This window comes from Brienomyrus brachyistius, chromosome 5 (assembly GCF_023856365.1).
Source record: "Brienomyrus brachyistius isolate T26 chromosome 5, BBRACH_0.4, whole genome shotgun sequence".
Lineage (NCBI taxonomy): Eukaryota > Metazoa > Chordata > Actinopteri > Osteoglossiformes > Mormyridae > Brienomyrus > Brienomyrus brachyistius.
The window spans coordinates 25733009-25805097 of record NC_064537.1 but is presented as its reverse complement, the minus strand read 5'-3'; the positions used below and the strand labels follow the sequence as shown (position 1 = coordinate 25805097).

Below are 72089 nucleotides of genomic sequence, written 5' to 3'. Positions count from 1 at the left end.
TTAAAACAGAGAAGAAATGTATAATAAATGATATCTTAGAATGAAAGAGATAAATACCTGAAGTGTCTTTCCTCGATAGGAAGAGGTAGATGAAATCAGTGTAGACCAACTGTTGTTGTGCCGTGTCCATGGATGAGACTTGGTCGCTCAGAGCCTTTACACTGAAATGGAGACGTTAATTCCAGTAAGTGTGACCATTCCATTCAAAGGTTAAGATAATTTCCACTACCATGGAAAGCACCCTTGACACAGAGGGTCAGGTTTGTACGTACACAGCCTGGTAGGTCTCACAGCTGAAGTTCTTTGTGCTGAGACAGGACAGAAACTCTTCAGACACTGATGGCAAGAACGGGTGAAGTCTCCTCTGGAACCACTGGTCGATAAAGCTGACGTTTTGCAGTTGCGTATTGCTCAAGTTATTAATTCTGACTTCTTCGATTGCATCCAGGACTACTGAGCCGATAGAGCTATTGATCTGGTTGGACTGAAGGAGAGGAAGGGTAGCGTCTCAGTGAGACCTTGGCAGTGACAACTGGCAAAGCTTTTAAAATGGACTACTCTTGCTTACAGGTTATCAAGGAATATCTAGTAGCTTGTAAAGTGGAGATATAACCGATAGAGAATGCATTAGATCGGCTCGGAATTCGGTGTACCATATCTGAGTATGAATCCAATGCTTCATCAAGGACCGCAGAGAATTTGGTGAAAATCAGCTTCCAGGTTAATAACGGGTAACTTAGGCTAGTGGCCAGTTTGCACTGCAAGAGACTGATCAGATTTTCCGTTGTGAATTCCGCTTCCTTCAGGAAAAAGAAAGAAAGACAACAGAATTAGCCTTGTACTAGAGGCAATTTAACTGCTGTTTCAAATGTTTGTGACATGAGCACAGAACATTCTCCAGGTGCTGCTAATACATTTAGGAATATAGTGGAAAGTGACATACTGGGGAACAGACAAAATCAGCAATGCTGAAGTTGCAGAGCATCCCAGCTGCGCTCTGATGTGCCACCAACTGGTCGGATGGAGATCTATGGAAGAGAGTCAGGGAAAGTACGATTTTAAATAAAGTCCACATTCAGTGGTGCGATACCAAAATAAACAAATAAATAAATAAATGTCAAGACGTATTCACTCTTGCTCTCATTTGAATTGTAAAGCTTCCAACACAAGAAAGAATTCTCACAATTACAGAGCCCCTTAAACATTTGTAGAAAATTCTCAAATTAAAAGCAGAAAAACCTACCCCTGAAGAGTGGAACAAACGTCTCTCTCTAGAAAACATAGAGAAGACAGAGTTAGTTTTAACATAATAGAGACAATCAAAATCAATTTTGCTTGCTACAGTAATTATTAAAAAAAAAAAGCTCTCCAAAATGAACTCACCATTGATCGGTGTATCTTCGCACTGGAAAAATATGAGAAAAAGCAAAGAACATGTTACAATGTACAAAGTCATTCAATTGCTTTGTTTACCTCTGTCATCTGTGTATGTAAATGGAAGAAGCTCAATATCAAACTATGAGACTGAATATGCAAAATTCCATAATTAACTTACGTGACCAGCGACAGGCAGCGGTGTGCACACTTTTTTGGGTAAGGGGAGGAGGGGAGGATGAAAAAGGCGTCAGTGAGAAAGTCAGTGAGAAATGTTTGATAAACTGATATTTATGAATAAAGGACAATTTAAAATTACAGCTCATTGCTATGGATCCAACATCCACAGGGTTAAAAGAATTCCTTGAACACCTACTGTATGGAGCTCTTTGCATTAGCAAGACCTTGCAGGATTCAATGCCATGGGTGAGGTCTTGTGGAAGAGATTCAATGCTTTGGTCAAGCCCAGTGAATCTGAGTGAGCATTAACAGAATAAAAGGGTACCATGAGTCTTTGTTTGTAACATGTCAGGTGAAAGCCTTGGTCTGTAAAACACAGGACGTCAAGGTAAGCCTTAACATTCTTACATGGCACGGTACGACTGGCAGGTAATGTTCCTGGGGATGACATCCAAACTGCTAGGTTGAAGGCTAGGCATCAGCACCACCAAATAGCGTTGGAACCAAATTGCAAAGTCGTTTGGTGCAAAGGTATCAAGTCTGGGTGCCAGTGCTGTCAAGGTCAGGTTTAGCATGATATTCCTTACAGCAGAGTTTTCGATGACGGTTAAGTTTCTCTGAAAAGAAGAGAATAATTTGATTTTGAACAGTGTCCGCCTAATTCCATAAAGCCACGAATGTCATGGAAAAAAAAGACATATCAGAGCCAAAGTCTGAGAAAACGAAATCTGCTACAAACTAATTTACCTTCTCTGCGGCCTGAGCAAAATCTTCAAAGAACTCATCTAGCTCCCTGTCATCTGGAGACGTCAACAAGCTGCTGAAAACAGCAGTCACGATGGTTTCGTTCTCTAGAGCGTTATTAAGAGGATCGAATAACAGTTCCACTTTTTGTCCCGGAGAAAGGGAGTCCAGAATTTGCAGCTATATATGGACAACAAAGAAAGAATGAAAGAAAGAAAGGTTTTATTTCAGGGTATCGCTGAAAGCAAGAGTGCAACAGATTCTACGTTTTAAGACACTGGAACCCGGCAAAAGCCCTTTCAAAAAGATGTCATTGTACCCCAGCAACACCAAAGTCCTTCAGGTCTGAGTAGTTTGCATATTTGGAGAAATTTCCCAAGTTGAGGGACAGCCACTCCACTTGGTTTTGGGTGTTTCCTTGACAGGCTGAAAGGCAGAGAGAAGAAAGGTTTTTCACGCCAAGTAATGACTCCCATCAAGCACAACCAACTCCGTATAACTGTTAACATTTCAATACTGGAAATGCTACCCATGCTGATAAAACGCATCGGTCATTATCCAAAAACACAACCATTTACATGACTGCAGGTTTTTCTAAACCTACCAGGATCGTGGTTTTGGAAAATGGCTTCCTTGAGGTACGCGACCAAAACCTTGGTGATTTCCTCGATTTCTTCAGATGTCATTTCTGAGAAGACCTCGTCCATTGCAAAAACACTATAAAAGAAGACAAAGTGGAGATGAGTGCTTTGCAGTTCTCCGGTCCATCTGCCAGACTCAGTAGTTTGGCTACATTCACATTATCCCAAAGAGACAAAATGCATCAAAATTTTCACAATGAAACCGGAAAATGACTCACATGACTTGGTAATCAGTGCAATTGACATAAGAGAGTGTAATGGAAAGCATCTCTGCATTGAAACTGGGAAGGAGGACAGTCAGCTTGACAGTGAACCAATCGACCCAGTCCTGCCTATTAAATTGTGGGAGATAATCGCGGATGACTGTGAAAGTCCGATTCATCATGACATCCCGTACTGCAGGTGTGATATCTGGAAGCTGGACAAACACAAAAGAAGAAATTACAATTTCCACTCCAGCATCATCAAGGTATTGCATTTTTTCATTTTTAAAACACTTCAGTGGATTTTGCATTTACAGCTGGAGGTGCTCACCGTTGGACTTTGGGCCAGTTCCGTCAGAAATTCATCGACGTTCTGGAAGGGGTTACCGATCTCCAAGTGGTCAAACACAGCATCTATCTGGCTTGTGTTGTTCAGTGTACCAGAGCTCAGTAGCATCTCAGCAGTTTGGGCTGGTGATAGTGTTGCCAGTGATTGGAGCTGGAAAAGGGCCAGAAAGAAGTCAGATTTGTAATTACACTGACGGCAAAACTCTGTACTATCATACTTAATATAAATTGCAGTGAGTTCAGGGTGAATGTTTTGGAACCATGAGTAAAGTGACTAGAGGGAAAAAATAGGTACTGTACCCAAGTGATGTTAAAGACCTTCAGCTCAGAGTAGTTCACATATCCGGAGAAATTTCCTAAGTTGATGTACAGCCACTCAGCATGGTTTTGAGCGTTCAGTTGGCAGGCTGACAGACATAGCAAAGGAACAATTTGCTTTCAGGTCAATAATTCTCAAGCTGAATAATGAACCCATTGTAATTACAAACTTTTCAAGACCAATGATAGTAATGGTGTTTAGAGAAAGCAGAGTATTAAATTGGCAAATGCATCCAGTTGAGCAAGTAAAAAAGTTTAATCTATCCTACCTGAATCATGCTTTTGGAAAATGGCTTCCTTGAGGTATGCAACCAAAACCGTGGTTATTTCCTTGATTTGATCAGATGTCATTTCTGGGAAGACCTTGTCCATTCCAAAAACACTAGAAAGGAAGACAAAGTGGCGATGAGTGCTTCGCTGTTCTCTGGTCCATCTGCCAGACTCAGTAGTTTGGCTACATTCACATTATCCCAAAGAGACAAAATGCATGAAAATTTTCACAATGAAACCGGAAAATGACTCACATGACTTGGTAATCAGTGCAATTGACATAAGAGAGTGTAATGGAAAGCATCTCTGCATTGAAACTGGGAAGGAGGACTGTCAGCTTGACAGTGAACCAATCGACCCAGTCCTGCTTATTAAATTCAGGGAGATAATCGCGGATGACTGTGAAAGTCCGATTCATCATGACATCCCGTACTGCAGGTGTGATATCTGCAAGCTGGACATAGAAAAAGCAAGAGATTAAATGATTCGATCAGCATTCATGTATTGAGTATTGTTCTGTTTTGCAATCTCCAGTTGATCCACTTGAAGGCACTCACCTCGGAGCCTTTGGCCAGTTCCGTCAGGAATTCATCAATGCTCTGGAAAGGGGTTATTTCCTCCAGGTGGTCAAACACAAGAGCTATCTGTTCTGCGTTTTTCAGTACACCGCAGCTCAGTACCATGTCCGCTGTTTGGGTTGGTGTCAGTGCTGCCAGTGATTCAAGCTGGAAAATAGTACAAGAAAGGGAGGGTGGTGGAGATGCATAATCACATTCAAAGCAGCGCAATGTGGTGAAACTGAAAGAGTGTAGGGTCTTCAGTGTGAATTTTCTAAAAATAAAGGGAGAATAGTGACTGAAAAAGAAAGGTATCGCACCCCTGTAATATTGAAGTCCATCAGCACAGAGTAATTGAGGTACGTGGAGAAATATCCCAAATTGATGGACAGCCACTCAGCATCATCGTGGATATTCTGTCGACAGGCTGAAAGGTATGAGTAAGAAGCAATTTGCATCCAGATTCGGAGTACGCTTAACATACTGTGAACCCAATAAAACTGACAACTTAGCATTTAAAATGGCAAAAGCAGCAAATGTCACGCCAAAGCATATAAACATGGAAAATTCTGGCTGTTCCAACCCTACCAGCAACATCGTTTTGGCCAGTGGAATCCTTGAGGTATGTGACCAAAACATTGGTGATTTCCTGGATTTGTTCAGATGTCATTTCTGAGAAGACCTGGTCCATTCCATAAACACTATAAAGGAAAAAGTTGCAGAGATGAGTGCTTTGCAGTTCTCCGATCCTTTTGCTAGACACTATTGTTTAGCCACATCCACATTGCCCCACTGAGAATCTAGTACTTTTCACGACTTATAACTTTCATAAATTAAACTGTCGATTAACTCACATGACTTGGTAATCAGTGCAGTTGACGTAAGAGAGTGTAATGGACAGCATCTCTGCGGTGAAACTGGGAAGGAGGACTGTCAGCTTGACAGTGAACCAATCGACCCAGTCCTGTGCATTAAATTCATGGAAATGACTCCTGATGACTGAGAAAGTCAGATTCATCATGACGTCCCGTACTGCAGGTGTGATATCTGGAAGCTGGAGAAGAACAAAAGAGGAATTTCACAATTGCCTTTGCTCTATATTGTTTTGAATACTTCAAAGGCTGTTTGATTTTCAATTGAAGGCAATCACCTCAGGATTTTTAGCCAGTTCGGTCAGAAACTCATCAACATTTTGGAAGGAGTTATTTTTCTCCAGGTTGTCAAAGACAGCATGCATCTGGTCTATGCTGTACCCTACACCAGAGCTCTGTATCATATCCGCTGTTTGGCTTGGTGTCAGTGCCACCAATGAATCAAACTAAAGAATAGAAAAAATGAAAGAAAAGAGGAAATCATTCATTAATGTGCAAGGAAGTTTAACCAAAGCCAGATTTACTCAAGATTATTATTAGGGAGAACGTGTGTTTCACTGCAACTTACGCAGGAGAAATTGCTGTTGAGGCTGACAAGATCTACCAGAGGTGCAAAGACAGAAAATGTCCCAAAGTTCTTTTGAAGCCAATCTAAGCTGCTGTTAGTGTTGGAGACACATCCAGTATCTGAAAGAGAAAGAACACCTGAGCCATCTGTCTTTTTAGCATTCTTCTGAAAGACAAACACCAGTGTGTGGCCATTCACAAACTCTGGATGGTGCCAATACCAGCATCTTTAAAACAGAGAAGAAATGTATAATAAATGATATCTTAGAATGAAAGAGATAAATACCTGAAGTGTCTTTCCTCGATAGGAAGAGGTAGATGAAATCAGTGTAGACCAACTGTTGTTGTGCCGTGTCCATGGATGAGACTTGGTCGCTCAGAGCCTTTACACTGAAATGGAGACGTTAATTCCAGTAAGTGTGACCATTCCATTCAAAGGTTAAGATAATTTCCACTACCATGGAAAGCACCCTTGACACAGAGGGTCAGGTTTGTACGTACACAGCCTGGTAGGTCTCACAGCTGAAGTTCTTTGTGCTGAGACAGGACAGAAACTCTTCAGACACTGATGGCAAGAACGGGTGAAGTCTCCTCTGGAACCACTGGTCGATAAAGCTGACGTTTTGCAGTTGCGTATTGCTCAAGTTATTAATTCTGACTTCTTCGATTGCATCCAGGACTACTGAGCCGATAGAGCTATTGATCTGGTTGGACTGAAGGAGAGGAAGGGTAGCGTCTCAGTGAGACCTTGGCAGTGACAACTGGCAAAGCTTTTAAAATGGACTACTCTTGCTTACAGGTTATCAAGGAATATCTAGTAGCTTGTAAAGTGGAGATATAACCGATAGAGAATGCATTAGATCGGCTCGGAATTCGGTGTACCATATCTGAGTATGAATCCAATGCTTCATCAAGGACCGCAGAGAATTTGGTGAAAATCAGCTTCCAGGTTAATAACGGGTAACTTAGGCTAGTGGCCAGTTTGCACTGCAAGAGACTGATCAGATTTTCCGTTGTGAATTCCGCTTCCTTCAGGAAAAAGAAAGAAAGACAACAGAATTAACCTTGTACTAGAGGCAATTTAACTGCTGTTTCAAATGTTTGTGACATGAGCACAGAACATTCTCCAGGTGCTGCTAATACATTTAGGAATATAGTGGAAAGTGACATACTGGGGAACAGACAAAATCAGCAATGCTGAAGTTGCAGAGCATCCCAGCTGCGCTCTGATGTGCCACCAACTGGTCGGATGGAGATCTATGGAAGAGAGTCAGGGAAAGTACGATTTTAAATAAAGTCCACATTCAGTGGTGCGATACCAAAATAAACAAATAAATAAATAAATGTCAAGACGTATTCACTCTTGCTCTCATTTGAATTGTAAAGCTTCCAACACAAGAAAGAATTCTCACAATTACAGAGCCCCTTAAACATTTGTAGAAAATTCTCAAATTAAAAGCATAAAAACCTACCCCTGAAGAGTGGAACAAACGTCTCTCTCTAGAAAACATAGAGAAGACAGAGTTAGTTTTAACATAATAGAGACAATCAAAATCAATTTTGCTTGCTACAGTAATTATTAAAAAAAAAAAGCTCTCCAAAATGAACTCACCATTGATCGGTGTATCTTCGCACTGGAAAAATATGAGAAAAAGCAAAGAACATGTTACAATGTACAAAGTCATTCAATTGCTTTGTTTACCTCTGTCATCTGTGTATGTAAATGGAAGAAGCTCAATATCAAACTATGAGACTGAATATGCAAAATTCCATAATTAACTTACGTGACCAGCGACAGGCAGCGGTGTGCACACTTTTTTGGGTAAGGGGAGGAGGGGAGGATGAAAAAGGCGTCAGTGAGAAAGTCTTTTTTAAATGTTTGATAAACTGATATTTATGAATAAAGGACAATTTAAAATTACAGCTCATTGCTATGGATCCAACATCCACAGGGTTAAAAGAATTCCTTGAACACCTACTGTATGGAGCTCTTTGCATTAGCAAGACCTTGCAGGATTCAATGCCATGGGTGAGGTCTTGTGGAAGAGATTCAATGCTTTGGTCAAGCCCAGTGAATCTGAGTGAGCATTAACAGAATAAAAGGGTACCATGAGTCTTTGTTTGTAACATGTCAGGTGAAAGCCTTGGTCTGTAAAACACAGGACGTCAAGGTAAGCCTTAACATTCTTACATGGCACGGTACGACTGGCAGGTAATGTTCCTGGGGATGACATCCAAACTGCTAGGTTGAAGGCTAGGCATCAGCACCACCAAATAGCGTTGGAACCAAATTGCAAAGTCGTTTGGTGCAAAGGTATCAAGTCTGGGTGCCAGTGCTGTCAAGGTCAGGTTTAGCATGATATTCCTTACAGCAGAGTTTTCGATGACGGTTAAGTTTCTCTGAAAAGAAGAGAATAATTTGATTTTGAACAGTGTCCGCCTAATTCCATAAAGCCACGAATGTCATGGAAAAAAAAGACATATCAGAGCCAAAGTCTGAGAAAACGAAATCTGCTACAAACTAATTTACCTTCTCTGCGGCCTGAGCAAAATCTTCAAAGAACTCATCTAGCTCCCTGTCATCTGGAGACGTCAACAAGCTGCTGAAAACAGCAGTCACGATGGTTTCGTTCTCTAGAGCGTTATTAAGAGGATCGAATAACAGTTCCACTTTTTGTCCCGGAGAAAGGGAGTCCAGAATTTGCAGCTATATATGGACAACAAAGAAAGAATGAAAGAAAGAAAGGTTTTATTTCAGGGTATCGCTGAAAGCAAGAGTGCAACAGATTCTACGTTTTAAGACACTGGAACCCGGCAAAAGCCCTTTCAAAAAGATGTCATTGTACCCCAGCAACACCAAAGTCCTTCAGGTCTGAGTAGTTTGCATATTTGGAGAAATTTCCCAAGTTGAGGGACAGCCACTCCACTTGGTTTTGGGTGTTTCCTTGACAGGCTGAAAGGCAGAGAGAAGAAAGGTTTTTCACGCCAAGTAATGACTCCCATCAAGCACAACCAACTCCGTATAACTGTTAACATTTCAATACTGGAAATGCTACCCATGCTGATAAAACGCATCGGTCATTATCCAAAAACACAACCATTTACATGACTGCAGGTTTTTCTAAACCTACCAGGATCGTGGTTTTGGAAAATGGCTTCCTTGAGGTACGCGACCAAAACCTTGGTGATTTCCTCGATTTCTTCAGATGTCATTTCTGAGAAGACCTCGTCCATTGCAAAAACACTATAAAAGAAGACAAAGTGGAGATGAGTGCTTTGCAGTTCTCCGGTCCATCTGCCAGACTTAGTAGTTTGGCTACATTCACATTATCCCAAAGAGACAAAATGCATCAAAATTTTCACAATGAAACCGGAAAATGACTCACATGACTTGGTAATCAGTGCAATTGACATAAGAGAGTGTAATCGAAAGCATCTCTGCAATGAAACTGGGAAGGAGGACAGTCAGCTTGACAGTGAACCAATCGACCCAGTCCTGCCTATTAAATTGTGGGAGATAATCGCGGATGACTGTGAAAGTCCGATTCATCATGACATCCCGTACTGCAGGTGTGATATCTGGAAGCTGGACAAACACAAAAGAAGAAATTACAATTTCCACTCCAGCATCATCAAGGTATTGCATTTTTTCATTTTTAAAACACTTCAGTGGATTTTGCATTTACAGCTGGAGGTGCTCACCGTTGGACTTTGGGCCAGTTCCGTCAGAAATTCATCGACGTTCTGGAAGGGGTTACCGATCTCCAAGTGGTCAAACACAGCATCTATCTGGCTTGTGTTGTTCAGTGTACCAGAGCTCAGTAGCATCTCAGCAGTTTGGGCTGGTGATAGTGTTGCCAGTGATTGGAGCTGGAAAAGGGCCAGAAAGAAGTCAGATTTGTAATTACACTGACGGCAAAACTCTGTACTATCATACTTAATATAAATTGCAGTGAGTTCAGGGTGAATGTTTTGGAACCATGAGTAAAGTGACTAGAGGGAAAAAATAGGTACTGTACCCAAGTGATGTTAAAGACCTTCAGCTCAGAGTAGTTCACATATCCGGAGAAATTTCCTAAGTTGATGTACAGCCACTCAGCATGGTTTTGAGCGTTCAGTTGGCAGGCTGACAGACATAGCAAAGGAACAATTTGCTTTCAGGTCAATAATTCTCAAGCTGAATAATGAACCCATTGTAATTACAAACTTTTCAAGACCAATGATAGTAATGGTGTTTAGAGAAAGCAGAGTATTAAATTGGCAAATGCATCCAGTTGAGCAAGTAAAAAAGTTTAAACTATCCTACCTGAATCATGCTTTTGGAAAATGGCTTCCTTGAGGTATGCAACCAAAACCGTGGTTATTTCCTTGATTTGATCAGATGTCATTTCTGGGAAGACCTTGTCCATTCCAAAAACACTAGAAAGGAAGACAAAGTGGCGATGAGTGCTTCGCTGTTCTCTGGTCCATCTGCCAGACTCAGTAGTTTGGCTACATTCACATTATCCCAAAGAGACAAAATGCATGAAAATTTTCACAATGAAACCGGAAAATGACTCACATGACTTGGTAATCAGTGCAATTGACATAAGAGAGTGTAATGGAAAGCATCTCTGCATTGAAACTGGGAAGGAGGACTGTCAGCTTGACAGTGAACCAATCGACCCAGTCCTGCTTATTAAATTCAGGGAGATAATCGCGGATGACTGTGAAAGTCCGATTCATCATGACATCCCGTACTGCAGGTGTGATATCTGCAAGCTGGACATAGAAAAAGCAAGAGATTAAATGATTCGATCAGCATTCATGTATTGAGTATTGTTCTGTTTTGCAATCTCCAGTTGATCCACTTGAAGGCACTCACCTCGGAGCCTTTGGCCAGTTCCGTCAGGAATTCATCAATGCTCTGGAAAGGGGTTATTTCCTCCAGGTGGTCAAACACAAGAGCTATCTGTTCTGCGTTTTTCAGTACACCGCAGCTCAGTACCATGTCCGCTGTTTGGGTTGGTGTCAGTGCTGCCAGTGATTCAAGCTGGAAAATAGTACAAGAAAGGGAGGGTGGTGGAGATGCATAATCACATTCAAAGCAGCGCAATGTGGTGAAACTGAAAGAGTGTAGGGTCTTCAGTGTGAATTTTCTAAAAATAAAGGGAGAATAGTGACTGAAAAACAAAGGTATCGCACCCCTGTAATATTGAAGTCCATCAGCACAGAGTAATTGAGGTACGTGGAGAAATATCCCAAATTGATGGACAGCCACTCAGCATCATCGTGGATATTCTGTCGACAGGCTGAAAGGTATGAGTAAGAAGCAATTTGCATCCAGATTCGGAGTACGCTTAACATACTGTGAACCCAATAAAACTGACAACTTAGCATTTAAAATGGCAAAAGCAGCAAATGTCACGCCAAAGCATATAAACATGGAAAATTCTGGCTGTTCCAACCCTACCAGCAACATCGTTTTGGCCAGTGGAATCCTTGAGGTATGTGACCAAAACATTGGTGATTTCCTGGATTTGTTCAGATGTCATTTCTGAGAAGACCTGGTCCATTCCATAAACACTATAAAGGAAAAAGTTGCAGAGATGAGTGCTTTGCAGTTCTCCGATCCTTTTGCTAGACACTATTGTTTAGCCACATCCACATTGCCCCACTGAGAATCTAGTACTTTTCACGACTTATAACTTTCATAAATTAAACTGTCGATTAACTCACATGACTTGGTAATCAGTGCAGTTGACGTAAGAGAGTGTAATGGACAGCATCTCTGCGGTGAAACTGGGAAGGAGGACTGTCAGCTTGACAGTGAACCAATCGACCCAGTCCTGTGCATTAAATTCATGGAAATGACTCCTGATGACTGAGAAAGTCAGATTCATCATGACGTCCCGTACTGCAGGTGTGATATCTGGAAGCTGGAGAAGAACAAAAGAGGAATTTCACAATTGCCTTTGCTCTATATTGTTTTGAATACTTCAAAGGCTGTTTGATTTTCACTTGAAGGCAATCACCTCAGGATTTTTAGCCAGTTCGGTCAGAAACTCATCAACATTTTGGAAGGAGTTATTTTTCTCCAGGTTGTCAAAGACAGCATGCATCTGGTCTATGCTGTACCCTACACCAGAGCTCTGTATCATATCCGCTGTTTGGCTTGGTGTCAGTGCCACCAATGAATCAAACTAAAGAATAGAAAAAATGAAAGAAAAGAGGAAATCATTCATTAAAGTGCAAGGAAGTTTAACCAAAGGCAGATTTACTCAAGATTATTATTAGGGAGAACGTGTGTTTCACTGCAACTTACGCAGGAGAAATTGCTGTTGAGGCTGACAAGATCTACCAGAGGTGCAAAGACAGAAAATGTCCCAAAGTTCTTTTGAAGCCAATCTAAGCTGCTGTTAGTGTTGGAGACACATCCAGTATCTGAAAGAGAAAGAACACCTGAGCCATCTGTCTTTTTAGCATTCTTCTGAAAGACAAACACCAGTGTGTGGCCATTCACAAACTCTGGATGGTGCCAATACCAGCATCTTTAAAACAGAGAAGAAATGTATAATAAATGATATCTTAGAATGAAAGAGATAAATACCTGAAGTGTCTTTCCTCGATAGGAAGAGGTAGATGAAATCAGTGTAAACCAACTGTTGTTGTGCCGTGTCCATGGATGAGACTTGGTCGCTCAGAGCCTTTACACTGAAATGGAGACGTTAATTCCAGTAAGTGTGACCATTCCATTCAAAGGTTAAGATAATTTCCACTACCATGGAAAGCACCCTTGACACAGAGGGTCAGGTTTGTACGTACACAGCCTGGTAGGTCTCACAGCTGAAGTTCTTTGTGCTGAGACAGGACAGAAACTCTTCAGACACTGATGGCAAGAACGGGTGAAGTCTCCTCTGGAACCACTGGTCGATAAAGCTGACGTTTTGCAGTTGCGTATTGCTCAAGTTATTAATTCTGACTTCTTCGATTGCATCCAGGACTACTGAGCCGATAGAGCTATTGATCTGGTTGGACTGAAGGAGAGGAAGGGTAGCGTCTCAGTGAGACCTTGGCAGTGACAACTGGCAAAGCTTTTAAAATGGACTACTCTTGCTTACAGGTTATCAAGGAATATCTAGTAGCTTGTAAAGTGGAGATATAACCGATAGAGAATGCATTAGATCGGCTCGGAATTCGGTGTACCATATCTGAGTATGAATCCAATGCTTCATCAAGGACCGCAGAGAATTTGGTGAAAATCAGCTTCCAGGTTAATAACGGGTAACTTAGGCTAGTGGCCAGTTTGCACTGCAAGAGACTGATCAGATTTTCCGTTGTGAATTCCGCTTCCTTCAGGAAAAAGAAAGAAAGACAACAGAATTAGCCTTGTACTAGAGGCAATTTAACTGCTGTTTCAAATGTTTGTGACATGAGCACAGAACATTCTCCAGGTGCTGCTAATACATTTAGGAATATAGTGGAAAGTGACATACTGGGGAACAGACAAAATCAGCAATGCTGAAGTTGCAGAGCATCCCAGCTGCGCTCTGATGTGCCACCAACTGGTCGGATGGAGATCTATGGAAGAGAGTCAGGGAAAGTACGATTTTAAATAAAGTCCACATTCAGTGGTGCGATACCAAAATAAACAAATAAATAAATAAATGTCAAGACGTATTCACTCTTGCTCTCATTTGAATTGTAAAGCTTCCAACACAAGAAAGAATTCTCACAATTACAGAGCCCCTTAAACATTTGTAGAAAATTCTCAAATTAAAAGCAGAAAAACCTACCCCTGAAGAGTGGAACAAACGTCTCTCTCTAGAAAACATAGAGAAGACAGAGTTAGTTTTAACATAATAGAGACAATCAAAATCAATTTTGCTTGCTACAGTAATTATTAAAAAAAAAAAGCTCTCCAAAATGAACTCACCATTGATCGGTGTATCTTCGCACTGGAAAAATATGAGAAAAAGCAAAGAACATGTTACAATGTACAAAGTCATTCAATTGCTTTGTTTACCTCTGTCATCTGTGTATGTAAATGGAAGAAGCTCAATATCAAACTATGAGACTGAATATGCAAAATTCCATAATTAACTTACGTGACCAGCGACAGGCAGCGGTGTGCACACTTTTTTGGGTAAGGGGAGGAGGGGAGGATGAAAAAGGCGTCAGTGAGAAAGTCTTTTTTAAATGTTTGATAAACTGATATTTATGAATAAAGGACAATTTAAAATTACAGCTCATTGCTATGGATCCAACATCCACAGGGTTAAAAGAATTCCTTGAACACCTACTGTATGGAGCTCTTTGCATTAGCAAGACCTTGCAGGATTCAATGCCATGGGTGAGGCCTTGTGGAAGAGATTCAATGCTTTGGTCAAGCCCAGTGAATCTGAGTGAGCATTAACAGAATAAAAGGGTACCATGAGTCTTTGTTTGTAACATGTCAGGTGAAAGCCTTGGTCTGTAAAACACAGGACGTCAAGGTAAGCCTTAACATTCTTACATGGCACGGTACGACTGGCAGGTAATGTTCCTGGGGATGACATCCAAACTGCTAGGTTGAAGGCTAGGCATCAGCACCACCAAATAGCGTTGGAACCAAATTGCAAAGTCGTTTGGTGCAAAGGTATCAAGTCTGGGTGCCAGTGCTGTCAAGGTCAGGTTTAGCATGATATTCCTTACAGCAGAGTTTTCGATGACGGTTAAGTTTCTCTGAAAAGAAGAGAATAATTTGATTTTGAACAGTGTCCGCCTAATTCCATAAAGCCACGAATGTCATGGAAAAAAAAGACATATCAGAGCCAAAGTCTGAGAAAACGAAATCTGCTACAAACTAATTTACCTTCTCTGCGGCCTGAGCAAAATCTTCAAAGAACTCATCTAGCTCCCTGTCATCTGGAGACGTCAACAAGCTGCTGAAAACAGCAGTCACGATGGTTTCGTTCTCTAGAGCGTTATTAAGAGGATCGAATAACAGTTCCACTTTTTGTCCCGGAGAAAGGGAGTCCAGAATTTGCAGCTATATATGGACAACAAAGAAAGAATGAAAGAAAGAAAGGTTTTATTTCAGGGTATCGCTGAAAGCAAGAGTGCAACAGATTCTACGTTTTAAGACACTGGAACCCGGCAAAAGCCCTTTCAAAAAGATGTCATTGTACCCCAGCAACACCAAAGTCCTTCAGGTCTGAGTAGTTTGCATATTTGGAGAAATTTCCCAAGTTGAGGGACAGCCACTCCACTTGGTTTTGGGTGTTTCCTTGACAGGCTGAAAGGCAGAGAGAAGAAAGGTTTTTCACGCCAAGTAATGACTCCCATCAAGCACAACCAACTCCGTATAACTGTTAACATTTCAATACTGGAAATGCTACCCATGCTGATAAAACGCATCGGTCATTATCCAAAAACACAACCATTTACATGACTGCAGGTTTTTCTAAACCTACCAGGATCGTGGTTTTGGAAAATGGCTTCCTTGAGGTACGCGACCAAAACCTTGGTGATTTCCTCGATTTCTTCAGATGTCATTTCTGAGAAGACCTCGTCCATTGCAAAAACACTATAAAAGAAGACAAAGTGGAGATGAGTGCTTTGCAGTTCTCCGGTCCATCTGCCAGACTCAGTAGTTTGGCTACATTCACATTATCCCAAAGAGACAAAATGCATCAAAATTTTCACAATGAAACCGGAAAATGACTCACATGACTTGGTAATCAGTGCAATTGACATAAGAGAGTGTAATGGAAAGCATCTCTGCATTGAAACTGGGAAGGAGGACAGTCAGCTTGACAGTGAACCAATCGACCCAGTCCTGCCTATTAAATTGTGGGAGATAATCGCGGATGACTGTGAAAGTCCGATTCATCATGACATCCCGTACTGCAGGTGTGATATCTGGAAGCTGGACAAACACAAAAGAAGAAATTACAATTTCCACTCCAGCATCATCAAGGTATTGCATTTTTTCATTTTTAAAACACTTCAGTGGATTTTGCATTTACAGCTGGAGGTGCTCACCGTTGGACTTTGGGCCAGTTCCGTCAGAAATTCATCGACGTTCTGGAAGGGGTTACCGATCTCCAAGTGGTCAAACACAGCATCTATCTGGCTTGTGTTGTTCAGTGTACCAGAGCTCAGTAGCATCTCAGCAGTTTGGGCTGGTGATAGTGTTGCCAGTGATTGGAGCTGGAAAAGGGCCAGAAAGAAGTCAGATTTGTAATTACACTGACGGCAAAACTCTGTACTATCATACTTAATATAAATTGCAGTGAGTTCAGGGTGAATGTTTTGGAACCATGAGTAAAGTGACTAGAGGGAAAAAATAGGTACTGTACCCAAGTGATGTTAAAGACCTTCAGCTCAGAGTAGTTCACATATCCGGAGAAATTTCCTAAGTTGATGTACAGCCATTCAGCATGGTTTTGAGCGTTCAGTTGGCAGGCTGACAGACATAGCAAAGGAACAATTTGCTTTCAGGTCAATAATTCTCAAGCTGAATAATGAACCCATTGTAATTACAAACTTTTCAAGACCAATGATAGTAATGGTGTTTAGAGAAAGCAGAGTATTAAATTGGCAAATGCATCCAGTTGAGCAAGTAAAAAAGTTTAATCTATCCTACCTGAATCATGCTTTTGGAAAATGGCTTCCTTGAGGTATGCAACCAAAACCGTGGTTATTTCCTTGATTTGATCAGATGTCATTTCTGGGAAGACCTTGTCCATTCCAAAAACACTAGAAAGGAAGACAAAGTGGCGATGAGTGCTTCGCTGTTCTCTGGTCCATCTGCCAGACTCAGTAGTTTGGCTACATTCACATTATCCCAAAGAGACAAAATGCATGAAAATTTTCACAATGAAACCGGAAAATGACTCACATGACTTGGTAATCAGTGCAATTGACATAAGAGAGTGTAATGGAAAGCATCTCTGCATTGAAACTGGGAAGGAGGACTGTCAGCTTGACAGTGAACCAATCGACCCAGTCCTGCTTATTAAATTCAGGGAGATAATCGCGGATGACTGTGAAAGTCCGATTCATCATGACATCCCGTACTGCAGGTGTGATATCTGCAAGCTGGACATAGAAAAAGCAAGAGATTAAATGATTCGATCAGCATTCATGTATTGAGTATTGTTCTGTTTTGCAATCTCCAGTTGATCCACTTGAAGGCACTCACCTCGGAGCCTTTGGCCAGTTCCGTCAGGAATTCATCAATGCTCTGGAAAGGGGTTATTTCCTCCAGGTGGTCAAACACAAGAGCTATCTGTTCTGCGTTTTTCAGTACACCGCAGCTCAGTACCATGTCCGCTGTTTGGGTTGGTGTCAGTGCTGCCAGTGATTCAAGCTGGAAAATAGTACAAGAAAGGGAGGGTGGTGGAGATGCATAATCACATTCAAAGCAGCGCAATGTGGTGAAACTGAAAGAGTGTAGGGTCTTCAGTGTGAATTTTCTAAAAATAAAGGGAGAATAGTGACTGAAAAACAAAGGTATCGCACCCCTGTAATATTGAAGTCCATCAGCACAGAGTAATTGAGGTACGTGGAGAAATATCCCAAATTGATGGACAGCCACTCAGCATCATCGTGGATATTCTGTCGACAGGCTGAAAGGTATGAGTAAGAAGCAATTTGCATCCAGATTCGGAGTACGCTTAACATACTGTGAACCCAATAAAACTGACAACTTAGCATTTAAAATGGCAAAAGCAGCAAATGTCACGCCAAAGCATATAAACATGGAAAATTCTGGCTGTTCCAACCCTACCAGCAACATCGTTTTGGCCAGTGGAATCCTTGAGGTATGTGACCAAAACATTGGTGATTTCCTGGATTTGTTCAGATGTCATTTCTGAGAAGACCTGGTCCATTCCATAAACACTATAAAGGAAAAAGTTGCAGAGATGAGTGCTTTGCAGTTCTCCGATCCTTTTGCTAGACACTATTGTTTAGCCACATCCACATTGCCCCACTGAGAATCTAGTACTTTTCACGACTTATAACTTTCATAAATTAAACTGTCGATTAACTCACATGACTTGGTAATCAGTGCAGTTGACGTAAGAGAGTGTAATGGACAGCATCTCTGCGGTGAAACTGGGAAGGAGGACTGTCAGCTTGACAGTGAACCAATCGACCCAGTCCTGTGCATTAAATTCATGGAAATGACTCCTGATGACTGAGAAAGTCAGATTCATCATGACGTCCCGTACTGCAGGTGTGATATCTGGAAGCTGGAGAAGAACAAAAGAGGAATTTCACAATTGCCTTTGCTCTATATTGTTTTGAATACTTCAAAGGCTGTTTGATTTTCACTTGAAGGCAATCACCTCAGGATTTTTAGCCAGTTCGGTCAGAAACTCATCAACATTTTGGAAGGAGTTATTTTTCTCCAGGTTGTCAAAGACAGCATGCATCTGGTCTATGCTGTACCCTACACCAGAGCTCTGTATCATATCCGCTGTTTGGCTTGGTGTCAGTGCCACCAATGAATCAAACTAAAGAATAGAAAAAATGAAAGAAAAGAGGAAATCATTCATTAAAGTGCAAGGAAGTTTAACCAAAGGCAGATTTACTCAAGATTATTATTAGGGAGAACGTGTGTTTCACTGCAACTTACGCAGGAGAAATTGCTGTTGAGGCTGACAAGATCTACCAGAGGTGCAAAGACAGAAAATGTCCCAAAGTTCTTTTGAAGCCAATCTAAGCTGCTGTTAGTGTTGGAGACACATCCAGTATCTGAAAGAGAAAGAACACCTGAGCCATCTGTCTTTTTAGCATTCTTCTGAAAGACAAACACCAGTGTGTGGCCATTCACAAACTCTGGATGGTGCCAATACCAGCATCTTTAAAACAGAGAAGAAATGTATAATAAATGATATCTTAGAATGAAAGAGATAAATACCTGAAGTGTCTTTCCTCGATAGGAAGAGGTAGATGAAATCAGTGTAGACCAACTGTTGTTGTGCCGTGTCCATGGATGAGACTTGGTCGCTCAGAGCCTTTACACTGAAATGGAGACGTTAATTCCAGTAAGTGTGACCATTCCATTCAAAGGTTAAGATAATTTCCACTACCATGGAAAGCACCCTTGACACAGAGGGTCAGGTTTGTACGTACACAGCCTGGTAGGTCTCACAGCTGAAGTTCTTTGTGCTGAGACAGGACAGAAACTCTTCAGACACTGATGGCAAGAACGGGTGAAGTCTCCTCTGGAACCACTGGTCGATAAAGCTGACGTTTTGCAGTTGCGTATTGCTCAAGTTATTAATTCTGACTTCTTCGATTGCATCCAGGACTACTGAGCCGATAGAGCTATTGATCTGGTTGGACTGAAGGAGAGGAAGGGTAGCGTCTCAGTGAGACCTTGGCAGTGACAACTGGCAAAGCTTTTAAAATGGACTACTCTTGCTTACAGGTTATCAAGGAATATCTAGTAGCTTGTAAAGTGGAGATATAACCGATAGAGAATGCATTAGATCGGCTCGGAATTCGGTGTACCATATCTGAGTATGAATCCAATGCTTCATCAAGGACCGCAGAGAATTTGGTGAAAATCAGCTTCCAGGTTAATAACGGGTAACTTAGGCTAGTGGCCAGTTTGCACTGCAAGAGACTGATCAGATTTTCCGTTGTGAATTCCGCTTCCTTCAGGAAAAAGAAAGAAAGACAACAGAATTAGCCTTGTACTAGAGGCAATTTAACTGCTGTTTCAAATGTTTGTGACATGAGCACAGAACATTCTCCAGGTGCTGCTAATACATTTAGGAATATAGTGGAAAGTGACATACTGGGGAACAGACAAAATCAGCAATGCTGAAGTTGCAGAGCATCCCAGCTGCGCTCTGATGTGCCACCAACTGGTCGGATGGAGATCTATGGAAGAGAGTCAGGGAAAGTACGATTTTAAATAAAGTCCACATTCAGTGGTGCGATACCAAAATAAACAAATAAATAAATAAATGTCAAGACGTATTCACTCTTGCTCTCATTTGAATTGTAAAGCTTCCAACACAAGAAAGAATTCTCACAATTACAGAGCCCCTTAAACATTTGTAGAAAATTCTCAAATTAAAAGCAGAAAAACCTACCCCTGAAGAGTGGAACAAACGTCTCTCTCTAGAAAACATAGAGAAGACAGAGTTAGTTTTAACATAATAGAGACAATCAAAATCAATTTTGCTTGCTACAGTAATTATTAAAAAAAAAAAAGCTCTCCAAAATGAACTCACCATTGATCGGTGTATCTTCGCACTGGAAAAATATGAGAAAAAGCAAAGAACATGTTACAATGTACAAAGTCATTCAATTGCTTTATTTACCTCTGTCATCTGTGTATGTAAATGGAAGAAGCTCAATATCAAACTATGAGACTGAATATGCAAAATTCCATAATTAACTTACGTGACCAGCGACAGGCAGCGGTGTGCACACTTTTTTGGGTAAGGGGAGGAGGGGAGGATGAAAAAGGCGTCAGTGAGAAAGTCTTTTTTAAATGTTTGATAAACTGATATTTATGAATAAAGGACAATTTAAAATTACAGCTCATTGCTATGGATCCAACATCCACAGGGTTAAAAGAATTCCTTGAACACCTACTGTATGGAGCTCTTTGCATTAGCAAGACCTTGCAGGATTCAATGCCATGGGTGAGGTCTTGTGGAAGAGATTCAATGCTTTGGTCAAGCCCAGTGAATCTGAGTGAGCATTAACAGAATAAAAGGGTACCATGAGTCTTTGTTTGTAACATGTCAGGTGAAAGCCTTGGTCTGTAAAACACAGGACGTCAAGGTAAGCCTTAACATTCTTACATGGCACGGTACGACTGGCAGGTAATGTTCCTGGGGATGACATCCAAACTGCTAGGTTGAAGGCTAGGCATCAGCACCACCAAATAGCGTTGGAACCAAATTGCAAAGTCGTTTGGTGCAAAGGTATCAAGTCTGGGTGCCAGTGCTGTCAAGGTCAGGTTTAGCATGATATTCCTTACAGCAGAGTTTTCGATGGCGGTTAAGTTTCTCTGAAAAGAAGAGAATAATTTGATTTTGAACAGTGTCCGCCTAATTCCATAAAGCCACGAATGTCATGGAAAAAAAAGACATATCAGAGCCAAAGTCTGAGAAAACGAAATCTGCTACAAACTAATTTACCTTCTCTGCGGCCTGAGCAAAATCTTCAAAGAACTCATCTAGCTCCCTGTCATCTGGAGACGTCAACAAGCTGCTGAAAACAGCAGTCACGATGGTTTCGTTCTCTAGAGCGTTATTAAGAGGATCGAATAACAGTTCCACTTTTTGTCCCGGAGAAAGGGAGTCCAGAATTTGCAGCTATATATGGACAACAAAGAAAGAATGAAAGAAAGAAAGGTTTTATTTCAGGGTATCGCTGAAAGCAAGAGTGCAACAGATTCTACGTTTTAAGACACTGGAACCCGGCAAAAGCCCTTTCAAAAAGATGTCATTGTACCCCAGCAACACCAAAGTCCTTCAGGTCTGAGTAGTTTGCATATTTGGAGAAATTTCCCAAGTTGAGGGACAGCCACTCCACTTGGTTTTGGGTGTTTCCTTGACAGGCTGAAAGGCAGAGAGAAGAAAGGTTTTTCACGCCAAGTAATGACTCCCATCAAGCACAACCAACTCCGTATAACTGTTAACATTTCAATACTGGAAATGCTACCCATGCTGATAAAACGCATCGGTCATTATCCAAAAACACAACCATTTACATGACTGCAGGTTTTTCTAAACCTACCAGGATCGTGGTTTTGGAAAATGGCTTCCTTGAGGTACGCGACCAAAACCTTGGTGATTTCCTCGATTTCTTCAGATGTCATTTCTGAGAAGACCTCGTCCATTGCAAAAACACTATAAAAGAAGACAAAGTGGAGATGAGTGCTTTGCAGTTCTCCGGTCCATCTGCCAGACTCAGTAGTTTGGCTACATTCACATTATCCCAAAGAGACAAAATGCATCAAAATTTTCACAATGAAACCGGAAAATGACTCACATGACTTGGTAATCAGTGCAATTGACATAAGAGAGTGTAATGGAAAGCATCTCTGCATTGAAACTGGGAAGGAGGACAGTCAGCTTGACAGTGAACCAATCGACCCAGTCCTGCCTATTAAATTGTGGGAGATAATCGCGGATGACTGTGAAAGTCCGATTCATCATGACATCCCGTACTGCAGGTGTGATATCTGGAAGCTGGACAAACACAAAAGAAGAAATTACAATTTCCACTCCAGCATCATCAAGGTATTGCATTTTTTCATTTTTAAAACACTTCAGTGGATTTTGCATTTACAGCTGGAGGTGCTCACCGTTGGACTTTGGGCCAGTTCCGTCAGAAATTCATCAACGTTCTGGAAGGGGTTACCGATCTCCAAGTGGTCAAACACAGCATCTATCTGGCTTGTGTTGTTCAGTGTACCAGAGCTCAGTAGCATCTCAGCAGTTTGGGCTGGTGATAGTGTTGCCAGTGATTGGAGCTGGAAAAGGGCCAGAAAGAAGTCAGATTTGTAATTACACTGACGGCAAAACTCTGTACTATCATACTTAATATAAATTGCAGTGAGTTCAGGGTGAATGTTTTGGAACCATGAGTAAAGTGACTAGAGGGAAAAAATAGGTACTGTACCCAAGTGATGTTAAAGACCTTCAGCTCAGAGTAGTTCACATATCCGGAGAAATTTCCTAAGTTGATGTACAGCCACTCAGCATGGTTTTGAGCGTTCAGTTGGCAGGCTGACAGACATAGCAAAGGAACAATTTGCTTTCAGGTCAATAATTCTCAAGCTGAATAATGAACCCATTGTAATTACAAACTTTTCAAGACCAATGATAGTAATGGTGTTTAGAGAAAGCAGAGTATTAAATTGGCAAATGCATCCAGTTGAGCAAGTAAAAAAGTTTAATCTATCCTACCTGAATCATGCTTTTGGAAAATGGCTTCCTTGAGGTATGCAACCAAAACCGTGGTTATTTCCTTGATTTGATCAGATGTCATTTCTGGAAAGACCTTGTCCATTCCAAAAACACTAGAAAGGAAGACAAAGTGGCGATGAGTGCTTCGCTGTTCTCTGGTCCATCTGCCAGACTCAGTAGTTTGGCTACATTCACATTATCCCAAAGAGACAAAATGCATGAAAATTTTCACAATGAAACCGGAAAATGACTCACATGACTTGGTAATCAGTGCAATTGACATAAGAGAGTGTAATGGAAAGCATCTCTGCATTGAAACTGGGAAGGACGACTGTCAGCTTGACAGTGAACCAATCGACCCAGTCCTGCTTATTAAATTCAGGGAGATAATCGCGGATGACTGTGAAAGTCCGATTCATCATGACATCCCGTACTGCAGGTGTGATATCTGCAAGCTGGACATAGAAAAAGCAAGAGATTAAATGATTCGATCAGCATTCATGTATTGAGTATTGTTCTGTTTTGCAATCTCCAGTTGATCCACTTGAAGGCACTCACCTCGGAGCCTTTGGCCAGTTCCGTCAGGAATTCATCAATGCTCTGGAAAGGGGTTATTTCCTCCAGGTGGTCAAACACAAGAGCTATCTGTTCTGCGTTTTTCAGTACACCGCAGCTCAGTACCATGTCCGCTGTTTGGGTTGGTGTCAGTGCTGCCAGTGATTCAAGCTGGAAAATAGTACAAGAAAGGGAGGGTGGTGGAGATGCATAATCACATTCAAAGCAGCGCAATGTGGTGAAACTGAAAGAGTGTAGGGTCTTCAGTGTGAATTTTCTAAAAATAAAGGGAGAATAGTGACTGAAAAACAAAGGTATCGCACCCCTGTAATATTGAAGTCCATCAGCACAGAGTAATTGAGGTACGTGGAGAAATATCCCAAATTGATGGACAGCCACTCAGCATCATCGTGGATATTCTGTCGACAGGCTGAAAGGTATGAGTAAGAAGCAATTTGCATCCAGATTCGGAGTACGCTTAACATACTGTGAACCCAATAAAACTGACAACTTAGCATTTAAAATGGCAAAAGCAGCAAATGTCACGCCAAAGCATATAAACATGGAAAATTCTGGCTGTTCCAACCCTACCAGCAACATCGTTTTGGCCAGTGGAATCCTTGAGGTATGTGACCAAAACATTGGTGATTTCCTGGATTTGTTCAGATGTCATTTCTGAGAAGACCTGGTCCATTCCATAAACACTATAAAGGAAAAAGTTGCAGAGATGAGTGCTTTGCAGTTCTCCGATCCTTTTGCTAGACACTATTATTTAGCTACATCCACATTGCCCCACTGAGAATCCAGTACTTTTCACGACTTATAACTTTCATAAATTAAACTGTCGATTAACTCACATGACTTGGTAATCAGTGCAGTTGACGTAAGAGAGTGTAATGGACAGCATCTCTGCGGTGAAACTGGGAAGGAGGACTGTCAGCTTGACAGTGAACCAATCGACCCAGTCCTGCGCATTAAATTCATGGAAATGACTCCTGATGACTGAGAAAGTCAGATTCATCATGATGTCCCGTACTGCAGGTGTGATACCTGGAAGCTGGTGAAGAACAAAAGAGGAATTTCATAATTGTCTTTGCTCTATATTGTTTTGAATACTTCAAAGGCTGTTTGATTTTCACTTGAAGGCAATCACCTCAGGATTTTTAGCCAGTTCGGTCAGAAACTCATCAACATTTTGGAAGGAGTTATTTTTCTCCAGGTTGTCAAAGACAGCATGCATCTGGTCTATGCTGTACCCTACACCAGAGCTCTGTATCATATCCGCTGTTTGGCTTGGTGTCAGTGCCACCAATGAATCAAACTAAAGAATAGAAAAAATGAAAGAAAAGAGGAAATCATTCATTAAAGTGCAAGGAAGTTTAACCAAAGCCAGATTTACTCAAGATTATTATTAGGGAGAACGTGTGTTTCAGTGCAACTCACGCAGGAGAAATTGCTGTTGAGGCTGACAAGATCTACCAGAGGTGCAAAGACAGAAAATGTCCCAAAGTTCTTTTGAAGCCAATCTAAGCTGCTGTTAGTGTTGGAGACACATCCAGTATCTGAAAGAGAAAGAACACCTGAGCCATCTGTCTTTTTAGCATTCTTCTGAAAGACAAACACCAGTGTGTGGCCATTCACAAACTCTGGATGGTGCCAATACCAGCATCTTTAAAACAGAGAAGAAATGTATAATAAATGATATCTTAGAATGAAAGAGATAAATACCTGAAGTGTCTTTCCTCGATAGGAAGAGGTAGATGAAATCAGTGTAAACCAACTGTTGTTGTGCCGTGTCCATGGATGAGACTTGGTCGCTCAGAGCCTTTACACTGAAATGGAGACGTTAATTCCAGTAAGTGTGACCATTCCATTCAAAGGTTAAGATAATTTCCACTACCATGGAAAGCACCCTTGACACAGAGGGTCAGGTTTGTACGTACACAGCCTGGTAGGTCTCACAGCTGAAGTTCTTTGTGCTGAGACAGGACAGAAACTCTTCAGACACTGATGGCAAGAACGGGTGAAGTCTCCTCTGGAACCACTGGTCGACAAAGCTGACGTTTTGCAGTTGCGTATTGCTCAAGTTATTAATTCTGACTTCTTCGATTGCATCCAGGACTACTGAGCCGATAGAGCTATTGATCTGGTTGGACTGAAGGAGAGGAAGGGTAGCGTCTCAGTGAGACCTTGGCAGTAACAACTGGCAAAGCTTTTAAAATGGACTACTCTTGCTTACAGGTTATCAAGGAATATCTAGTAGCTTGTAAAGTGGAGATATAACCGATAGAGAATGCATTAGATCGGCTCGGAATTCGGTGTACCATATCTGAGTATGAATCCAATGCTTCATCAAGGACCGCAGAGAATTTGGTGAAAATCAGCTTCCAGGTTAATAACGGGTAACTAAGGCTAGTGGCCAGTTTGCACTGCAAGAGACTGATCAGATTTTCCGTTGTGAATTCCGCTTCCTTTAGGAAAAAGAAAGAAAGACAACAGAATTAGCCTTGTACTAGAGGCAATTTAACTGCGGTTTCAAATGTTTATGACATGAGCACAGAACATTCTCCAGGTGCTGCTAATACATTTAGGAATATAGTGGAAAGTGACATACTGGGGAACAGACAAAATCAGCAATGCTGAAGTTGCAGAGCATCCCAGCTGCGCTCTGATGTGCCACCAACTGGTCGGATGGAGATCTATGGAAGAGAGTCAGGGAAAGTACGATTTTAAATAAAGTCCACATTCAGTGGTGCGATACCAAAATAAACAAATAAATAAATAAATGTCAAGACGTATTCACTCTTGCTCTCAGTTGAATTTTAAAGCTTCCAACACAAGAAAGAATTCTCACAATTACAGAGCCTCTTAAAATTTTTTAGAAAATTCTCAAATTAAATGCAGAAAAACCTACCCCTGAAGAGCGGAACAAACGTCTCTCTCTGGAAAACATAGAGAAGACAGAGTTAGTTTTAACATAATAGAGATAATCAAAATCAAATTTGTTGCTACAGTAATTATTAAAAAAAAAAGCTCTCCAAAATGAACTCACCATTGATCGGTGTATCTTCGCACTGGAAAAATATGAGAAAAAGCAAAGAACATGTTACAATGTACAAAGTCATTCAATTGCTTTATTTACCTCTGTCATCTGTGTATGTAAATGGAAGAAGCTCAATATCAAACTATGAGACTGAATATGCAAAATTCCATAATTAACTTACGTGACCAGCGACAGGCAGCGGTGTGCACACTTTTTTGGGTAAGGGGAGGAGGGGAGGATGAAAAAGGCGTCAGTGAGAAAGTCTTTTTTAAATGTTTGATAAACTGATATTCATGAATAAAGGACAATTTAAAATTACAGCTCATTGCTATGGATCCAACATCCACAGGGTTAAAAGAATTCCTTGAACACCTACTGTATGGAGCTCTTTGCATTAGCAAGACCTTGCAGGATTCAATGCCATGGGTGAGGTCTTGTGGAAGAGATTCAATGCTTTGGTCAAGCCCAGTGAATCTGAGTGAGCATTAACAGAATAAAAGGGTACCATGAGTCTTTGTTTGTAACATGTCAGGTGAAAGCCTTGGTCTGTAAAACACAGGACGTCAAGGTAAGCCTTAACATTCTTACATGGCACGGTACGACTGGCAGGTAATGTTCCTGGGGATGACATCCAAACTGCTAGGTTGAAGGCTAGGCATCAGCACCACCAAATAGTGTTGGAACCAAATTGCAAAGTCGTTTGGTGCAAAGGTATCAAGTCTGGGTGCCAGTGCTGTCAAGGTCAGGTTTAGCATGATATTCCTTACAGCAGAGTTTTCGATGACGGTTAAGTTTCTCTGAAAAGAAGAGAATAATTTGATTTTGAACAGTGTCCGCCTAATTCCATAAAGCCACGAATGTCATGGAAAAAAAAAATATATCAGAGCCAAAGTCTGAGAAAACGAAATCTGCTACAAACTAATTTACCTTCTCTGCGGCCTGAGCAAAATCTTCAAAGAACTCATCTAGCTCCCTGTCATCTGGAGACGTCAACAAGCTGCTGAAAACAGCAGTCACGATGGTTTCGTTCTCTAGAGCGTTATTAAGAGGATCGAATAACAGTTCTACTTTTTGTCCTGGAGAAAGGGAGTCCAGAATTTGCAGCTATATATGGACAACAAAGAAAGAATGAAAGAAAGAAAGGTTTTATTTCAGGGTATCGCTGAAAGCAAGAGTGCAACAGATTCTACGTTTTAAGACACTGGAACCCGGCAAAAGCCCTTTCAAAAAGATGTCATTGTACCCCAGCAACACCAAAGTCCTTCAGGTCTGAGTAGTTTGCATATTTGGAGAAATTTCCCAAGTTGAGGGACAGCCACTCCACTTGGTTTTGGGTGTTTCCTTGACAGGCTGAAAGGCAGAGAGAAGAAAGGTTTTTCACGCCAAGTAATGACTCCCATCAAGCACAACCAACTCCGTATAACTGTTAACATTTCAATACTGGAAATGCTACCCATGCTGATAAAACGCATCGGTCATTATCCAAAAACACAACCATTTACATGACTGCAGGTTTTTCTAAACCTACCAGGATCGTGGTTTTGGAAAATGGCTTCCTTGAGGTACGCGACCAAAACCTTGGTGATTTCCTCGATTTGTTCAGATGTCATTTCTGAGAAGACCTCGTCCATTGCAAAAACACTATAAAAGAAGACAAAGTGGAGATGAGTGCTTTGCAGTTCTCCGGTCCATCTGCCAGACTCAGTAGTTTGGCTACATTCACATTATCTCAAAGAGACAAAATGCATCAAAATTTTCACAATGAAACCGGAAAATGACTCACATGACTTGGTAATCAGTGCAATTGACATAGGAGAGTGTAATGGAAAGCATCTCTGCATTGAAACTGGGAAGGAGGACAGTCAGCTTGACAGTGAACCAATCGACCCAGTCCTGCCTATTAAATTGTGGGAGATAATCGCGGATGACTGTGAAAGTCCGATTCATCATGACATCCCGTACTGCAGGTGTGATATCTGGAAGCTGGACAAACACAAAAGAAGAAATTACAATTTCCACTCCAGCATCATCAAGGTATTGCATTTTTTCATTTTTAAAACACTTCAGTGGATTTTGCATTTACAGCTGGAGGTGCTCACCGTTGGACTTTGGGCCAGTTCCGTCAGAAATTCATCGACGTTCTGGAAGGGGTTACCGATCTCCAAGTGGTCAAACACAGCATCTATCTGGCTTGTGTTGTTCAGTGTACCAGAGCTCAGTAGCATCTCAGCAGTTTGGGCTGGTGATAGTGTTGCCAGTGATTGGAGCTGGAAAAGGGCCAGAAAGAAGTCAGATTTGTAATTACACTGATGGCAAAACTCTGTACTATTATACTTAATATAAATTGCAGTGAGTTCAGGGTTAATGTTTTGGAACCATGAGTAAAGTGACTAGAAGGAAAAAATAGGTACTGTACCCAAGTGATGTTAAAGACCTTCAGCTCAGAGTAGTTCACATATCCGGAGAAATTTCCTAAGTTGATGTACAGCCACTCAGCATGGTTTTGAGCGTTCAGTTGGCAGGCTGACAGACATAGCAAAGGAACAATTTGCTTTCAGGTCAATAATTCTCAAGCTGAATAGTGAACCCATTGTAATTACAAACTTTTCAAGACCAATGATAGTAATGGTGTTTAGAGAAAGCAGAGTATTAAATTGGCAAATGCATCCAGTTGAGCAAGTAAAAAAGTTTAATCTATCCTACCTGAATCATGCTTTTGGAAAATGGCTTCCTTGAGGTATGCAACCAAAACCGTGGTTATTTCCTTGATTTGATCAGATGTCATTTCTGGGAAGACCTTGTCCATTCCAAAAACACTAGAAAGGAAAACAAAGTGGCGATGAGTGCTTCGCTGTTCTCCTGTCCATCTGCCAGACTCAGTAGTTTGGCTACATTCACATTATCCCAAAGAGACAAAATGCATGAAAATTTTCACAATGAAACCGGAAAATGACTCACATGACTTGGTAATCAGTGCAATTGACATAAGAGAGTGTAATGGAAAGCATCTCTGCATTGAAACTGGGAAGGAGGACTGTCAGCTTGACAGTGAACCAATCGATCCAGTCCTGCCTATAAAATTCATGGAAATGACTGAGGATGACTGAGAAAGTCCGATTCATCATGACATCCCGTACTGCAGTTGTGATATCTGCAAGCTGGACATAGAAAAAGCAAGAGATTAAATGATTCGATCAGCATTCATGTATTGAGTATTGTCCTGTTTTGCAATCTCCAGTTGATCCACTTGAAGGCACTCACCTCGGAGCCTTTGGCCAGTTCCGTCAGGAATTCATCAATGCTCTGGAAAGGGGTTATTTCCTCCAGGTGGTCAAACACAAGAGCTATCTGTTCTGCGTTTTTCAGTACACCGCAGCTCAGTACCATGTCCGCTGTTTGGGTTGGTGTCAGTGCTGCCAGTGATTCAAGCTGGAAAATAGTACAAGAAAGGGAGGGTGGTGGAGATGCATAATCACATTCAAAGCAGCACAATGTGGTGAAACTGAAAGAGTGTAGGGTCTTCAGTGTGAATTTTCTAAAAATAAAGGGAGAATAGTGACTGAAAAACAAAGGTATCGCACCCCTGTAATATTGAAGTCCATCAGCACAGAGTAATTGAGGTACGTGGAGAAATATCCCAAATTGATGGACAGCCACTCAGCATCATCGTGGATATTCTGTCGACAGGCTGAAAGGTATGAGTAAGAAGCAATTTGCATCCAGATTCGGAGTACGCTTAACATACTGTGAACCCAATAAAACTGACAACTTAGCATTTAAAATGGCAAAAGCAGCAAATGTCACGCCAAAGCATATAAACATGGAAAATTCTAGCTGTTCCAACCCTACCAGCAACATCGTTTTGGCCAGTGGAATCCTTGAGGTATGTGACCAAAACATTGGTGATTTCCTGGATTTGTTCAGATGTCATTTCTGAGAAGACCTGGTCCATTCCATAAACACTATAAAGGAAAAAGTTGCAGAGATGAGTGCTTTGCAGTTCTCCGATCCTTTTGCTAGACACTATTGTTTAGCCACATCCACATTGCCCCACTGAGAATCCAGTACTTTTCACGACTTATAACTTTCATAAATTAAACTGTCGATTAACTCACATGACTTGGTAATCAGTGCAGTTGACGTAAGAGAGTGTAATGGACAGCATCTCTGCGGTGAAACTGGGAAGGAGGACTGTCAGCTTGACAGTGAACCAATCGACCCAGTCCTGCGCATTAAATTCATGGAAATGACTCCTGATGACTGAGAAAGTCAGATTCATCATGACGTCCCGTACTGCAGGTGTGATACCTGGAAGCTGGAGAAGAACAAAAGAGGAATTTCACAATTGCCTTTGCTCTATATTGTTTTGAATACTTCAAAGGCTGTTTGATTTTCACTTGAAGGCAATCACCTCAGGATTTTTAGCCAGTTCGGTCAGAAACTCATCAACATTTTGGAAGGAGTTATTTTTCTCCAGGTTGTCAAAGACAGCATGCATCTGGTCTATGCTGTACCCTACACCAGAGCTCTGTATCATATCCGCTGTTTGGCTTGGTGTCAGTGCCACCAATGAATCAAACTAAAGAATAGAAAAAATGAAAGAAAAGAGGAAATCATTCATTAAAGTGCAAGGAAGTTTAACCAAAGGCAGATTTACTCAAGATTATTATTAGGGAGAACGTGTGTTTCAGTGCAACTCACGCAGGAGAAATTGCTGTTGAGGCTGACAAGATCTACCAGAGGTGCAAAGACAGAAAATGTCCCAAAGTTCTTTTGAAGCCAATCTAAGCTGCTGTTAGTGTTGGAGACACATCCAGTATCTGAAAGAGAAAGAACACCTGAGCCATCTGTCTTTTTAGCATTCTTCTGAAAGACAAACACCAGTGTGTGGCCATTCACAAACTCTGGATGGTGCCAATACCAGCATCTTTAAAACAGAGAAGAAATGTATAATAAATGATATCTTAGAATGAAAGAGATAAATACCTGAAGTGTCTTTCCTCGATAGGAAGAGGTAGATGAAATCAGTGTAAACCAACTGTTGTTGTGCCGTGTCCATGGATGAGACTTGGTCGCTCAGAGCCTTTACACTGAAATGGAGACGTTAATTCCAGTAAGTGTGACCATTCCATTCAAAGGTTAAGATAATTTCCACTACCATGGAAAGCACCCTTGACACAGAGGGTCAGGTTTGTACGTACACAGCCTGGTAGGTCTCACAGCTGAAGTTCTTTGTGCTGAGACAGGACAGAAACTCTTCAGACACTGATGGCAAGAACGGGTGAAGTCTCCTCTGGAACCACTGGTCGATAAAGCTGACGTTTTGCAGTTGCGTATTGCTCAAGTTATTAATTCTGACTTCTTCGATTGCATCCAGGACTACTGAGCCGATAGAGCTATTGATCTGGTTGGACTGAAGGAGAGGAAGGGTAGCGTCTCAGTGAGACCTTGGCAGTGACAACTGGCAAAGCTTTTAAAATGGACTACTCTTGCTTACAGGTTATCAAGGAATATCTAGTAGCTTGTAAAGTGGAGATATAACCGATAGAGAATGCATTAGATCGGCTCGGAATTCGGTGTACCATATCTGAGTATGAATCCAATGCTTCATCAAGGACCGCAGAGAATTTGGTGAAAATCAGCTTCCAGGTTAATAACGGGTAACTAAGGCTAGTGGCCAGTTTGCACTGCAAGAGACTGATCAGATTTTCCTTTGTGAATTCCGCTTCCTTTAGGAAAAAGAAAGAAAGACAACAGAATTAGCCTTGTACTAGAGGCAATTTAACTGCTGTTTCAAATGTTTGTGACATGAGCACAGAACATGCTCCAGGTGCTGCTAATACATTTAGGAATATAGTGGAAAGTGACATACTGGGGAACAGACAAAATCAGCAATGCTGAAGTTGCAGAGCATCCCAGCTGCGCTCTGATGTGCCACCAACTGGTCGGATGGAGATCTATGGAAGAGAGTCAGGGAAAGTACGATTTTAAATAAAGTCCACATTCAGTGGTGCGATACCAAAATAAACAAATAAATAAATAAATGTCAAGACGTATTCACTCTTGCTCTCAGTTGAATTGTAAAGCTTCCAACACAAGAAAGAATTCTCACAATTACAGAGCCTCTTAAAATTTTTTAGAAAATTCTCAAATTAAATGCAGAAAAACCTACCCCTGAAGAGCGGAACAAACGTCTCTATCTGGAAAACATAGAGAAGACAGAGTTAGTTTTAACATAATAGAGATAATCAAAATCAATTTTGCTTGCTACAGTAATTATTAAAAAAAAAAGCTCTCCAAAATGAACTCACCATTGATCGGTGTATCTTCGCACTGGAAAAATATGAGAAAAAGCAAAGAACATGTTACAATGTACAAAGTCATTCAATTGCTTTATTTACCTCTGTCATCTGTGTATGTAAATGGAAGAAGCTCAATATCAAACTATGAGACTGAATATGCAAAATTCCATAATTAACTTACGTGACCAGCGACAGACAGCGGTGTGCACACTTTTTTGGGTAAGGGGAGGAGGGGAGGATGAAAAAGGCGTCAGTGAGAAAGTCTTTTTTAAATGTTTGATAAACTGATATTTATGAATAAAGGACAATTTAAAATTACAGCTCATTGCTATGGATCCAACATCCACAGGGTTAAAAGAATTCCTTGAACACCTACTGTATGGAGCTCTTTGCATTAGCAAGACCTTGCAGGATTCAATGCCATGGGTGAGGTCTTGTGAAAGAGATTCAATGCTTTGGTCAAGCCCAGTGAATCTGAGTGAGCATTAACAGAATAAAAGGGTACCATGAGTCTTTGTTTGTAACATGTCAGGTGAAAGCCTTGGTCTGTAAAACACAGGACGTCAAGGTAAGCCTTAACATTCTTACATGGCACGGTACGACTGGCAGGTAATGTTCCTGGGGATGACATCCAAACTGCTAGGTTGAAGGCTAGGCATCAGCACCACCAAATAGCGTTGGAACCAAATTGCAAAGTCGTTTGGTGCAAAGGTATCAAGTCTGGGTGCCAGTGCTGTGAAGGTCAGGTTTAGCATGATATTCCTTACAGCAGAGTTTTCGATGACGGTTAAGTTTCTCTGAAAAGAAGAGAATAATTTGATTTTGAACAGTGTCCGCCTAATTCCATAAAGCCACGAATGTCATGGAAAAAAAAAACATATCAGAGCCAAAGTCTGAGAAAACGAAATCTGCTACAAACTAATTTACCTTCTCTGCGGCCTGAGCAAAATCTTCAAAGAACTCATCTAGCTCCCTGTCATCTGGAGACGTCAACAAGCTGCTGAAAACAGCAGTCACGATGGTTTCGTTCTCTAGAGCGTTATTAAGAGGATCGAATAACAGTTCTACTTTTTGTCCTGGAGAAAGGGAGTCCAGAATTTGCAGCTATATATGGACAACAAAGAAAGAATGAAAGAAAGAAAGGTTTTATTTCAGGGTATCGCTGAAAGCAAGAGTGCAACAGATTCTACGTTTTAAGACACTGGAACCCGGCAAAAGCCCTTTCAAAAAGATGTCATTGTACCCCAGCAACACCAAAGTCCTTCAGGTCTGAGTAGTTTGCATATTTGGAGAAATTTCCCAAGTTGAGGGACAGCCACTCCACTTGGTTTTGGGTGTTTCCTTGACAGGCTGAAAGGCAGAGAGAAGAAAGGTTTTTCACGCCAAGTAATGACTCCCATCAAGCACAACCAACTCCGTATAACTGTTAACATTTCAATACTGGAAATGCTACCCATGCTGATAAAACGCATCGGTCATTATCCAAAAACACAACCATTTACATGACTGCAGGTTTTTCTAAACCTACCAGGATCGTGGTTTTGGAAAATGGCTTCCTTGAGGTACGCGACCAAAACCTTGGTGATTTCCTCGATTTCTTCAGATGTCATTTCTGAGAAGACCTCGTCCATTGCAAAAACACTATAAAAGAAGACAAAGTGGAGATGAGTGCTTTGCAGTTCTCCGGTCCATCTGCCAGACTCAGTAGTTTGGCTACATTCACATTATCTCAAAGAGACAAAATGCATGGAAATTTTCACAATGAAACCGGAAAATGACTCACATGACTTGGTAATCAGTGCAATTGACATAAGAGAGTGTAATGGAAAGCATCTCTGCATTGAAACTGGGAAGGAGGACAGTCAGCTTGACAGTGAACCAATCGACCCAGTCCTGCCTATTAAATTGTGGGAGATAATCGCGGATGACTGTGAAAGTCCGATTCATCATGACATCCCGTACTGCAGGTGTGATATCTGGAAGCTGGACAAACACAAAAGAGGAAATTACAATTTCCACTCCAGCATCATCAAGGTATTGCATTTTTTCATTTTTAAAACACTTCAGTGGATTTTGCATTTACAGCTGGAGGTGCTCACCGTTGGACTTTGGGCCAGTTCCGTCAGAAATTCATCGACGTTCTGGAAGGGGTTACCGATCTCCAAGTGGTCAAACACAGCATCTATCTGGCTTGTGTTGTTCAGTGTACCAGAGCTCAGTAGCATCTCAGCAGTTTGGGCTGGTGATAGTGTTGTCAGTGATTGGAGCTGGAAAAGGGCCAGAAAGAAGTCAGATTTGTAATTACACTGACGGCAAAACTCTGTACTATTATACTTAATATAAATTGCAGTGAGTTCAGGGTTAAAGTTTTGGAACCATGAGTAAAGTGACTAGAGGGAAAAAATAGGTACTGTACCCAAGTGATGTTAAAGACCTTCAGCTCAGAGTAGTTCACATATCCGGAGAAATTTCCTAAGTTGATGTACAGCCACTCAGCATGGTTTTGAGCGTTCAGTTGGCAGGCTGACAGACATAGCAAAGGAACAATTTGCTTTCAGGTCAATAATTCTCAAGCTGAATAATGAACCCATTGTAATTACAAACTTTTCAAGACCAATGATAATAATGGTGTTTAGAGAAAGCAGAGTATTAAATTGGCAAATGCATCCAGTTGAGCAAGTAAAAAAGTTTAATCTATCCTACCTGAATCATGCTTTTGGAAAATGGCTTCCTTGAGGTATGCAACCAAAACCTTGGTTATTTCCTTGATTTGATCAGATGTCATTTCTGGGAAGACCTTGTCCATTCCAAAAACACTAGAAAGGAAAACAAAGTGGCGATGAGTGCTTCGCTGTTCTCCTGTCCATCTGCCAGACTCAGTAGTTTGGCTACATTCACATTATCCCAAAGAGACAAAATGCATGAAAATTTTCACAATGAAACCGGAAAATGACTCACATGACTTGGTAATCAGTGCAATTGACATAAGAGAGTGTAATGGAAAGCATCTCTGCATTGAAACTGGGAAGGAGGACTGTCAGCTTGACAGTGAACCAATCGATCCAGTCCTGCCTATAAAATTCATGGAAATGACTGAGGATGACTGAGAAAGTCCGATTCATCATGACATCCCGTACTGCAGTTGTGATATCTGCAAGCTGGACATAGAAAAAGCAAGAGATTAAATGATTCGATCAGCATTCATGTATTGAGTATTGTCCTGTTTTGCAATCTCCAGTTGATCCACTTGAAGGCACTCACCTCGGAGCCTTTGGCCAGTTCCGTCAGGAATTCATCAATGCTCTGGAAAGGGGTTATTTCCTCCAGGTGGTCAAACACAAGAGCTATCTGTTCTGCGTTTTTCAGTACACCGCAGCTCAGTACCATGTCCGCTGTTTGGGTTGGTGTCAGTGCTGCCAGTGATTCAAGCTGGAAAATAGTACAAGAAAGGGAGGGTGGTGGAGATGCATAATCACATTCAAAGCAGCGCAATGTGGTGAAACTGAAAGAGTGTAGGGTCTTCAGTGTGAATTTTCTAAAAATAAAGGGAGAATAGTGACTGAAAAACAAAGGTATCGCACCCCTGTAATATTGAAGTCCATCAGCACAGAGTAATTGAGGTACGTGGAGAAATATCCCAAATTGATGGACAGCCACTCAGCATCATCGTGGATATTCTGTCGACAGGCTGAAAGGTATGAGTAAGAAGCAATTTGCATCCAGATTCGGAGTACGCTTAACATACTGTGAACCCAATAAAACTGACAACTTAGCATTTAAAATGGCAAAAGCAGCAAATGTCACGCCAAAGCATATAAACATGGAAAATTCTAGCTGTTCCAACCCTACCAGCAACATCGTTTTGGCCAGTGGAATCCTTGAGGTATGTGACCAAAACATTGGTGATTTCCTGGATTTGTTCAGATGTCATTTCTGAGAAGACCTGGTCCATTCCATAAACACTATAAAGGAAAAAGTTGCAGAGATGAGTGCTTTGCAGTTCTCCGATCCTTTTGCTAGACACTATTGTTTAGCCACATCCACATTGCCCCACTGAGAATCCAGTACTTTTCACGACTTATAACTTTCATAAATTAAACTGTCGATTAACTCACATGACTTGGTAATCAGTGCAGTTGACGTAAGAGAGTGTAATGGACAGCATCTCTGCGGTGAAACTGGGAAGGAGGACTGTCAGCTTGACAGTGAACCAATCGACCCAGTCCTGCGCATTAAATTCATGGAAATGACTCCTGATGACTGAGAAAGTCAGATTCATCATGACGTCCCGTACTGCAGGTGTGATACCTGGAAGCTGGAGAAGAACAAAAGAGGAATTTCACAATTGCCTTTGCTCTATATTGTTTTGAATACTTCAAAGGCTGTTTGATTTTCACTTGAAGGCAATCACCTCAGGATTTTTAGCCAGTTCGGTCAGAAACTCATCAACATTTTGGAAGGAGTTATTTTTCTCCAGGTTGTCAAAGACAGCATGCATCTGGTCTATGCTGTACCCTACACCAGAGCTCTGTATCATATCCGCTGTTTGGCTTGGTGTCAGTGCCACCAATGAATCAAACTAAAGAATAGAAAAAATGAAAGAAAAGAGGAAATCATTCATTAAAGTGCAAGGAAGTTTAACCAAAGGCAGATTTACTCAAGATTATTATTAGGGAGAACGTGTGTTTCAGTGCAACTCACGCAGGAGAAATTGCTGTTGAGGCTGACAAGATCTACCAGAGGTGCAAAGACAGAAAATGTCCCAAAGTTCTTTTGAAGCCAATCTAAGCTGCTGTTAGTGTTGGAGACACATCCAGTATCTGAAAGAGAAAGAACACCTGAGCCATCTGTCTTTTTAGCATTCTTCTGAAAGACAAACACCAGTGTGTGGCCATTCACAAACTCTGGATGGTGCCAATACCAGCATCTTTAAAACAGAGAAGAAATGTATAATAAATGATATCTCAGAATGAAAGAGATAAATACCTGAAGTGTCTTTCCTCGATAGGAAGAGGTAGATGAAATCAGTGTAAACCAACTGTTGTTGTGCCGTGTCCATGGATGAGACTTGGTCGCTCAGAGCCTTTACACTGAAATGGAGACGTTAATTCCAGTAAGTGTGACCATTCCATTCAAAGGTTCAGACAATTTCCACTACCATGGAAAGCACCCTTGACACAGAGGGTCAGGTTTGTACGTACACAGCCTGGTAGGTCTCACAGCTGAAGTTCTTTGTGCTGAGACAGGACAGAAACTCTTCAGACACTGATGGCAAGAACGGGTGAAGTCTCCTCTGGAACCACTGGTTGATAAAGCTGATGTTTTGCAGTTGCGTATTGCTCAAGTTATTAATTCTGACTTCTTCGATTGCATCCAGGACTACTGAGCCGATAGAGCTATTGATCTGGTTGGACTGAAGGAGAGGAAGGGTAGCGTCTCAGTGAGACCTTGGCAGTGACAACTGGCAAAGCTTTTAAAATGGACTACTCTTGCTTACAGGTTATCAAGGAATATCTAGTAGCTTGTAAAGTGGAGATATAACCGATAGAGAATGCATTAGATCGGCTCGGAATTCGGTGTACCATATCTGAGTATGAATCCAGTGCTTCATCAAGGACCGCAGAGAATTTGGTGAAAATCAGCTTCCAGGTTAATAACGGGTAACTTAGGCTAGTGGCCAGTTTGCACTGCAAGAGACTGATCAGATTTTCCTTTGTGAATTCCGCTTCCTTTAGGAAAAAGAAAGAAAGACAACAGAATTAGCCTTGTACTAGAGGCAATTTAACTGCTGTTTCAAATGTTTGTGACATGAGCACAGAACATTCTCCAGGTGCTGCTAATACATTTAGGAATATAGTGGAAAGTGACATACTGGGGAACAGACAAAATCAGCAATGCTGAAGTTGCAGAGCATCCCAGCTGCGCTCTGATGAGCCACCAACTGGTCGGATGGAGATCTATGGAAGAGAGTCAGGGAAAGTACGATTTTAAATAAAGTCCACATTCAGTGGTGCGATACCAAAATAAACAAATAAATAAATAAATGTCAAGACGTATTCACTCTTGCTCTCAGTTGAATTTTAAAGCTTCCAACACAAGAAAGAATTCTCACAATTACAGAGCCCCTTAAACATTTGTAGAAAATTCTCAAATTAAATGCAGAAAAACCTACCCCTGAAGAGCGGAACAAACGTCTCTCTCTGGAAAACATAGAGAAGACAGAGTTAGTTTTAACATAATAGAGATAATCAAAATCAATTTTGCTTGCTACAGTAATTATTAAAAAAAAAAAAAAGCTCTCCAAAATGAACTCACCATTGATCGGTGTATCTTCGCACTGGAAAAATATGAGAAAAAGCAAAGAACATGTTACAATGTACAAAGTCATTCAATTGCTTTGTTTACCTCTGTCATCTGTGTATGTAAATGGGAGAAGCTCAATATCAAACTATGAGACTGAATATGCAAAATTCCATAATTAACTTACGTGACCAGCGACAGGCAGCGGTGTGCACACTTTTTTGGGTAAGGGGAGGAGGGGAGGATGAAAAAGGCGTCAGTGAGAAAGTCTTTTTTTAATGTCTGATAAACTGATATTCATGAATAAAGGACAATTTAAAATTACAGCTCATTGCTATGGATCCAACATCCACAGGGTTAAAAGAATTCCTTGAACACCTACTGTATGGAGCTCTTTGCATTAGCAAGACCTTGCAGGATTCAATGCCATGGGTGAGGTCTTGTGGAAGAGATTCAATGCTTTGGTCAAGCCCAGTGAATCTGAGTGAGCATTAACAGAATAAAAGGGTACCATGAGTCTTTGTTTGTAACATGTCAGGTGAAAGCCTTGGTCTGTAAAACACAGGACGTCAAGGTAAGCCTTAACATTCTTACATGGCACGGTACGACTGGCAGGTAATGTTCCTGGGGATGACATCCAAACTGCTAGGTTGAAGGCTAGGCATCAGCACCACCAAATAGTGTTGGAACCAAATTGCAAAGTCGTTTGGTGCAAAGGTATCAAGTCTGGGTGCCAGTGCTGTCAAGGTCAGGTTTAGCATGATATTCCTTACAGCAGAGTTTTCGATGACGGTTAAGTTTCTCTGAAACGAAGAGAATAATTTGGCAATGTCCACATAATTTCATAAAGCCTACTTAATACAGCAAACTTATTTACCTTCTCTGTGACTTGTGCAAAATTATCAAAGAACTCATCTAGTTCCTGGCCTTTTAGAGAAGTCAACAAGCTGCTGACCACGTTAATTACGACAGTTTCATTTTCCAGAGTGTTACTTAGGGCTTCGAGTAACAGGTCCACTATTTGTTCTGTAGAGAGTGAGGGAAGAACTTCCACCTGTTTGATATCACAAGAAATACAGTTAAAATTACTTTTAAAATATTGTTGCCTTCTATTTATTAGCAATCTAATTTTGTTGTATGTTAATTAAGAAAATTTACCACAGAGATATTTTCCTCCATGTTGACCAAATCTTCCAGTGTTACAAAAATAAAATATAGACCAAAGTTTTTTTCTATCCAATCTTTCATTCCATTTGATTCTGATAAGCATCCAGGATCTGTGTGTTAAAATACGTTTTTCACTTCAATATTCTTTCCCCCATTGTCAAATAAAAAACATTTCTCTTTGAAATCTGTAAACGTTTATAAACTATAAATATTTTCATTATACCTGATATATCTTTTCTTGAGAGGTACATAAGCATGAAATTTCTATATATCATTTGCTGTGTTTCAATGTTCATTGTTGAAAACTGCTCGTTAAAACCGTTAACTCTGAAAATGGAGATACATACAGTATTGTGAAAAAATATCTGTTAAATACATCAAATACTAAATTAATATCTGAAGTAAGATCACCCAAAACTAATGTTCAACTAATTTTTTATGGTTACAGTTTTATACCCACATTGCTTGGTAGGACTGACAGGTGAAATTTTTAGTGCTCAGGAGCGTCAGGAATTCCTTGGTTAAAAATGGTAAGAGTGGTTGGATTTTTATCTTGAACCATATGCTCATGTCTTCCCCATTGTTTTGATTGTGGTTGTTTGTGTTTAAAGCTCCAAACAAATCAATAATAGCAGTGGACTCCGTATCATTATTTTTCTTAGAAGAAAAAGAAAACATTATTAAACATTATTACAATAAACTGTTTTTAAACAATATTGTATTACTTCACACTGTCACCATCACATCCTCGTAGTGTCGTTTCAATTGTAGGTTTCAGTCGAAAAATGCATGACTTCTCATATAATGCTATGGAAGCGACATGTAGGCTGCAATAGCAATCAATCTGCATATATAAACCTATTACAAAATGTGAGCTGCTACCTCAAACTAATTGGCATTACACTGTTTTTCTACACTCAAAGAAATCAATCAAAAGTTAAGAAGTTAATCAGAAAAACAAACATATCCTACTAGGTTATTGTAGATATTCAGGGTGGATTCCATGATTCTTGTGAGGTCATTTTCAAGCATTAAGAGCTTCTCTCCCGAGAAGCCTTCATTGTTGTAAATGACACAAAACAAGTGGTTGGTGATGTTGTCCAGTGCATTTAAGATCTGAAATAAAAACACATTGCAAACCAAATCATAACTATTTTAAATGGGCTTCAATTATTTGAAAGGGAGTAATAGTTAACTATTGCATATGAAAAACTGGCAAAATATCCATCCATCCATCTTCCAAACCGCTTATCCTAAAGGGTCGCGGGGGGTCCGGAGCCTATCGCGGAAGCAATGGGCATGAGGCAGGGAACAACCCAGGATGGGGCCCCAGCATGTTTTTGGACTGTGGGGGGAAACCGGAGTACCCGGAGGAAACCCCACGACAACATGGGGAGAACATGCAAACTCCACACACATGTAACCCAGGCGGAGACTCGAACCCGGGTCCCAGAGGTGTGAGGCAACAGTGCTAACCACTTGGCAAAATATAAATATTAAAAATATTTTTTAAATTATATTTACATGTGTCTGTTGCATTACTATGACTTTACTATGGTCAACAAACTAAACATGCATACATAACTTTTCTTTGTTTGTAGAATATCATTTTAGGATATGTGAGGTAATTTTTTTCAGACTTTGCTGGCAACTGCATCTAACCACTATTAAGTTGTAGGTTATTACTTTGGATATACAACAGAGAAAATAGAGTAGATTCACACTTACCCATGAGCTTGCATAATTTACAACGCGTGCGTTGCAAATTTCTACAGAGGTATTGCCTGATGTCTTGTTTTGGTAAGAAAGCCTATAATGAATCAAATAAAGTCTGTGTTGTTGAATCAATAATAATAATAATAATAATAATAATAATTAGCCATTCTTTACAGATTTCTTCTTTTAGTAATATCAGCATTTTTTATGCACAGTGATTGATACACACCCATTTTCCGTGATAGACTGCCTTGTTTCTGAAATATCAAATAAACATTAGCAGTTGCATATTTAGAATTATGTAACTGGGTGAAGTCGCATGTATAAATAACAACAGATAGATGAATGGATGTTTTCAACCTTACCATTTTCATTGGTAAGGTTTTTCGTTTTATTGCACTGAAATACAGAATGATGTAATTATTTAAAAAATTGGTTTTTATCTTGCTGTATAATTTGATTTTCCTATGTCCAACCTTTATCATTTAGAATATTCCTCCTATTTGTACAATATGTCACATAAATGCACATATGTATATAAATTAATGCATCAAAGAAATTGGTGTCTTTAAAATGTAATAAAAGCAGTAATTCATAAATACCTTTCCTGAAGCCAGGGGTATAAGAAAGCCTGATATAAAACAAACAATTGAATAAAAGGAAGTTTATCCAGCCATACTACAAAGACATTGTAAAAGATATTGTTTTGACTTATTGTCTAACAATTATTCAGACTCACCAAAGACCACCAAGGCCAGGAAGTGCAGAATGATGGGAAATTTTCCCATCCTCACACTAGGATGGGTCTGATATGTCGACACTGTATGCTGAATAAAAGACAAAATATTACTCTTCCTCTCGCCAGCTTGTTTCCCTGGTTTGTTATTCAGACAGCCAATAGGTGGCAGCATGGGTACAGTTATTGAAAGAAAGACATTCAAGACGTCTTGAAAACTTAAGGAAAATTGAGTTTTCAAACTCAACTGAGAAAAGAGAAGACATATTACAATGGCAAGAACACACATAGAATAATGCCCTTTTCTGCATTAATTAGTTGTAAAATATGATATCGTCATCTAAGTCACAAATATACAGAAATGCAATGCACTTGAATGCACACCAAACATACTATTATAATGTTTCATGTCTTTCTTGACCACACCATGAAACTTTCTCAGGGCTGTGGAAAAAGTCAGTGAACCCTTGGATTTAATAACTGGCTGAACCTCCATTGGCAGCAATGACTACAATCAAGTGCTTTGCAGTAGCTGCAGATCAAATCAATCACTTTGTCATATCAATTGACACTTTAGTAGAGTAGAGTGAATTTTAGGGTCATTTTCGAGTCATTGTCCAACTGCTTCATCCATTATGCTGTAGAGTCCCTTGATAATTGGGATTTCATTTTCCCCTCAATGATGGCAACCGGTCCAGGTCCCGAGGCAGCACAGGAGCCCCAAGTCATGGTGCTCCCAACTGTACTTCACCTTTATTTATACATTGGAATGTGGTGTTTTTTATGCCATATGCAAGAATTCAACATTAACTTCATCCAGTGCTCGATTTAAAATCGGCTCTGATAAACTCACAATGCCAAGGGGGATCCTCCATAACAAATTTCTATTTATAAGTAATCTGTCTAACTGATGAACTGTACCCTTCAGAGGTTAAGTGGGCTATCCCACAAAAAACAAAGTTTTGAGAAAATGAGCCCCAAAGCTGAAACCCTACAATTGATATATATCATAGGTAGCACAGAGGTATGACTTAAATGATGACAACTTATCCAATTGAAAATATTCAATAAAAAGGGGATATGGGTCAAAAATGTGGGATAGCCCACTTTACCTCTCAAGGGCACAGCTATTCAAGATTAATATTTAATATTTTAATATTTCCAAGTTTTATTCAAATCAAGAATTTTTGATCATTTTTTTGCGAGGCATGGTTCACATTAGCAGATGCTTTCTGTGAACAGCAAACTCAAAATGTTTGAGTGTTTGAAGTAGCTGTAACTCACACCGCCAAAGCTCGTTTCGTTGATCGGACTTCAGGTTTGCTATATCCTGACTCCGTTTAGCTTAGTTGCCCATTTGGCTTTAACTTAGGATTCACATACTTTTTCCAGCCTAGACTGTTTCAATGATGTATTCAACATGTAAAAAAACAAAAGTCGTTCTTCATTGTTATAACTTATAAAAAGATTACACCCTATTTTACAACAAATTTAAACATAACTGCAGGTAATTTGAAACGCTCCACATTCTATTTCTTGCCACTGTACATATATACAGTACATGCATATCCCTGTACATAGTATTATAATAGGAATACAATTTCACTAGCTTCCTGGGCACTTGCTGTGCTTGCATGTTATTTTATGGGGATGTGTCTCTGTGCCTGTATTCTGAAAGGCCCTTAACCCCCCGCCCCCCACCCCCAAAAGAGATGCTCTAGGAGTGCCAGTTAAATGCCTGATCCTTTACTCAAACCCCAAGCTTCACTCTCATCTCTGTATGCCTTAAAGGAGAGCATGAAATTGTATAAAATATTTCTGCTGTATTGTAAATCCATCAGCATTTTTACAATTGATGCGAGGGAGTTCCTTTGGGATAGTACTTCGGGACAACTTAGCTCCCAAATCACCTATTTAATATGTAATCTATATACTGACCTTTAACTTAAAATAAAAAAATAAAATAAAAGTAAAAATAAAAATAACTACATACACTGTACCTTAAACTGACGAACCGCTGAAGCCGTGCAATGTTTTTACGAGTGTTACAAAGTAGTGCATGTGTTTGTTATTATGAACCATTGTATTTAATCTTTAAATTAACAGGCTTTACGACAATCCGTTCCTAAGTACAAGTTGTCCATTAGTTGGAAATTCTTAATCCGGGGACTTCCTGTACTTAGTATTATTCAGTATGTGATTAATTAAACTCAATATACCTGTACCTGTTCTATGTGAGTTTCATGCACCATTTGATAAGGCCCTACACCTCTTTCAATCAAAGCCAACTTTTGAAACGTAGTGGCGTTCACCTGAAGTCAGTAAGTAAATGCTAGAAGAGCCAATTCAAGACGCAAGCAATTCAAGACCCTAAGCTAGTGGCTTTATAAAAACACTGAGTTTGTCCCATATTTTGCTGCACTTTTCATACAACTTGTACAGTCAGGACCCCCTCCTGGCCCCACAAATTTTATTGCCGTGGAACTGGCTGGGAAGAGGCGGGGTTGTGCTGTCCTATATGTGGCACCCCTACAGGCCCCCCTAAGGGTTAATACCTAGAATTGCCCCAGATGTCAGTCACTAAACTGAAATCTTTCATACGTACAAATGCAATGACTATAGTTAATTCTGGACTGTTGCAACAACAAGAACTAGAATTTCCTGCTGCCCTTGTATGACATGATTTCAGACCCCACATTCAGAGAAAAGGCTGGGACAATTTGCTAATCAGGTTCTCTGAATGGCTTACGATGTTTGATGGCCACAAACTCAGTAAAGTAAAATACAACCTGAAATTTGAACCCAACTTTGAAAAATAAAGAAAAAATAAGGTCTGGCAGTACAGTATAATTATTTTGATTTCAATGGATGCTCAAACAATTGTTTTTTTTTTTTTTTTTTTTGCAAAAAATATTACATATTTTTCATAAATGCAACATAAATCCAACACAAAATAATAATATAGACAACATGTAAAAATGTATTTTTAGATAATGATAACAACAACAACAAACACAATAATAATAATAATAATAATAATAATAATAATAATAATAATAATAATAATAATAAATATAGCATGTTTCTTTACCTGTTGTCTTGCAATGAAAACTGATCTAACTGAACTGAACTGTCTGACTTATCTGATGGGAAGAAGTAAAGAGAGCACTCGGTCAGACTACAATACTGCAAGGGTGTGCAAGCAGCAAAGGGTGTGGCTTGTCATGTGTACAATGTGAAGGTGGTACCAAGATGCTGGAATGTTTAAAACAGCGTATTTCACCAGATCAGCATATTTAAAATTCAACATGAAATGTAATAAGCTGCCCTCATTTTTCCTCATATTTTGGCATATTTTTACTATTGTTACTGGTATGATTTTGGGTTGCGAAATTTGTACGCTTCCAGTGTGTGCCCATTATTTCCCTCCATTTCGTAGCCTGTCTAAGTAACTGCTGGTTAAGCTGCTGCAAGAGGCACAACTACCTTAGTTGAGGGTCTTAGTGGCCTTCATAGAGTACAAATGTTACTTGCAAAACCACCGTGCCCAGTAGATGCAGATATTGGTACTGTTTCTATGGTACCTTTCGTGAGCTGGATATGTTTACGGACTCCACCCTGCCACATGTCAATGAAGCTCATAATTCTTATGACTGTGACAATGGGAGCTGTGAATGTGTCAAGGTAAAATTCTGATAATGCTCTTAACTACGTATCTTTTAATTTAAGGAATCTGCATGGGGCAGTTCTGAGGTGTACAGAATGGAATGCAGTAGTTATATATTCAAGCTTAATCACTGATGTCAGAAGCAAGCAAATGAGTGCTTTTGGCTTGCCGGTAACTATAAGTACATTTTAAATATGACTTAGGCAGATACAGTTCTTTAAGTTTTTTCCCCTAGTAACTTGGAACAATACCCATATTCTCAAGTAGAAATCATTTCTTGGTGAAGGTGTGGAAGTAAAATTGGACATTGGTAGCCCGGGAGGTTGGCATATTGGGTCTGTTTTGTCTTAGGCCTTAGGCAAGAAGAGATTGTTTTAAATACTGTGTGACCTCACTTCGTGATAGCTGCAGTCCCTGAGTCGTAAGTTCTGCAGACCCTGAGGAAAGCTCGGACCTTGGAGAGGCAGACAGTGGAACAAGGGGGGGGGGGTGGCGAGAAACCACCTGCAGGAAGAGATTCGAAGCTGCCCCAACTGGTGCACAGCGAGTTATAGCTTTATAAAATAGTTGCGGCAGACAATATATAGCAAGCTATGCAGTAGTGCAAATGTATAAGTAATTATGTTAATCATATTAATATATGTTAACCATGTATTTGCAGTGATTTCATGACAATACATCAATGTGTTAATCATTAATAAATGGAACACTCAAACATTAATAGTGATTCAATGTCATGTAATCAATATCCATCCATCCATCCATTTTCCAAACCGCTTATCCTACTGGGTCGCGGGGGGTCCGGAGCCTATCCCGGAAGCAATGGGCACGAGGCAGGGAACAACCCAGGATGGGGGGCCAGCCCATCGCAGATATAATTAATATCTATATTCATATCTCAAGTAGGAGCCTAGCAGTCGAGACATGTTCTGTTAAACTGAGCAAAATGGCTGTGTTTTACCTTGCTGCCAAGGTGAACCAATAGAACAGGAGAATTATGTTTGTTATACGTTTGAGCTTGGTTTGTTGGTGTTTCGTGACCAATCAGGACTTAGAAGTCCTTACTGGGAATGGGGAGTTATGGTTTATTAGCTGGTTGCTCTGTGAGCTCCGTGTGGCTTGGTACCAAGTGCCAGAGTGTGACAGGAGCGCTTTGCTGAATTGCTAGAATAAAAGAGATCTCCTTTACTCACCAAACTGAGAGGTCCAGACTTTTATTCTAAGTGTTATATTTAAAATTTTTCTTTGATTTAAAAAATCATGACAGGTGGAGAATCTTTAGAAAAAACTGAAAGTTGTCCGTTTTACTTATTTTTCCTTGCATAGATGTTAAGACTACAGACATTAGAACCTAAATATTGTAAATATTACCAGTGATTGTGATTCACTGTAATTGTCTCTCAATGAGGATTTTTAAATGCACAAGGTATTTTTTCATCCAGGCACCACATTACACAAACATGTTATTTTTGTTCACACGCAAACAAACTCAGCCTGAAATGTTTAGTGGGTTTAATTAAAACACCAATTAATTATTATGAAAGGAAAAAAAAACTTCAGTAATGGCTTTTTCCATCCATCAACTACATGTTTTTGGTACACTGGAAAAAAATGTCAATACAATTATAATGTTTGTTATTAACAAATAATGCTTTTATTTTTTGTATATTAAAGCTGTTAAGGTGTCTTAGGATGTTAAGGTATACTTACATGCTGCTTATGAATTTTCTATGAATGCATTATAAATGCATTATGAAGGTGAACGTAATGTTCTACTAGTGCTTAATGAATGCTTTATGAAGGTCCAGATAATGTAAAGTGCTACCAAATATTTTATGTGACATGCCATGGGGAACTAAAGGGAAACAATATTTGAATCTTGAGTCTAGTTATTTGACCTTCCGAATTATTCATTACTCTTTAATTTATCACTCAACCTAATTAAACGAGTCACATGCGTGAACAATATTTTAAGGCATTGATATTAATAGAAAAAGGCAAAAGCTCATCAAAGAAAGATGAGTGAATTATTCTGATTGCTAAGAGCTTCTAGAGACTTGGCAAGTTCACACTGTAAACATAGCTGGCACATCAGACATTTTTCTGAGAGTCATAGGTAGTCAGTTCCAAAAGACCAAAGGTCTGGGAAAAGTAAGAAATTACTGTTTTTGAACTCAGTCTGATTGTTCAGTCCATTGACAGTAGTAGTCTTTCATATGAACTGTCAAATTGGTATTAGTGTATTTACTTTCAGACCATTGACTTTATCTGTTAAACTAAGACGTAAATGTGAATATATATAATTAATGTCCTTTGATGTTCATGAGGATAGACAATGGCTTAAAATATACAAAATTCCACCGCAGATTCAAAAATTCCCATGTCTGTAAGAGATCATTTCAAAAGTCAAGTCTTTCTTTTCGAGGGACATTTGAAATAATGCCAATATTCTCACATAGTACAAGTTACTATCAATGAAACTGAAGTATTATAAAATGATATATAGAAGCATTTATATACTCAAATACATACTTATCCCTGTATAAGTACAACGACTTGAAATTTGTTTTGGGTTCTGACTGTGAATTCAAAGTGACTTAAGATGCTTGAGTACAGAATGAGGACCCGCCTAAGGAAAACAATGTCCTTTTAACAACAGGTAGGGTTTCATTCTGGTAAAGAAAAACATATTTGTCTTATTATTCATAGCTCCTAGGTCTAAACTTCTACAAAAATAGAGTCAGTGATTCTTAGAATTCTCACAAGTTCATTGCTTCCCTCTCAAATTTATTTAAATTTAATTTTTAAATTCCTGTATAGTTAATCCTTGAAATCAAGACTTATTAGCAGTCCCTATATTTCTTCTATTTGTTTATTTGTTCTGGGTATGATATTAAATGCGTCATGGTGTTGCAACTAAATATTGGTAGGGTGAGTCATAAATCCAGATTAATGCTGCAATAAAAATCACACCCATGAATAATGATTGACTATACATCTATTTAGCACTTATAAAAAAAACTAGAAGCTGAGTAGACTATATTCATTATAAATACAGTATATGTGTTATTTATACACACACCAGAACTTACATTTGTAAGGCAAGAGCAGGTAGATTCATTATAAAATATTTTGAGAACCTCACAGTCACATGATCATTTTGCTGTACATAAAGTGCTTCAATTACACCTAAAATGCACTTTTGCAACAGGGCATGTGAGCTGAGCAGAGCTGAGCTGAGCGAGGAGTGGAGCTGGCGGAATTTGGTCAGAGTGCAGGGCAGTTTTTTAATTACGGCTGGAACGGTTGCTCTGTCTCGCTCCGATTTCGCTCCGACACCGCTCACACTACGACTCTGAGGCGTGCCCAAATCTACCCAGAATTCATCTGCACAATTATCAAGACTGTTACGCAAATTGCCGGAGATGGAATTTGCAAAACATTTCACAAAGGAAACTGATAGGTCATACAAGTGTACTATTCTTATCAAACGTATAGATGACAATAATGTAGAGCAAGAACAACAATGTGGTGAAACTGTTTCAGTGAGTAAAGATTCACTTTGCAATCTAAAAAGTCACCTTTCTCGGAAACATGAGAGTGTGCTACGCGAACACGCGGAGGCCAGAGCAAAACGTGAGCAAGTTTTATATGGTTGTAGCATATCAAGTCTATAAAGTAAATAAAAGTATAAAGGCTTGTAAAGTAAATATGGGTAATCAAATAAATTAGTTTTGTCATTCAAAGTAGGTCTAATGTACATTGCCCGTAGGAGTGCATGTGAGAGTGAATGGTGTGTGAGTGTGCCCTGCGATGGGCTGGCCCCCCATCCTGGGTTGTTCCCTGCCTCGTGCCCATTGCTTCCGGGATAGGCTCCAGACCCCCCGCGACCCAGTAGGATAAGTGGGTTGGACAATAGATAGATGGATGGAAAGTAGGTCTAATAGGATTTTTTTAATTCACCTAATACTGTCAATGGAAGACGGTGGCGCAGGAGATAGTGCTATTGTTCGGCAACCGGAGTTGCAGGTTTGAGCCCTGGTTCCTCCTGACCCCATCAGGGTCCTTGAACAAGACACTGAACCCCAAATTGTTCCTGGTGTGCAGGTTGGCACCTTGCGTGGCAGCCTACCCCACCGGTGTGTGGATGGGTGAATGTGAGGCATGAAATGTAAAGCACTTTGAGTACTCGTAAGAGTAGAAAAGCGCTATATAAATGAAGTCCATTTACCATTTTATTTTATAGAGAGAGAGATGCAGCAGGAGCATCAACAGAAAAAAATAGAGGAATTTAAAACATGGATGCTTAGTGTCACGATCGCGGGCGTGCCGAGCGGCGATCGTGCGGGTAGACAGGTAAAGAACAGGCAGACAGGTCGGATTCGGGGCAGAACTCGGGGTTTAATAGGGAACTAGGACTAGGAACAGGTACACCATCACCATACCACAATGACGGACAGGGGAAACAGGTCAGACCAGGACTTAAATACACCAAGACTAATCAAAGGAATCGGACAAAGCTGGAGACGATCAGGGAAGCACACGTGGGTAATCAGGGGGCGTGGCACACACGAGGAGCCGACGAGCCGGGCATGACACTTAGCCTGTATATTCTTTAGGCTGCTAAGCCCTCTGATTCCTTTATTTTTAAGCCTGTTTTTGTGTGGAATGCCATTGCCAAACCCGTCCGTTGTTGCCTATATGTTGTTTAAAAATAAATATTTTCTATTCTGAGTGACAATGTTGTGGTTGCTCTTATTTCTTTATAATATAAGGCTTCGGTTTAACGTGACGGTTGTTAGGTATGCAGATTATTTGTCCCTCTTTTCTAGTGGAGTGAGCATGGAGCAATTTGACTGGAGCAGGAGGAAATTTTAGTGGAGCGAGGAGCGGTGTTGAGCAGAGCGGCTTAGTGCGAATTACAGCGGAGAAGCGGGCAGAGCCAACAGCCTCGTGAGCGAGGAGTGGAAATTCTCACCGCTCCGTTCACATGCTCTGTTTTACAAATAAAGGCTGCGATCTAATGAAAAAAGAAAAAACGTATAGCCAGATGAGTCATCCTCAATTTGCTAAAGCATGGTTCCCTAGTTGTTTTTCAAAGAGGGTAAAATTCTACTGAATACAAAAGCCAACACAAATCCATTTGTCTCCTGCGGGCCTGATTCAGCTCTTGAATCAAGGAGCCCATAGTTAAGGAACACTGATCTGATATGTTTGGTTAAAATAAAATAAGACTATAGATCTAAGTTCTGGTTTCTATTAGTGAAGGCTTTTTTTATGATATTGACTACTGTCAATTCATCAATCGTTCATAATGACTATGTTCATCTTAAATGACCTAACAGTACTTTTGCATTAATATTAATAAATGCTCTCTATCCATTGAAAGTATAAAGGATATAATATATAGACTAATAACTAGACAAGACATGTCCAGTAAAGTGTGCTTTAAGCAGTAGAGTATGGGGGACACTCCCGAGCATTTAACTTTCAGATTATGCTAACTTCACCACAGTGTTAAAAATGAAACCTGAAGCCACTTTCCGGAATACCATCCTGGTATTTATGCTTGAAGACGTATTTAGGGATGCGTATATTAAAATTGTCACATTGGAGCATGGATAATGGTCCACAACACGTACGGCTCACACACAAAGCAAAGTTGAATTAAAAAAATTACAAACAAACAGAAACAAAAGAGACCATGACGGGTCTAAACAAAGGCAGGTAAATAATCCAAAACTTGCAAAGACTTAAACTCAACACAATGAAATGTAAAGGACTTACACTGACTATGAGCATGTTTTCAGCAAGGAACAATTAACAAAAAAAAATCAAGCACATACAACAGCCAACAGGGTCAGCTCCTGTTGTTCCACTCTGTGCCCCTTTCCCATTTGGCCAGCAGGCGTTGCTGGTCATCCCATCCCTCGTGTTGGCAGTCTTTGTGTTCCTGCTCTCTGTCGGCCATATGCTGAGCATATCTTTGTTTGTAAACCCCTTTATCCATGTTTGAATCCCCCCTCCTGTGTTTGTTGTTTCATTTGTACAAGTGTTTTTTTAGTGTGTGTGTCTGTTGATTTTTGTATTCTGTTTTGGTTTCTTGCTTTGAGCCTTAGTTATGTTTTATTGGGTTTTGTTACTCCCTGTGATAGATTCTGTTTTTTCTGTTTTCTTGGTTAGTTCTTAGTTCCCCTGTTTTAGTTCCTTTGAGTTAATTAGTTTCAGACGTGGCCCGTTTTCCCAACCTTTGTTAATTAGTTTCACCTGTCCTGTTTTAGTCTTGTTACCCAGTTTTAGTTTCAGTATTTAAGTCCCTGCTTCTGTTCAGTTCCCCAGTGGTTCGTTGATTGTGTTTGTTGAATGTGTATATTGGATATTGCCTACCTACCCACCTACTTGCCCGCCTTGTTTTGTAATTAGTCTTTGTTTATCCCAATTAACTTTTGACCCCTCGTGGCACAAATACCAAAACTGCCCAGAGGCTAGTCTTGAACTCACAATGGTTTAGAATAGAGGGTTTTCATCTGCCCTGGTGGCCCAGGAAATGAGGAAAATTGTGAGGACTATGACTGGAGCAAAACCTACAGGAACACAAGGAGCAGAACAAGATGCCCAGTGACACTTCCTGGTCAAACAGGGAACTACAAAAGACATTGACACTATAAGACAGGGACTGAACTAAGCACACTAGGAAAGACCAGCAATATGTGCTGGTCAACAGAGGTAAGCAGGGAACTTAGTCAAAAGATGGACAGACCGGAACAAAGCAGGGATCGATCCCAACAGATACTGAAATTTCAGTTCTTTCGATCTGAACGTTTTCATTTTGAGATTCGATTCTAGCATTTTTTTTTTCAGCTAGTAGTTTTATGTTATTATAGTGAGCTGGACATGAACTGAACTGTTACTGCCCATCAGGATGCATATCCCAAGTACCAATGTCATGCTGGCTGAGGGCATGGCGAGGAGACAAGGCGGGAGCCCAGGATATAAAGCAAACTTGAGGTTTATTAAAGGAGATCACCCAGTCAGGAGCACAGAGAAACACTAGCCACGTTACGACATTAATGACTGGACTGGGGAAACGTAATGTAACGTGGACTTATATACACAACAGTAATTAATAAGATGAGAAACAGCTGAAGACATCAGGATTCCACACAAAGCAAACATGGGGTGTGGCACACAAGAGGATCGGCACGATCGGGGCATGACAACCAACCTCAGAATTTTAATTGAAAAGAAAATCAGTAGTATTACCCATGCCTAATATGGATCAATTAGTTTTTTGTGTTATCTTGCAAAACATGTGCTTTTGGTAAATTGACTATGCTACAATTAATAAATAGGCTATGCATAAAAATACAAAATCTGAAAATGAAATAGTGTGCATTGCACTGTGTTTGTTCAAAGTACAAAAGGTAGAATTAATAGACTAATAACTAAAAAACTAAATATAATACCCTTTTACAATTCCAGGTACCAGCATATCAAGGCATTCCCAGGCCAGCCAAGAGTATAAATAAATAGGTAAATCTATCTCACCATGACAGACTGGTACAATGCCTCCATACCTGTTAAATTAAATACCATTCGATCCACAATGCACCGGACCCCTATGCCTCCCTGCATTTGATAGGCTCACAGGAGGGCAGACCCATGTAACTCTGTAATTATGAACTAACTATGTACTTTGTCTGGCTGAGCTCCATGGCTAGAGACCCACCAGTGAGCTCACCCACCAGTGCCTGACTCTAAGGCAGGGCCCCGATCTCCCTAATCTAGGTGAGGTTCCTTTTTATTTTCCTTCAAAGGGGTTTTCTGAACTGAGTACCTATATATCACAACTTATAAAAAGTAGAGTTGCAAGAAGATAAGCAGATATTTTCATTTTATTCTGAAAATATGATTTTTCTAAATAGCTTGGTCATAGTTGGAGGCCACTGCAGGTGCTGGCATTGAAAATTGATGAGCTTGCCAACATAAATGAAATCAAAATGGGCTAGATTTAATAATGAATTATACACGTATTGCCAGCCAATACTTTGAGTCCTCATATAAGTGGAAAATGAGCCAACAAAATCCCCTGTCCTCCACTATGGAAAATGGCTGATTGTCCAATGCAATCATCTCTATTATTTCAATAGTTGTCTTTTACCCTGGTGCTGCTAACTTTGAATACTGTTTAAATATTGACCTGCAATATCGGTATATTACCATACATTTCATGAATTTATAGTTTATTACGTCTTGCTCAAGACAACATGCAATGGGAAAATAATAATGGAGAAACATATTGCTGAAGAATTGTGAAAGAAAATTAAAAGAAAAACCTGCTTAATATTTTACCCAGAATCACGCAGCCCTACACTTGTGCTGCATGCTTTTCACAGAGTATATATTTTTTGAGTAACAATGGTCTTTTGCAGAATGTATCAAAGTAAAAGGTCATTATTTGGCTCAGAAGTGAAAGTAAAAGTACAAAAACTTAGTAAAAATTTAGGAAAAAAGACAAATAGATTAACAAAGGATTTACACTTTATCACTTTACCCCTCTGGTTAAATTACAGTACTTTCAGGCCTTCATTCCTGAAGAAAAATTGCATCAATTTTCTGAACCTGCTTCTCCTGTTCAGGGCTATGGAGCCTATGGGCTCAAGGTGTGGAACAACCCAGGATGTGGTGCCAATCCATCGCAGGGTACACTTATGGACACCTATGGGTAAGTTGGTAACCACTCCCGCAAAACTGTGGCAGAGACTTAAACCAAGGTCCCAGCGGTGAGAGGCAACAGTACAAACTACTACACTACCAAGCCACTCTGTACAATAAAAAATATTTTGTTTCAAAGATTTTTAGTTTGCATACCTTGTTGCACTTGAATAGACAATGATGACATTCTGTAAGTGAGTGTTTAAAGTTTAGGTATTGGTATTTACTTGTTAGCTTTTTAACCATCAGTTTTGTATTAGGTTAATCAACTAATTAGACATTGGATTAGTCGACCAATCAGAAAACTAAGTGGTTGAATATTCAATGTTCTCCTACTTACATGTAAGGCACTTAAAGGTCTAGCTCCTGCTTACCTGACAGAATTATTTCAACTTTACAAGCCTTGTGGTCCACTCAGTTCGCAGAACGTAGGTTACCTTGTTGTTCCACATTTAAATAAAATGACAGTTGGTGGTAAAGCATTCGGCTACAGGGCCCCTATATTGTGGGATGGTTTACCAGCCTACTGTATGTTAGGGATGTATTTAGTCTCAGTCATAAAATTTCGACTGAAGATCTATTACTTCAGTTTAGCCTACTCACACTGTGCTTGTCCATTAATGTGTCAACGAATGTTCTGACCATCCATGCTCTCTGCCTTCCCGCAAGTCTGGGTAGTGCCCGGGGTAGGCACCATCTGAACTGGAGCCCTGGTTCGGTCCCACAGAGGAGTGATATTGTGAATGGAACCTACAAACATAGTGGGTGCAGCCTTCAATGCCACCCTACACAGGCCCGCATGGAAAAATATACTAACTGATGGACTCTGGCCACCCTACAGTTTTGTAATACTCTCTGTAATGATGTTGTGATGTATCACAATACATACATGTAAAGTGCCTTGGACTGTGTGTGTGTATGTGTGGTGAATGTCAAACAGGTATTCATCATGATGTGGGGACATTTTGTTCCCACAAGGTAAAATATATTTGGACTACACAAACACACACACACACACACACACACACACACACACACACACACACACACACACACGCACACACACACAGCTGCTTTCCTCCTTCTCCTGCAGCTTCATCTCAGTTTAGGATTAAGCCTGGCCAGGGAGATTGTTGAATTCCCCAACTGGAGTCTTGATCACTCATAAGCCATGTCCCCTTAGCACCTATTGAGGCTGGGAGTAAGGAAGGCACTTTTACCATCTGCCTGTGTTGGGCCTTACAGTATGTTTCGGACAGCCTCTCCAAGGAGCTGTCCTGTCGTGTTTAACCCCGAGCGCAATACCAACAACTGCAGCTTCACCCTGGCTGACCTTCAACATGGCAGTTAATACAAAGGGACTACCACCTTCACTCTAGCAAATGTTTAGTACAGTGACTGGTTCAGCAGGCCTGGCAGCTTCATCCATTTGTGGCATTCAGCAATGCTAGAGGCACAAGAGGGCTGGCAACAATCTCATCCCATTCGGGACATCAGCCCTAGTTATTGCAGCTCTTCTAGATCGAAGGTGAGGCCCCAGAAGGAGCAAGGTTTCTCGCAGAACATGAGGGAATATCAAAAGGGACGTACACTGAGGTGATGGTCCATTTACCTCTAGTGATCCCAGGTAAACGGTGGCACTTCCTGTTCCACCTGCAAAAGCCACACATGTGCCATAGCTCCTTTCTTTGTCCCCCAGTTTCTTCACATGCTTGAGTCTCAATCAGTCACCAGTCTAGCCGGTCTGGGATACATTTACTAAAAGCATAGTTGGTAACAAAGTTAAATTCCATAGCTGGAACCATGCAACTGAATGGTTCCAACTCTGTAAGTTTCTAATGGGAACTTTTGGGTAATGTGCCGTGGTATGGCAATGACAGCTTTCCAGCTGGGGTTTCCTGTTACCCCTCCCACAGAAACAAATGTGTCCTTCAGTCATGGTTGCTATTAAGAATCCTGCATTGCCTCAACGTGTTCCCTTGTCAAAAGCGATAGAACGTTCTCTGTCCCTGGGCATGGTTTTGGTTTTTGGAATGTAGTCCTGCCAGAAAAAAAAAAACTTCTTTGCAAAGGTATGTTGATAAGTTATGATTCAGAAAACAGGTATTTTGGGTAAGTCCAATCCCAAGAAGTACATCTATAATTAGGAGAACATTTCTATAACGTTGCTATCTGTGCAAATCTATTAAGTAAGCAAAAGTATTCAACCCCCTTGAAGGTCAACATAATTTTCTCCCTCACAAAAGATTTGTACACAAATTTGTCCATTCAGTATTTTTTTTTGTGAAGTCTCCTGCTGCAACAATATATTTCCAAAGTGAAAAAGAACCATTTTATGCATATATTTAACTGAAGAAAAAAACTAAAAATTGGCAGAATATCGAGATCCTCTAAGTTGGTGGGATGGCACCTCTGGACAGCGGGGCCTAATGCTTAAGGTCATTGTCCTGTTGAAAGATAGATCTTCTCCCAACCCATGCAGTAGATTCATAGTAGACTGGATCAAGTTCTCCTGCAATATTGAGCGGTATTTGTGTCCATCCATCGTCCCTCCAACTCTGACAAGATTCTCAGTTCCAGCACATGAAAAACATCCCCATAGCATGATGCTGACAGCACCATATTTCACCATAGTTATGGTGATTCCTGTGACAGAGGCAGTGTTAGTTTTATGCCACACATACCTCTTTGAAGTCCAGCCAAAAAGTTCTATTTTGGTCTCATCTGACCATAAAACCTTCTTAACTATCTTAACTGGGTCTTTCTCAAGCTTTGTAGCAAATGCCACATGTGCTTATAAACCTTCTTAAGGGATGTCTTCTTTCTTGCTGCCCTCCCGTTGAGGCCTGTTTGATGGAGAGCTCTTGAAATTACGGACCCATGCACCTTCACTCCATTTTCAACCAAAGAGCAATGCAGACTTCTGAGAGTGACTGTTGGATTTTTAGAAGCCTGTCTCACCATCCAATGTCTTGCTTTGATGCTTAGTTTTGAGGGACAACCTGATCTAGTAAGGGTCTGGGTGATGTGATGAACCTTCCACTTTCTGATGATGTATCCAACAGTGCCTAACAGAACATTCAAACTGTGCCCTTGAGGTAAAGTGGGCTATCCCACAAAAACAAAGTTTTGAGAAAATGAGCCCCAAATTTTTGACTGACAAGTGGGATAGCGCACTTTACCTTTCAAGGGCACAACTCTTCTATATTCTTTTGTAGCCATTTCCTGCCTTGTGCATTTCAGTGACTCTCGCATCAGTAGTATACTGCTTTGTCTGAAATTTGCAGTGATAGTCCGACAATGGCCCTTCCAAAGAGTGCTTTTAATATCCAGAGGGAAGCCTTACATTGGGACTCAGAAGTAGTACCTAATTATGTTTAATTATGGTGAAATAACTGTCACTTTTGTGTCGTTTGTGATTAATTTGTTATTTGTGTAAACCTGGCACTTCCAAAGCACAGGGGTTTGAATAAGTATGCAAACAGCACATATCAGGTTTTTATTTTTTCTCTTTTTAGTGTTAGTACACAACTGATCTATTTTGGCATTTGAAAATATACTGTAGCAAAAAAGTTCTGAAATGTTGTTTGAGAAAATAGTGTATATGTATTTCATGACTTTCGATGGGGGTTGAATACTTTAAGGCACTGTATGTCTCAATCATTGTATATATGTTTGAATGTGGATTTATATAGATGGGAGTGTGTGTGTGTGTTTGTGTGTGTGTATGATAATATATTTATATATCCATCCATCCATTTTCCAAACCGCTTATCCTACTGGGTTGCGGGGGGTCCGGAGCGTATCCCGGAATCAATGGGCACGAGGCAGGGAACAACCCAGGATGGGGGGCCAGCCCATCGCAGGACACACTCACACACCATTCACTCACACATGCACACCTACGGGCAATTTCGTAACTCCAATTAGCCTCAGCATGTTTTTGGGCTGTGGGGGGAAACCGGAGTACCCGGAGGAAACCCCACGACAACATGGGGAGAACATGCAAACTCCACACACATGTGACCCAGGCGGAGACTCAAACCCGGGTCCTAGAGGTGTGAGGCAACAGTGCTAACCACTGCACCACCTATATATATATATATATATATATATATATATATATATATATATATACACACACACCATCTCTTGTCATCTACAGCCATAACATATAAATACAATCCTGTTTTTTTTCCTTTTCTCATCTTTTTTTTCTTCCTCCTTTTCTTTTTTCTTCTGAACCCTCTATTGCTCCTCCCACCTGGTGCACCGGGGGTGGGTCACTGAGCTGGTGTGGGCTGGCGGTCACTCACTGATCTGTCCCACCCTAGGCTGGACAAGCCTGCATGCTCTGTCTCTCATACAGACATACAAAGGAACAAACCCACCCTAGAATAGATTACATAAAATAAAATAAAACAACGTCTCAATAAAATTTCTTAAAAAAAAAAAATTGTTACATCAAAACTTGGCTTGCATTTTTATAAAGCACGTCAAAAACACACCAAAAAGAATGAGAACATCGTCAGGCTTCTTAACAATGGTGTGCATCCCAATTATGTTTATAAAATAACATCTTAGGTGTTTAATAATTTTACCTGCTTAGTAACTATGATTTAGGTAAATAGTAAAACGCACAATTTCTATGCAGTTTTTTTCCCCACAAAAATTTATTGATTTAGTTTTTTTTTTTGTCTCGCCTCATATTAAGGAAAATATGAGTATAATTACCAGCTACACTTGCAATTGCTACCAAACTGAAGACCCTATACAGCAGTCAACTTTTCTAATACTTCAAAACCTGATGATCATAATTTGTCCATGACTGGAAAATGCAATTAAAAATACAGCATTTTCAGGAGGTGTGGGAACTAGTGTTGTCACAAAATCAAAATTATGACCTCAATACCGACACCACTTTAATTATTACTACTCTGATACTGCAACAATACCAATGCAGAAAAAAATTGTATTGTTCATGGTAAATTATACACCTATGTCAATGATTATCAGGAGACATTGACCTCAAATGAACTTGAATTGTTACTGTTTTTATTCTCATAAACTGAACCTCACTCCACTTCAGTTCATAATAATAACAATATTTTCAAACACTGCATTATGATCTCTCTGATTTGTTCAGTTACAATAAGAACAATAATATGTTCTATTAATTTACTAAAAAAATATATCCATCCCTGCCCTGCGATGGGCTGGCCCCCCATCCTGGGTTGTTCCCAGCCTCGTGCCCATTGCTTCCGGGATAGGCTCCGGACCCCCCGCGACCCGATAGGATAAGCGGTTTGGAAAATGGATGGATGGATATATCCATCCCTGACTGTTGTGTACTTCAGCCTTATCGTTACTAAAAATACATGTAAGAGAGGTGGAGCACTGCCGACAAGTAGAGTATTATGGGCTATGGGGGTGGAGAGGATGGTGTTGCATACTCAATAAATCGATGCGTGTTAAGGTGCCCAAAATGACTCCAAATACACAACAAAAATAAGGACATTACTCATGGATTCCATTGTGTTTTGCATTATCACTTTCTTTCCTATGTTTTCCACAGCCCAAAAAAGTCACTTGGTGATCTGTACTTGGGGCGGATCGTTAAGTGCAATGTGAGCATAGACCAGTGAGGGAGTGGGAGTGGGGAGGGGGCACAATCGTTCTTGGGCATGTTGCAAGGCAAACGGGTCTAGAGTGAGAATGCTCTAAGTGCCTGTAGCCAGGAAGATCACGAGGTCATCAGGTGGGCTCCCCTCTCATAAACTGCTGTTTCACTGAGTATAAGACCTACATTAAGAAGGTTTCAACAGTTGTCATTTTGATGTCATCGACACCCCCCCATGACAGTGAAGTCTATCCATCCATACATCCATCCATCTATTTTCCAAACCGCTTATTCTACTGGGTCGCGGGGGGTCCGGAGCCTATCCCGGAAGCAATGGGCACGAGGCAGGGAACAACCCAGGATGGGGGGCCAGCCCATCGCAGGGCACACTCACACACCAGTCACTCACACATGCACACCTATGGGCAATTTAGTAACTCCAATTAGCCTCAGAATGTTTTTGGACTGTGGGGGGAAACCGGAGTACCCGGAGGAAACCCCACGACGACATGGGGAGAACATGCAAACTCCACACACATGTGACCCTGACGGAGACTTGAACCTGGGTCCCAGAGGTGTGAGGCAGCAGTACTAACCACTGTGCCACCCTTACATACATGCATACAAAAACATAAGCATGCAACTGATAAATCCTTGATATTTGGGGCAGGGTCAGAACAACATCCAGGGACCTTTACCATCCTATGTTCTTCAGTATTTATGGTGCATTCCATTTCAACTGGGAAGTCAGGATTTCTGAGTTAATAGTTGGAAATTTCAACTGGAAAACCCCCTGATGTCATAGTTCCAAATCAGAAACTCGGAGGAGCCTCTTCACCCCTAAGTTAAAGCTGTGGTTATATGCTGTTTATTAATACTTATGCCTTATTTGTGTCTCAATAAATCAGTCATACACACAGTACCATCGAACCTCTACCTGTGGAGATATTGAGGTGCAAAATACCACAAAATGCGTTTTCATAAACTGGTATTGCTGACAATGGATAACAATGACCCTGGCAAGGAGTGATGTTACTAAAAGGCTTTCCGACTTGTTGTACCGGAACATGGTTAACTTGGGTGTGACATTCCCAGCACCAACTTGTGACCTCTGCATCAAATGGAACGCAGCATTAGAATTGGAAGGCAGCTGAATCCATTCACCAATGGAAGATGACATAAAACAGGTATGCAAGAACACAAGTACGCAATAAGTATGACTATTGAGAAACACCCATGCTCAGACATGCATAGAAGCACGCACACACACATATAAACATGCATACAGTGACTTGCAAAAGTGTTCAACCGTCTTGAAAGTCTGATTATTGTCTAAAGTAAAAAGTATATATGCACTATTTTCTCAAACAACACACAGTACTGTGTGAAGGTCTTAGGCAGCCAAAAATGAAATATGTTTAAATAACTGTCATGTTGGTGTAAAACTATGCTGTTACGCCTAGCAAAGTGTGTCAGCTAAAATAACCCAATTATTTCCAGAAACCATACAACACACCCGTGTACTTTTTGACCTACCACTAGCCAACCTCATATATCTATTCAATATCTCATTCACTTTTTTAACTAATTAAGTTAATTAATAAAGTGAGCTGGTGGTGAAATTTAATAAATACATAGAATGGTTCGGGTGCCACTGATGAGAAGTTTGGGAACTGAAGTGGTGTTCATCTAGCTATCCAAGTAGATATCAGTAATCTTTTGGAGAACAGATGGGAACTGAAGTGGAGTTCATCTAGCATCGAAGTAGATATCAGTAATCTTTTGGGGAACAGAAGACATTTTTACAAATTTTTATATGTTCTTATGTTAAATGATATTTTTTGTTCTAAGAAAATGTGCAATTACTACCCAGATAAATAGCGTTAAACATTTCTTTGGAGTGCCTAAGACTTTTGCACAGTACTGTGTATGTTGAGAACTCTTTTGCAGAGAAGATTAATCTTTTAACATGAAGCGACACTGAAATGGCTCAGATTCAGAAAGGTGAATGTTCTGGAATGGCCCTCATCTTAACCCTATGGAGAATCTGTGGTACTCTTTGTACCATCCCACCAGCCTCGAGGATCTCTTTAAATTCTGCTAGGAAGAATGTGGATGTGCAAAACTGGTACATACTTAACCCCAAATAATTAAGGCTGTTATTGCAGTAAAAGAGTTTTCAACAAAATATTGATGTATAGGGGTTGAATACTTATCCAAATCGTATTTTTTTTTTCTTCAGTTAAATATGTATATAAAATGGTTCATTTTGACTTTGGAAATGTATTGTTATTGCAAATCTTTTGTCATGGAGAAAATCATGATGACTGAATACTGAATACTTTTACAAGCCACTATATTTTAAGGAGGTGACTGAGGATTTTATTTTTTATTTTTTTGCTTGGGTATGAATGCTGTGTGCTTTCCAAATTTTCAGGTGAAGTGTTTGAGTAATTATTGTCTTCCCATTCCTCATTATGTGGTTTATGGGTAACAGAAGTAATAAAGATGAGATAAAGAGCACAAATAAGGAGCTATAAAATGAAACACTTAACAGCAATTGCATAACACTGAAATTAAATCAAACTTTTTAAATTATACAGTGGGGCAAAAACGTATTTCAAGGTTCTGGAGTGGTCTAGCCAGTCTCCAGACCTCAATCCAATAGAGAATCTGTGAAGGGAATTGAAAGTCTGTGTTGCTCAGCAACAGCCCCAAAACATCACCAAGAATGGGCCAAAATACCAGCTACAGTGTGTGCAAACCTGGTGAAGACCAACAGGAAACGTTTGACCTCCGTCATTGCCAACCAAGGTTACATTACAAAGTATTGAAGTGAACTATTGTTATTGACCAAATACTTATTTTGTGCACCATTATGCAAATAAATTCTTTAAAAATCATACAATGTGATTTCCTGAATTTTTTTACATTCTGTCTCTCACAGTTGCAGTGTACCTATGATGAAAATTACAGACCTCTCTCATCTTTTTAAGTGGGACAACTTGCACAATCAGTGGCTGCCAAATACGCTTTTGCACCCCCGTATCAGTTTTGTAAAGTTACTGGAATATGTCAATCCCCCATTTTCAAGTGACATTTAAAAAAAAAAAAAAACTTTTATTCTGGCAAATATGGAGTAAAATCAAGTAATACCATATTCCACCGTAATAACTGAGGGCCAGAGTAGCAATTTTGTAGGTGAGTATTCAGCTGCAGTATAGTGTTGGGTGTCAACTATACCTGTTGTAGCTATAGTCCCCAAGAGATGCAAACTTGCATGAGAGTTAAAAGCAAATAATTTAACACTACAAGATCTCTGCTTGCATACACAGGTTGAAAATTTTTAGCACAGGTAGTTTGGCTTGTGATTTGTGGCTTCCACTGACTGACTAATGCTGTTACACGTTTTTAATTAAATGCCTAAGTAAACCACATGCTTGACTCTAAGGATACATTCACTCTGCATGTGATGCAAATATCTTTCTCTGCTTCCCTCATCCATTTCACACTTTTTGCTACTTGTGATTGAAAATGAGTTTTCCATCCATTCCATCCGATTTCGAAGGGTGAGTTCATGTTTAGTGAATGTACCAAACATTTCACTGATATTGTCGTAGAAATTTTGCTAAGGCCGATTGTTTAAGAGTCTGACAAACTTTATTGTACTGCAGAGCTTTGGGGGAACAGGCACTCAACAGTTTCTCATGCGTCTTGTGCTCTGTTCCCCAAAGAACAAGTACATACATTTTTTAATAACCAAAAATGTGGCAGTTTACAGACAGTTCAAGGAGGGGTCAGATATCTGTGGACACCAGCTACTTCTGTTAAATGGGGCTCATTGTGAGCTCAAGGCAGGGTCAACCTATTTGTGATCATTCTTGCGGTTTCATTACCCCGTTTAAACAAGTTGAGTTCTTTATCTCACTTCCCCATATTCCTTTGTTCTCTTTCCACGTATCCTTGACCACTAACATACATGTATTTCTTATATTGGTTTCTGCAGCATCCTTACTTCTCGAGTCAGGCCTGTACCTTAAAGTTCTTTTTTTCAGAATAAGCCATCATACCAAAATACGTTAGTTCCTCTTACCTAAAAATTAAAACCTATTATTGCAAGCTTGTTATCATAAGTTTCATTGTTAATTACTGATTGAATTTGCATAACCATGGATTTTTCTACCACAATATTTCAGAGAATGAAATCAAGGGAGCTAACGATATTGGTGGAACTGAAATTGCAAAGGTACCTAATAACAGAACTATTGTCCCAACTGCCAACCACAGCAAGAAACCACTGAAGAGCATTTATCAGACCCTTTACTGTCGTTATTATATATTGGGCAAATATTTACATTTTATGATCTCTGATCTTATTTTGTTTCTCAGTTTATACTCTAAGCAATTGTGTTCCATAAACATTTGTCTTTGTATGGCTAAAACATGGTACACAGCAATGTAAAATCTATAAGTACTGAATAATAAACTGATTATGAAGTGTTTATGGATAAAGTACACAGCAAAGGCCATATTGTTTAAACTGTTGTTATAGCATTAAATGCATAATAATAATAATAATCCCTTTTCATCACGTCAGCATTTCATTTAAGGAAAGAATGTGTCGATTATCAATTATGCAATATACTGCAGGAAATTGTGAGATAAAGTAAACAATGTTAGAATTAAAGGTGTCAAGATATTTAAAAATGAACGTCAGGTTATTCTGTGACAGTGGCATGTGTTTGACTGCCAAATCTCAAATTTAAAGGTAACTTCACTGGAAGCCCTTTGTCAAGTGTGATGCACACATGTATACACAGTTTCCAGTGAAGTTACTTCTGACGTGATGAAAAGCGGTCATAAAAATGTCCTGAAAAAATGCTGGAAAATTTTGTCCTGATTAGAGTTGGAATCCAGAATTAGTGTTGCAAAATATATTCTAGTAAAAGATCATTTTTTGGGGAAAAATGAATGTAGACAGTTATTGGGGCTACTGGCAATCCATCCATCCATTTTCTACAGTATATCCGCTTACCCTATGCAGGGTCGTGATGGTCCATAGTCTATCCTACAGTTTGGCAACTCCAGTTCACCTTAGCATACTTTTGGACAGTGGTGGAAACCCCACAATGACAGAGGGAGAACATGCTGACTTCACATACATCGAGCCAGGGAGGGAACTCGAATACATGGTCCATGAGGTGTAAGGCAATAGTGCTAACTACTGCACCACTGTACTGCTCCATTATTTAATTACCTAATTTAAATTAGATCAATAATTTGTTAATTTAATTATAAATTATAATATTATGTTAATTGAAGTAATATATTAAATGTTATAAAATGTATCTTTAATAAGCTCAAATACAAGAATAACAAAAAACAAACATGCAGCAAATAATTTGCTGACCCGAATGTGCTGTATAAGTAAGATATAAACCCTGACTAGGTCTGCAGTTATATGAAAATATTCAGTGACAACTTGGTGTAATGCTAACCAAGTAGATTAATTTTGTATAACTGTACACCTCGAAGGAGATTATCCTGCTTATACTATGGGTAACCAACAAGAAAAATAACAGAATGAACTAGTCACAATTAATTTTTCAGAAGAAAAATATTTCATTTTTCATTACATATTAATGTCCCAGCGTGCTCTTCAAAATGTAATCAATATTAGGACAGAAGGTTTCCTCAGGCTGCTTACTGGAAGTAGTCGGTCAGTTAAGTTATCACAGAAATTGTTAATATATAGGGTAGGAGCTTGCATTTTGAAAAGCTAAGAAAATTATGCTGATAAGAATGACTACTTATTTATCAATGAAATGTCACACAGCTTTTTATATAAATGTTTAATAAAACATTAAAAGGCATTGATTAATTGTCATTAGGCTGCTGGAACTACCTGTGTGGTTACGTGAAAATAACCAACACCCACGTGACGTTTCTGGACCAATAAGAAAATAGTATTTACCGAAGCCGCGATATAAAAAAAAAAAAAAATGGCTGAAAACAAAAGGTCATATTGAAAATAATGGTGTAAATAACAAACCCAGATTCACGTTCCAAGGGCTGAATTTGTTGGCAGGGTTTTAGTGCTGCCTGAACCTCAGAGTCACAGAACACAAAAATTAGTAAGTGATGCTGCTGTGCTTGTTCTGAGCAGAAGGCAGAGGAGAAGCAATTGATGTGAGGATAGAAGGAAGGAAAAGGAACCTTAGAAGCAAAAGGTTCCTTTTCCTTAGAAGCAAAAAAAAAAAAGAAACAAAAATGCAAATAAGGTTATTTCACATCCACAGGGGGAAGATCCACAAAGTTTAAAACTGGTAACAGATCACAAATGAGGTATGACAGAGGGCATGGCAGCATTGTCTGAATGTGAGAAAAAAAAACAAATAAGATAAACACTGTAGAAAAACAAGAATCACATGGGGAAAAGTATGTAAACCTTTCAGATCATCTGACTCACCCTCCAAGATGCTGAGCACCATACTGTATCTCTATGTGTGTGTCTGTGTATAATTAAAACAAAAGACTTTTGTTTCATTACTTATGGTTAAGGTTAGGGCTGGGTAGGGGTTAAGGTTGTCATTGTTGGTGTTAGAGTTTTGTTCATGGAAAAGAATGGACAGTTCCCACAAAGATATGTGCATGTACTATATAAATATATATATGTAATTATTAGAATGTTTACATAAAAAAGTTTATATTTTGTTGGATTTCTTTATATATTTCAGTTGTAATGTTTATGAAATTCTAGGAGGTAAGTCTAGGTATATGCACAGACCTTAAAGAGAATTAAGCCATTATACTATATTTTCTTTTAAAAATTAAATATTACTTAGTTTAAACCACTAGCAGGATAACTATTCCATACTCGAACTACATGCTGTGAAAAAAAAGTGCTTTCTCAAATACAGTTTAAAATATTCTCCTGCTAATTTACACTTGTGGGCACGAGTTTTTGTATTTGAACTAATATTGTAGTAACTATTTGGCTGAACAGCATCCAGACCTGTTAGAATCTTATATACCTGGATCATGTCCTCCCCATTATTCTCCTTAGCTCAAGGCTGAACAGATTCAGTTCAGCTAACCTCTCCTCATAAGACATTCCTCTAAAACCAGGAATCATTCTCGTAGCCCTGCGTTGAACCCTTTCTAAGGCAGCAATGCCCGTTTTAGTTAAGGTGACCAAACCTGCACACAATATTCTTGGTGGGTTTTTACCAAGGAATCGTAAAATCTTTCTTCTTTCTTTCTTCTAAAATCATTCTTAGGTTTTTGCTAAGATCAGTATTTTGAGAGCTATAAGGCATAATTTGAGGTTGCGTATCTCATGATTACATTTAAAGGATTTAATGTGCAGTATAAGGAGTTTATATCTTGGTTTTGCTTTTGATCAGGGAATGCTGCAGCACCAGTTACTTTATGGCTGGTAAATAGTGTTTGTGATTGACCTGCCAGTAAGTTTAAAAACACACCCATATTTCATGATTGTGGGGGCGGGGGCACCATAGTATTTTATTCCAGATCAGAGCAGTTTTCCTTAGTGAGATCAAATATAAAAAGAGCAGATATGTTGAATTCCAACAAATATTATTCAAAACATAGTAAAAAAGTACAAAATAGTAAAAAAGTACGTATAAAACATTTGAATGACTATAGAAAACAAGTGGCTAGATTCAAAACAGAATAATGGTGTAAATAACAAATACATATTAAGATTTCAAGGGCTGAATTTGTTTCCAGGGTTCTAGTGTTGCCTGAGTACCTCAAAGTCACTGAACGCAAAAATTAGTAAGTAATAAGAACGAGGGGAAAAAAACTCTCGGCCAGGGAAAAGTATCCAAATATCAAAGCAAATATCATCAGACTAGCCCTCTGAGGACACACCCAAGAGCTGAAACTAATTTGCTGTTGTAAGTATTGCCATAAAAAAGGAATGCAGCTACAAGAAATAAGCTAATAAAATGATCAAAGTTTTCATTGTCATGCAATTGCTGATTAAAAGACAAAATTAGTTCTTTAAAATTATTACATTAAAAATGAATAATAAAATTATTGATTTAATTATCATTAAATCATAAAAAAAGTATTCCCTAACATAAAATACATCAAAAGGGGCATGCTAAAATCTCTTTACCATATTAAACATCACTGAATATAATTGTAATGAAAGAAATGCTTTCAAACTTCTACTCCATGGCTACATAAACAAGTTATCCAATTTAATATTGTAGTTCTAAAACAGAAACTGTAAACTTAAAAGTTGGTGTCAGACAAAAGCACTATGCTATGAAGCCTGGAGCCATTTCCATGAACAGAAATGGCACAGAAACCAAGCCAAATGAACACCTTACAAGCTAATCCCAAGGCACATCCAAACATTCTCACACACACTATTTCACACTATTCCCATCTAATTTGACATAATAAAAATATAATGCATTTAAATTAAGTCTTTGAAGCCACAAAACCTGGATAAAAAGAAATCAAAGAAGATCAAGGAATGCTGCAGCACCAGTCAACTAATAGCTGGCTCACAGTGATTGTGATTAACCTGCCAGTAAGCTAAAAACCACACCCATATTCAATGATTTGGCCGGGGGGGGGGGGGGGGGGGGGGGACACTTTGATACTTAGGCTTTCATTTCAGATCAGAGAAGTTTTAATGTATTTAATGATTTAGTGATTATACAATTGTTAGATCAAACATAAGAACAAAAAATAGCAGATTGCGCAATATGTGAATGACAGCAAATATTATGCAAACCTTTATTTGCAAAACAAAGTAATAATACAAAGTTATACAAAAAAAAAAACACTTTAAAATTATGTATAAAACAGATGTATAAAAATATGTATAAAACATTTGAATGACTATAGAAAAGAAATCTCAATAATTGTGTATAACAAATCCCGATTCAGATTCTGACTCTAATGCTGCCCGAGTACCTCAAAGTCAAACAAAAATGTGTATGCAGTAAGAACGAGGGAAAAAAAACTCCCAGGCAGGCAAAATGTCTTTACAGGGTTAAACATCATTGAAGACATATTGTAGCAACAAGAGCATTGTTGTTGTTGTTGTTATTATTGTTGTTGTTGATATTATTGTTATAGGCGTCCGCTGACAGCCTGATTTAAATATGTAGTGACCAACTGTATTTGTGAAGAATGCAAAAACATCCATCCTGTTTTTCTATACTCTAGGGTTGCTGAAGACTGGAGCTACTGTATGGGATCAAGATAAAGAAAATGAGGCGACAACTCATTGCAGTACTGCAATAACAAGAAGAATAAAACCATATATTGAATATTGATGTTTAAAATTGTGATTCACTGAAATTGCATTTACATTTTAGGAGCTATGAAAGAAGAACTTTGACACTGTCGCAAGGAGCAGCACCATGGCTTCACACCCCTGGGAATGTCTTGGATGTTTCATCAAAATATGCTACCAAGCAGTTATGTGCATGTCCATAACACAATCACAGGTTCATCTTGGTTTATTTTTCCATGCCCATAAATCAGTGTTATCTTGGTGTGGAAACTTTGGCTGATGGTGAATACAGATGCTCCTCTACTTACGAACTTACGAACTTTCAGACATATGAATGAAGTGGACTCCCAGCATCCTAGTTCTTTGTCCTTCCGTATACCCTTAAAATGATGTTGAATAATGACTTATGAACATTTCAAGTTATGAACGGCCGTTCGGAACGTATCTCTTTCATAAGTAGAGGAGCGTCTGTAATGTCATCCTGCATTTTGACTTGTAATCAATCAGATGTCATTTCCCTGCCCATCTCCTCCCTGTCATGGCCCTAACAACCTACACCTGTTAATTGTTTACCCCTCTTGTCTTGCCTCTCATTCCTAACCCTCATGTGGAAATCACTTCCAGCTGCCTCTTGTTAGCCCCTTGTTTGTTTTTTGTACTTCAGTACCTGTTTATCTCATCATCCCCAGTCCGGTCATTAACGTCCATCCTCCTGTTGCCTGTGCCCTTCCCCGTGCTAACCCTTCCTGTTTTAACCCTTTGCAGTTCTGATTTGTTTCCCTGCTTTTGTATTATTAAATAAAACACCTATTTGTCTTCTTGATGCCTGCCCTCAAGTCCTTTGGCTTTCAGACGTGCCGGCAGACTGGTTTTGTTGCACAATGCAGAAGTTATCTTATCAAAGAACACATACTGCAAGGCTGCTCAGTCATTTGTTACCTGTTGGGAACTGTTAGACATTTAAGTACAGACAAGCTGAAGTGTTAGAAAAACCAGTTTTTTATTGTACATGCATTTGACATGATATCCTTTACATGTAAGCCTGTAACTTTTAAAATATTCTGACATGCCCATTGTACATTGTACATGTATCAGATTTAGCATTTTTAGTAAAACGTTTCAAAATATACAGCATTTGACTTAATGTTCGAGGTGTCTGGTATCCAGTTAAACATAAAGCTTTTTTTTCTTTTCTGTAAGTCTCAAAGAAGAGATGTCTATTTTCTACAAGAAACACATTCTTGTGTGACAGATTAAGTATTTTGGCGTAATCAGTGGGGGGAGTAAAATTATATTTAGCCATGGTTCAAACAAGGCTGGGGGAGTTTTCATTTTATTTGATCATAAATTCAAAGGAAATTTAACTGAATCACTGTCTTCCTCTGAAGGAAAATGGATAATGGCCGTGATAAAATCTGAGGATTGATTTTTTTTTTCATTTTGGTTAACATTTATGGCTATAATAAGTCTAATTCGAGTAAACAATTTTTCCAGGAACTGTCTACAAAAATCTCAGCATTAAAAATGAAGCACCCTTCTGCAGCAGTAATTGTGGGACGTGATTTTAATGAGGCCCCTGACCTGTGTCTGGATAGGTTTCCACCAAGAGGTGGCACTCATTGGCTCAACTCAGTTGTTAATTACTTCTGTTGTAGTCTTTTCTTGCTGGATGCATTTAGAGCTTTACATGCGAATGTTTCTTCATTCTCTTGGATCAAGGCAGATGTCACAGAAATCACGCATAGATTTTTGGCTTGTTTTTGACTGGCTAGTTTCACACATTACGTCTTGTGGTGTTTCTCCTGTCCCTCGTTCAGATCATTCTTTCATAGATCTGGTTATATCTGATGCAAGTTCTGGTAACTGAGTTAAGAGAGGGTACTGGAAACTTAACACCATCGTCTTACAACTACACTCTTACTGTACATTTCAGGTGTTACAGACATTTTTGGAGAGTTGAGGCCTAAAGACAGAGGCTCTGCCATGTCTAAATGGGAA

The 72089-nt window shown here is 39.8% G+C and overlaps 2 protein-coding genes across 2 annotated transcripts; both read right to left on the bottom strand.

Annotated features, from left to right (window-relative positions):
- Positions 1-28648: 28648 nt before the first annotated feature.
- On the bottom strand, positions 28649-30003 carry LOC125742358 (uncharacterized). The gene is made up of 5 exons (XM_049014276.1): positions 29847-30003; positions 29544-29743; positions 29289-29401; positions 29002-29108; positions 28649-28852 (listed from the first exon to the last, which is right to left on the bottom strand). Exons 1-5 carry the CDS (start codon positions 29970-29972, stop codon positions 28649-28651), a joined length of 750 nt encoding a protein of 249 aa, XP_048870233.1. The 5' UTR covers positions 29973-30003.
- Positions 30004-32068: 2065 nt separating this feature from the next.
- LOC125742357 (uncharacterized) lies at positions 32069-45981 on the bottom strand. The gene is made up of 18 exons (XM_049014275.1): positions 45898-45981; positions 42810-42897; positions 42673-42701; positions 42436-42469; positions 42300-42327; positions 42083-42164; positions 41327-41470; positions 40815-41011; positions 40578-40681; positions 40346-40464; positions 40065-40241; positions 39782-39990; positions 33264-33361; positions 33069-33097; positions 32897-32918; positions 32758-32785; positions 32458-32542; positions 32069-32314 (listed from the first exon to the last, which is right to left on the bottom strand). The coding sequence occupies exons 2-18, from the start codon at positions 42856-42858 to the stop codon at positions 32069-32071; spliced, it is 1680 nt and encodes a 559-aa protein (XP_048870232.1). The 5' UTR covers positions 42859-42897; positions 45898-45981.
- Positions 45982-72089: the final 26108 nt, after the last annotated feature.

What these genes read in the sequence shown, in the direction of transcription:
- LOC125742358 (XM_049014276.1), bottom strand. Translation starts at nt 29,972, where the DNA reads ATGGTACTGAGCTGCGGTGTACTGAAAAACGCAGAACAGATAGCTCTT. An exon ending in AACTGGCCAAAGGCTCCGAG is followed by an intron (nt 29,744 to 29,846) that starts GTGAGTGCCTTC and finishes TTCTATGTCCAG; the next exon opens with CTTGCAGATATCACAACTGC. An exon ending in TGCACTGATTACCAAGTCAT is followed by an intron (nt 29,402 to 29,543) that starts GTGAGTCATTTT and finishes TTTCCTTTCTAG; the next exon opens with TGTTTTTGGAATGGACAAGG.
- LOC125742357 (XM_049014275.1), bottom strand. Translation starts at nt 42,858, where the DNA reads ATGGGAAAATTTCCCATCATTCTGCACTTCCTGGCCTTGGTGGTCTTT. An exon ending in CCTGGCCTTGGTGGTCTTTG is followed by an intron (nt 42,702 to 42,809) that starts GTGAGTCTGAAT and finishes GTTTTATATCAG; the next exon opens with GCTTTCTTATACCCCTGGCT. An exon ending in TGGAGGAAAATATCTCTGTG is followed by an intron (nt 40,242 to 40,345) that starts GTAAATTTTCTT and finishes GATATCAAACAG; the next exon opens with GTGGAAGTTCTTCCCTCACT.